This window comes from Lactuca virosa, chromosome 8 (genome assembly GCF_052849685.1).
Source record: "Lactuca virosa cultivar CGN04683 chromosome 8, Lactuca_virosa_CGN04683_v6, whole genome shotgun sequence".
Lineage (NCBI taxonomy): Eukaryota > Viridiplantae > Streptophyta > Magnoliopsida > Asterales > Asteraceae > Lactuca > Lactuca virosa.
In genome coordinates this window covers 138788696-138860784 of record NC_136433.1, presented here as the reverse complement: position 1 = coordinate 138860784, position 72089 = coordinate 138788696, and the positions used below count along the sequence as shown (strand labels likewise).

At 35.6% G+C, this 72089-nt stretch overlaps 4 protein-coding genes and 1 long non-coding RNA gene across 6 annotated transcripts; 2 read left to right on the top strand and 3 right to left on the bottom strand.

Moving 5' to 3' along the window:
• Window positions 1–22364: 22364 nt before the first annotated feature.
• LOC145128889 (pollen receptor-like kinase 4) lies at window positions 22365–25987 on the top strand. The gene is made up of 3 exons (XM_079063672.1): window positions 22365–23188; window positions 23484–24071; window positions 24308–25987. The coding sequence occupies exons 1-3, from the start codon at window positions 22489–22491 to the stop codon at window positions 24970–24972; spliced, it is 1953 nt and encodes a 650-aa protein (XP_078919798.1). The 5' UTR covers window positions 22365–22488; the 3' UTR covers window positions 24973–25987.
• Window positions 25988–35564: 9577 nt separating this feature from the next.
• Window positions 35565–40596, bottom strand: LOC145130884 (uncharacterized). Its single transcript, XM_079065638.1, has 2 exons — window positions 40266–40596; window positions 35565–35623 (listed from the first exon to the last, which is right to left on the bottom strand). The coding sequence occupies exons 1-2, from the start codon at window positions 40594–40596 to the stop codon at window positions 35565–35567; spliced, it is 390 nt and encodes a 129-aa protein (XP_078921764.1).
• A 48-nt stretch (window positions 40597–40644) lies between these two features.
• On the bottom strand, window positions 40645–41670 carry LOC145130883 (uncharacterized). The gene is made up of 2 exons (XM_079065637.1): window positions 41524–41670; window positions 40645–41451 (listed from the first exon to the last, which is right to left on the bottom strand). Exons 1-2 carry the CDS (start codon window positions 41668–41670, stop codon window positions 40645–40647), a joined length of 954 nt encoding a protein of 317 aa, XP_078921763.1.
• An 18268-nt stretch (window positions 41671–59938) lies between these two features.
• On the bottom strand, window positions 59939–63378 carry LOC145133597 (uncharacterized). 2 transcript variants are annotated; one of them, XR_013718641.1, is made up of 5 exons: window positions 63029–63378; window positions 61159–61391; window positions 60935–61011; window positions 60646–60838; window positions 59939–60150 (listed from the first exon to the last, which is right to left on the bottom strand). It is a non-coding gene; the product is annotated as an uncharacterized LOC145133597 (long non-coding RNA). The 2 variants fall into 2 exon arrangements; XR_013718640.1 differs by lacking the exon at window positions 60935–61011.
• Window positions 63379–64359: 981 nt separating this feature from the next.
• Window positions 64360–65931, top strand: LOC145132704 (spermidine hydroxycinnamoyl transferase-like). The gene has a single exon (XM_079067594.1). It carries the CDS (start codon window positions 64422–64424, stop codon window positions 65769–65771), a length of 1350 nt encoding a protein of 449 aa, XP_078923720.1. The 5' UTR covers window positions 64360–64421; the 3' UTR covers window positions 65772–65931.
• The last annotated feature ends 6158 nt before the right edge of the window (window positions 65932–72089 follow it).

Below are 72089 nucleotides of genomic sequence, written 5' to 3'. Positions count from 1 at the left end.
GTGAGTACTACGGCTTCCCGCGGCATTACCACAACCTCTCACAGACTAGTGAGTACTACGGCTCCTCGTAGCATCACAGCACCCTCTGACTAGTGAGTACTACGGCTCCCCGTAGCATCACAACACCCTCTGACTAGTGAGTACTACGACTCTTCGTAGCATCACAACACCCTCTGACTAGTGAGTACTACGGCTCCCCGTAGCATCACAACATCCTCCGACTAGTGAGTACTACGGCTCTCCGTAGCATCACAACACCCTCTGCTATATGCCCACCATCTCATTCTCACGTTAACACCACACTGTGTCCACTAACCCATGCTCCGCGGACTAATATAGATAGGTGCACACACACCCATCCGGGCTAAGCATCACTACTTCGGACGACCACCGTCGTGACAAAACCTCTTTTTCTCGCTGCAATTCTCATTCTCAAATAAATCCATTTTATGACAATTAGCTGAAGGGCCCCCACCAGAACCATAGACACTTGATACACCATTCGTCATCTCAAACTCAAACTCAAAATAATCCGAGATTTTAGGACATTAAAATCGGATACCCCGGAATACCATCACAACGCCTCGCCGTGTCTTGACTCTACCACTGATCTCATACTCATGGCATCATACTCAGATACCACATTGCTTCCTCGGAACCTCGCAACCGGTCTTTCTCTCGTGCCACTTGTAACCCCGGAATACTCCATCTCCCATTTTAAAACACAGAGAAATTGCCAACGACTCAGAACACGAAGATGACAATCCAAAACTTCCTCCTCTATTGCTCAAAAATCATGCAAGAATACTCATAACGACCCTGAAGTTGGTTGCCCAATCAACTTCTTCCCTTCCATACTACATATAATAGCCCATACTCTGAATCAGAAATTCTCAACCGCCGAACTAACCTCACAAGCCAACCACCTCGAATTCACCATTTTAACCTTGAAGAATTCCTAACCATCATAAGGTCTCCGACCAACGGCCACTTTCCGTGGAGACACTCATCCTTTCTCAAACACGTACCACATGTACTATCTCACTCTGCACCTCTCATTGACCACCAATGACCTTGGTCTCAGGAATCCATACCGCAGGCCTCTCTATCCAGTTCTCCAACCGCTCTTGAACAAATCTCTTATCTCCTCAAAAGTACCTGGTTCTCCCCCACTCAGGGTTCGAACCATCACCAATTGGTTCGCCAACAATCTAACCCACAGGCTGTTTTTACCAATAACATCGCACCTACTCTTGGAAGGTGATACGCAATGCTCGATGATCTCCCCGATGGAGGTCAAGCAATTCTAAATACCCCGAATTTTCGATGAAATCCTCAGAAACTTCTCATCATGACTACCTCTAGTCCTTCAGAATCTCGTACCATCCCACTACCGGACATCTCAACTGTCCAGTCGTAGCCTTGACTCTCAGTCTGAAAATAACGATCTATCATATTCCTCATCCTCGACTCTTCAACCAACGTTCCAACACGTGGGTTGCAATAAGAGTGGAGTCCTCATTACCACACTCGATACTCATCATAGACAATAAGAGCCACCGCCCCAATATCCTCTTCTTGATCGTCTGCCGCTGCAGCTAATATATGCCCTACTATGCTTAAATGGAGTGTATCCTTGTCCTTAACCATCTCAATCCCCGCTGACAACCTGCTCATGCTCTAACATTACCTCTCGGCAGACATACTACCCAAATACTCTGATAAAAGATCATAACCAAAGCTACCCCACAGGGCTTACCCCCAACCTTGGAAACCGAAAATCTCAATACCTCTCCTGTTTCCCACAGGAACAGAAATAGCACCGCTCAGGTCACAGAAAATGACATCTCCACCATCGGCTGATTGCTCAGCTCATGCCGTAACCCTCCATAACCGCCATCTCTACTCAATCTTGAGTCTTGCGACTCCAATTGGCATCTCACCAACAATCCCTCGGAGTTAACTCGATTTCCCTTTTAAGGGATGCTTCACTAAAACTCGTTCATCATGGCCCTCTGGCCCCATACTCTTTCACCTCTGATCTCGGTCTAACCAATCACCACGGAATAACTGGTAGAACCAATAACACCAACTGCCACGGGTCATGGTACTCGAACCATGTGGCAACCTCTCGATCTACTAGGAATCATGGTACCCGAACCATGTTATCTCTTCTCAATCTGCTACAAATCATGGTACTCGAACCATGACATCACCTCTCGATCTGCTACAAATCATGGTACTCGAACCATGGAATCACCTCTCGATCTGCTACAAATCATGGTACACGAACCATGATATCACCTCTCGATCTGCTGCAAATCATGGTACTCGAACCATGGAATCACCTCTCGATCTGCTACAAATCATGGTACACGAACCATGATATCACCTCTCGATCTGCTGCAAATCATGGTACTCGAACCATGACATCACCTCTCAATCTGCTGCAAATCATGGTACTCGAACCATGACATCACCTCTCAATCTGCTACTTAGAATCCTCCGGAATACTCCATGCATCGAGTATAGGTCCTCTGCTTTCAGTAGTATGGGCCCATACTACCTGCCACATCTACCCATACTCTCTACACGGACCATCCCATATTCCCTAAGTAGCTGTTCAACTTTCTCAGCCGTCAATCTTATTACGCGTGCTCGCTCCCCAACGAAATGCTCTACTCTGTCAGTGCACTCATCTGACCATGATCACCCCTAGGTTCTCCCTAGGTCCTCATACTTCTCCGCCATCAGCTGCTGAAGAATTCCTAATGATGCCAGCCATCTACCTCCTGAATATCGTCATATTCACTTAGTAGCTGACTCCCATCATCGAGGGTTCCACAAAGCACAAAGCAAGCAGCATTCGGGCATCAAATAAATACGTAGAACTCACTCTAGGTGATAACTCCACTTGCTCTGCTCATACTCAAAGATATCACCAAACTCTGCAACTCTACCCCTCGCAGGTATCTAGCTACTCTCTCGATTAGGCTCCACAATGCTCATCTAGGCATCTCTCCTAGATTACTCCTCTACTCAAATCCTTCTCTACAAGGATTCCCGCTGGATACTCCTACTCAGCACATACTCGGAGGTGCATCACAGATAACAGCAATTTCCTAGGCTAAGGCATCACAAATCAGGCCACTCTAGTCCTAAATTATGAATTACCTAGCCTATCTCTAGCATGCATAATATCTCATAAAATATCTCATAACACAAAAGTAAAGGTATTTTGGGAAATCACCGTTCGGGCTCTGGCTGATTGTACACACTTTCTCTTTCTCGTTTTCTCTTAGAAACTCTTGCTCGTTTTTAGCAAAAATCATTTCTTTTGAAAATTCTTTCTCAAATCCTCAGTTTGAGTCCAGATTTACCCGAAGGTGCATCCGAATCCCTCAAACCAAGGCTCTGATACCTACTTGTAACGACGTAAATTTCAAAACAAATTTTTGATTTTTAAATCATATAACCTTCACATCACATTTCATAAAACTCGTTTATTTATTTTACAAAACACAATCCCTCGTTAGTTACTTATTAATCCAGGATCTTCGAAACATAATTCTTTCTCTGTTGTGTACAATCATGCCAATGCCGTCCCGCGATTCTGAGGAAACCTGAAACACATAACACATAACACGGTAAGCACGAAGCATAGTGAGTTCCCCAAAATACCACATATAACACATATTAGCCACTCGAGGCTATAACTCTGTGGACCCTCTGGTCCTAACTCTGTGAACCTTCCGGTTCCAACTCTGTAAACTCTGGAACATACACAGCATAAATCACGTAGAAATAATGCAGTGCATCACAATCACATAAATAGCATACAAGATACTCTATCATATAACTCTAATTACCACTCTAGGTAAAGTATAGTGAGAAGACTCACCTCGGGTAACTCGGTAAATCTCGAACTCGGTAGAACTGGTCTAGCCTCCGCCTAATCACATGGAACAATTACTCTAATTAATACAACTCTCAAAGGCTAGACTAATCCCACTCTAAGTTCTCTCAGAAGGGTAAAAGACCATTTTACCCCTCTTATGGCTCAAAGATCCAATCATTGACTAACCCTAAAAGTCAACAAAAGTCAACCTTCCGGGTTACGCTGCGCGTACCAAATCTGTATGCTGGGCGTACCCGGCGACTTCACAGAATCGGGGAACGCGACCCCCTATGCTGTGCGTACTGGGATTACGCCCCACGTAACTCTCAGTTTCATACTCCTTTTGATTTTGGGTCTTAAATGGTTAAGACATATACTCAAACTTTAGATCTGGCTTCTCTAAGGCCACTTAATCCATAAAGTTGAAACCTTTAAGCCTTTGCATGGCTGTAAAGGTCACTTAATCACTCTAACACCTTTCCTCTTCCCTCATAAGGCCTAGATCTCATGCATGGCTTAATATTCACGTCCAAGATTGGATTTTTATGAACCCTCAACTCACAATACTCTGAAATATAGTAGATCTAAGCTTATGGAGACCTTTTGCTCATAAAGTCTCCACCTTGGGACCAAAAACCCTAAAAATTGGTCCATGAAGCACAAATCAACAATAACAAGGAAAGCTCAGAGCTTTTTACCTCCAAGTGAAGCTCCTCCCTCTGTAGAACTCAGATCCAAGCTTGCACTCCAACTTCTAGCCTTCACAAGAACCTCCTCTTCTTCTTCACTAACACACAAAGGCACTTTTTGCTCAAGAACACTCACACACAAGCTTAGAACGAAGGTTGGCTCTCTCTTAGGGTTTCTCTCTCTCAAATGGTGACTGAGGATAAGGCCATAGCTTTCTTTATATAGGGCTCAAGTCTCATTTAGGGTTTTGAGTCTGGACCCGCTACGTCCAGCGTAGCCTAAGGTACGCCCAGCATAGCCTAAGGTACGCCCAGCGTACCGGGTGCAGTCCGCGTCCAGAACACGCCCATGAGTACGCGCAGCGTACTCTTCAGTACGCCCATCGTACTCATTTGCCACAATCTACTTTTAAGGGCTAAACAAGACAAATTAGAAAGAAGGAAGGGTTAAATAGATATACCCAATTTCCCAGATGTTACAGATTCATTATGTTAAAACTTTATGATAAAAAAAATATGTCTTCCCGTAAAATTTTAGGGTGCGATCATACCAGCACTAAGGCACCAGATCCTATCAGAACTTCACAGTTAAGTGTATTTGAGCGAGAGTAATACTAGGACGAGTGAATTTAACCTTTGTAGAATATATAATTCTACGCACTACTATGAATACATCATAGGGATGTAGGTTGAAACATTGAGAATTGTATAACAAAACAAGAAATTTATATGTATATATAAATGGATAAAGTATAACTAGAAACAACCATAATTACTTATCGATTCATTCCACATCATGAAATAGAATTATGTCTTCACATGGAAATAACCAGCCAACCGACGAAACGCCATTTCTGCAAATAGACTCTGCTACTTTTCAAGCTGCGGTTACGGCCGCCGTGACAACCGTCATGGCATATTTCAATGCAAATAACGCTAGTGAAAATGGAAATGGTGTAGGCAATTCAAACCGTAATAACAACCTAGGAAACCAACGAGTAACTACCTACAAGAATATCCCAACCCACAAACCTGAAAACATAAAACGAAAGTTCTGGAACGAAAAAGGGGACAGTTCGACTCAAGGGCCTATCAAAAGGCAACAAGCTGTAACAGTCCCTACCCCCACCGACCCTACTATCTCAACACCGAAAAAACCATATTTAGGAAACCTCCCACACTGAAACAAGTACAACTACCATCATTATGGAATTTTCCGAGAGTTGCAATGCAATAGGTGCAACAAGAAGGGACACACCGCCCTCTTTTGTAGGACTCCGATCCAACACATCACTTCAACCCCAAATGCTGGAATAGGTCCAATATGCTATTTATGTGGTGAAAAGGGACATTTCAAAAGAGATTGTCCAACAGATAGAAATGACGGAGGAGAAGGAGGAGTTTAACGATAGGACATAAAGGAGCAACGAGGAACCTTCTAGGATTTTGGTACGTTTTCTAAACAACAATAATTAAACATCGAATTTTCACAAAAAATATTTGACAATTAAAATTAAAAACCATAAGTTAACACATTGTTCATATAAAAACAAAGAACCCTTGCAGGTAAGCTATGATGGCTTAGTGTATACATTAGGGTCATTTATAATTAAGATTTGTAGGCATAGAGTGAGTGATTCCGCCTTATTTCCTGTTCCTTGTTTGGTTGTGGATTTAGGGCAGAGTCACTCAGTCGACTGTCTTTCCAATCTTAATTATACATGAATTGTATACACCAAGCGATTATAGAAGGAGATGTTAGGGATTATTTTATGAAAGTTCATCAATTTCGATTATCAGAACACTCGTACTGCTAGTACTCGCTAAATGTGGTACATAATGTTCGCAGTAGTAATAACAAGGATAAAACAAAAAGCACTGAAAACATATACATAGAATAGTTCATCGTTCTAATAATCACTTCTTTCAAATCGACTTAAATCTGTTACGATAAGAAGTTCTGATGTCGTCTTTAGAAATGTATTGGTTTGGTCCTTACCATACCAACTTCCTATGATACGTAAAGACCCTTCGCCTTAAACGACCGTCTAACGAAATCCTTTCAATCTATAACGTCAAACTTAACACAAACCTTCGTATCGTCTCTCACTTCAAAACTCAGAAGTACCCATGCGAGGGGTACCACGCCTTTCTAGCATACACCGTAGATTAGAAACTTAAAGTGAAACACACCAAGGAAGTTCCGGAAGTCCGTAATCTTCTGAAGTATCCCCACTAGATCTCCCGAGAAAAACCACTTGTACAGCAAGTCAAGTTCAAAGAATAGAGACTAAGTACCCATGCGGCTAACTTATCACTGTTGAGTGTATACGCGAGAGTGGAATATAATTAAGATTTTACAGATTTAGGATGCGTGATTCCGCCCTATCTCCTGTTCCTTGTCTGGTTGTGGACTTGGGGCAGAGCCACCCATCCGACCGTCTTTTCAATTTTAATTATATATGACTTGTATATATAAGGTGATGATAGGTGAATCAAGTATGAGTCTTACCATGAACTTCAGGACGAAACTACCCAGGACTGCGACTGAACATTCTATCATCCGGATGAGCATAAGCAAGTAAACCGAACCTACATACTCCCTACAAATCTAGACAGCAGACAAAGGAGAAAACCCTTGGAATTCCAGGTTGGAGACCCCGTTATGTTGAAAGTTTCACCCTGGAAACGCATGATACGTTTTGGAAAGCATGGCAAACTGAATCCAAGTTACATTGGACCATTCAAGATTCTTTCTAGAATCGGTCCAGTAGTTTGCAAACTCCGACTAGCTCAAGAACTTAGCAACGTACACCCTACCTTCCACGTATCTAACCTAAAGAAGTGTCTGTCTGATGAGACTATTATTATCCCACTCGATGAAATCGAGATCAATGAGAGCCTCAACTTCGAGGAAGAACCAATAGAAATCATGGATAGGGAAGTGAAGCAAACAAAATAAAGCCGTATCCCGATAGTGAAGGTTCGCTGGAATGCAAAATGAGGACCTGAATTCACTTGGGAGCGAGAGGATCAAATGAAACATAAGTATATGCATCCTTTCCCTTAGTCCATGTGTATCTCTTAGACTTAATTTCGGGACGAAATTCCCTCTAAAGGGGGGATGACGTGACAACCCGTAATTTCAATCTTGTAAAAAGTCAACCATTACTCAAAAAAAGTAAAACATGTCGAATAAAGGTCAAATTTATTTCTCTTTTATCTTGATAAGGTTAGTCTAATAAGTTAAAAAGGTATAGACCTTGTATTCAAAGGTGTTGTATGTTTAAGGAGGAAAACACTAGGAACCAAGAACCTTCATCCGAGCCGCAAACTCTCGCATGGACTGCAAACGAAGTTCACGGCTGCATGCGAGGTTCGCAACCGTAAACCTCGGTTCACAACCGAGAACTCACTCCTCGGACCGGAAACCCTCGGACCTTATCTCCTCGGGAAATGTTTACAGCCGAAAACTATTGTGTATATATATGAGTTCAAACGAAATCATTCATCACTTATTCATTTCCAACCGAAAACACACCTTTCACTCTCAAGAACTCCAACCGTGAACACTTTTTCTCTCTCAACGATCATCCTTCATCCTTTGAATCTTCTTACGATATTGCTTAGATCTTCAAGTGTCCTTCATTTCATCAAGAACACTCATCCGTAAACCCTTGAATCTCCTTCATTTCAACAAGAACACTCAACCGTAAACCCTTGAATCTCCTTCATTTCATCAAGAACACTCAACCGTAAACCCAAGAACACCAAGATCTTCTTGGGCTGTGAACTCTTGGGGCTAGCCGTAAACTCATAGTAGCCTTCCATTTTGCTTCTAACACTTTTACTTGTAAGTTAAACTTACAAATTAGTCCAATTCCTTATCATTCTTATGTTTATATACACTAATTGTATACATATATATTACATAAAATGCTAATTAGGACTCGATTTTGTTACGGGAGCTAACTTGTGGAAATAACATCCTATATCGAGCCTTCAATCGAATCACTCACATAAGGTGAGTTCATACCCCTGCGTTTTTACTATATTTTACTGTTTTAGGAGGGGAATACAAGTCTAACACAAGAATATTGTGTTTACAAATAAAAGATTTCTAAATATTTTAAAATAATTTTAAATGTTTTATAAACTCTTTTTAATTTATATTTTGCCAAAATCGTATTTATATATATATATATATATATATATATATATATATATATATATATATATTAATAAGATTTAAAGGGCGTAGGACTGATAAATGGATTTATTTCCCTTTTCCTTGTTTGGATGTGGGCTCATGGTAGAATTATTTGTCTGAATGTCGTTTCAATTTTAATTATATATATATATATATATATATATATATATATATATATATATATATATATATATATATATATATGAATATAGAAGTTAATTCAATCAGATTCATATTCATTTTGTAACATGTCGAGCAAAGGGGATACTTTCATGAATATTACATATCAAGTAGAAAACACATATGAATTATAATAGATATAATTTATGGAACTCTCAAACTATTTTCACGAACTAGTTATACAAAGTTTAACAGATTAATCTTATACAAATACTTTACATTCTAGAATACTAGAGAAATATTATATTATCAGTTCATTTACTTCAAAATGACTTTTAAATCATTTGTTATATACGTAATCATCAATATGCTTTTTGTGAGTAAATGTTTAGTTGCTTATTCATTTAGGCAATACAGTTAAAGTCCTGATATTATAACCAGAATCTCCGGACAGAGAGCGAGACAAATGTGTATAGATCTATACGGGATTGACAATCCCGCACTCAGATTGTTAGCTATAGTCGGACAGGCATACCTATGAGTGACAAATGTCGTTAACAGTTCTGATGCCTACAAAGCGTCATAGCAGGCCAACTAGTCGTAGTATGTTTATAATAACTCACCAAAAAGATATGAACAAATACGATTAGTGTATAATTTAATTAAACCAAAGAGTACGAATACAAAATACTGATTTTACAATAATATGATTTACAGTATTATATTACAATTTACAACTTCAACTAGTGAAGTCAGACATATTCCGTTTTGCAGGGTTTTCAAAGAGTACAATTATAAAACTTGTAAAACATAAACAATACAGAAAACATTCTTCTTATAGTTTTATTGAATTAAAGCTATGTTAAACTACTTTATAGTTTTACTAAACTAAAACTAAGTTATACTATTTTATAGTACAACAACACTCACATAGAATGGTTTTATGGTATTAAAACTACTTTCCAATTTCATTAGAAAATATTAGAAACAAATACGATAGTTTACATGTCGATATGATTACTTAGTGGATACATTTGGTGATATACAATGAAGATCCGATAGACAGTGGAATGTGTGATTTCCGCCTCATTTCCTGTTCTTTGTTTGGTTGTCGACTTAGGGCAGATCCACCCATTCGTTTGTCCATTCGATCTGAATTATACATAACTTGTATACATTAAGTAATCGTAGAGGGAACTTGTATGGTTATTACTTAATAAGAAAATATAGGATTTTCTCGAGAAATACACGAACATATTTTAAGGAACAAAGAATTACTTTCTAAAACAAAATACTTATGAACTCACCAACTTAAATGTTGATACTCTCTTTTTCAAAACAATTGTATTCTCAGGGAACCAGTAGACAGGTACATTCAAGGATTTTGAGAAGACGGAGCAGTATAGAGTCACGTTTTCTAGCTTTTGTTATATAACTTTTGATGTCAAATATACAATGACTTGAATACTTATGTAAAACTTTTACTTTATTAATGCAATGGTTGTTGTACATTGATTACTATGATGCATGTGTTGTGATACTTAACATGAAGTCATCCACCCCTGGACGTTTCCGCCGTTCCGGTTTGGGGGTGTGACATATACTCTGGGAAAATGGAAGAGAACTTACTGCACCCGGTGTGTAACGTGAGTTAGAAGAGGAATAGTTAAAGGAAGGGAATTACAAACGAACTATGAGTTAAGCTGAACCCCAAGTGGTCAGGACGAACGATCCGGAAAGAGGGATTGACAAGGATGGGTGTAAGTACAAGGACTTTTTGGGTGCCAAGCCACCAAGTCTTTTGGGAAGCCCAAAGCCAATAGAGATTATGGATTGGATCTATGAGATGGATATGGTATTCGAGAGCTGCAACTGCAGTATCAAGCATAAAACTGTCTTTGTGGTCAAAAAGCTGAAGACCAGGGTTTTAAGTTGGTGTAAATTGTTGGCAAATACAATGTCGTAGGGAGAATCCATGAAGATGTCTTGGGAAGCATTCTTGGAGGATCTGAAGATGCAGTACTGCTCGGACTTAGATCTGATAGACATGAACAACGTGTTGCAGAACCTAAAGAAAGGGAAGATAAGCGTTAATGAGTATGCCACCGTATTAATTGAGAACATGAAGCTATTCCCTACTTGGTGCCTACTGAACTCTCCAAGATAGAGGGATTTTCTATCAAGTTGCTAACAGACTTTGGTCTAACGGTGAAAATGGAAACTACATTAAAGATAGTCGTCAGAGTATCTAAGAATGTGGAGATCCAACTTCAGGAGAAGGGTCTGGAGAGAAAGGCGACTAGAGAAAAGAGGAAGCTGGAGGGATCTCTAAGATCCGATAAGAAGGGGAAACTCATGAAGTCTGACTCGGAAAACAAGAAGTCTAAGGGTAGCAGCGAAGCCAAGTGGTGTGAGAAGTGTAAGAAGAAGCACTTTAAAGATGTGATAGAGAGGTGAATTTTTATAAGTGTGGGAGAACCGATCACTATTCCATATATTGTACATTCGATAACAAGAAGTGTTACGAATATGGAGACGGCAGTCATATTTCAAAGAACTGCGCAAAGAAAAACGAAGCATCAAGGAAAAATGTGCCTCCAAAGCCGATGACAAGGGCATATCATATGATCCTTGATAAGACGGAAATAGGTCAGGAATAGAGGATGGCTTATTCAAGTATGGAATATGAAGAAGAAGACGATTAGTATTAGGGTGTGTGGCCTGGTGTAATAGGAATGTATCATAAATAAATCTTGTAATCATTTTAAAGAAGTAATATAATCCCTAATTATGTTAAATGACTCAATGTCTTAAGTTGTTGTCTGATCTTCTTGTATGGTGACTTAGTGGACTACAAGACAATACTTGTGTAACATTCATAAAATTTTTTGAAAATTTTTAAACTTTTTAAACAACCACAAAATCATCATTGATTACAATTTGTTTTCAAAATAAGTTTCACATCAAAGAAATCATAAAATCATAAAACAAGAACATAAGGAGGTGCACGATCACGCCTTCGCCTTGCCGCGATCCTCTGAAGTACCTGAAACACAATCCAATACTGTAAGCCCAAAGCTTAGTGAGTTTCCCCCAAAATACCACCACAACACATAATCATAAATATCACAACAACAGCACGCATACAGAATCTTCAGCATGTCTGAACCACCGCACTGGTACTTCAGCCTGTCTGGACCGTTCTCCGGGCCTTCTGCCTGATTGGTCCGCCTCGCATGCCTTTAGTCTATCTGGGTCGCCCTGGGTCTGCTGGCCTTTAGCACAAAGTAGGACCGCCTCAACCCAACCACACACATGTCGAGATATACATAACTCATAAACATATAATCAATCAACAGACAAGCACATATCATACAGATCAATAAGCATAGCATCATCCTATCTACCAGGATTCAGATCTAACAGATCACTACAGTTCTCAATCATACGATAATCATGATAACAATCCAAAGGGCCGACCTTGGTGCCTTCGACCCGTAAGTACAGTGAGGAAAAGTCACCTCACAAGTAGTGCAAAACTGATAAGGTCTGAGCCCGAACCTCGGCTCCCGAATCAATACATACAACCATCATGACCAATCCCATCAAAATCCCGAAATACCCACAAAAGTCCAACTTGGTCAACCATGGTCAAAGTCAAAGTCAACAGTCAAGGTCAACAGTCCATGTTGACCCAACTCGTCGAGTGCACCAATGAACTCGTCGAGTTTCTAGAGTACTCAGAAGGTCAGGAAAACCCTAGCCAACTCGCCGAGTTGACTGGACAACTCGTTGAGTTTTCCCTAGCTTAACAGATTTAGTTGATTCTTCGATTCCAGGGACTCTAAGGCTCAGATCTAAACTCCAAATGTGTCTAAAAGGATAAAGTTTCCAACTTTATCCTTTTGGGGCTACTCTAAATGCTCAAAAGCCCATCCACAAGGCTTGAAAACTCAAGGGCTTAACCATTAAGCACAAAATCCTTGAGATCTAAAACCCAACTTTTCTAGAAGAGATTCTAGCCTCAAAAACGTTCCAAAGGTTCGTACTTTATAGACATGCATGTCCAATTCATGTCTTGAACCCAAAATGGGTCTAAAAGGGAAAATATGACCGAAACTCAATGCAAGGTATCAAGGCTTGGCTAAAGACCAGATGCAACCCACTATAAGGTCACCTTGACCTGGAGATGCATAAAGTTGCAAACTTTATGAAGTCCATCCATTGCAACATCCACGAATAAGGAGAAAAAGGGAAAAAAAACTCAAGATCTAGTTACATAGATAGATAAAAATCGGATCTTGAACACTTACAAAGGTCCAGAAGAGATTCAAACCGAAGATAAGAGCTTTGCTTGCTAGATCCTTTCTTCCTTCTCCCAACCTTCTCCTTATTTTGCTCCAAAATGCCACACTAGCTCACAATATGAGAGGGAATGATTATTAGGGTTCACAAAGGCTGATATGTGAGTTTGGAGGCTGATAAAAGAACAACCTTAAGGACTTAAAGAGATTATATGGGGTGTAAAACCCTAAAATTTAGGGTTTCTCACCCAGCCACCAACACGCGAGTTCTCCTCACCAACTCAACGAGTTGGTCCAAAAAGATGCGCATCCCAAAAGCCTTTCAACACGCCAAGTTGAGACCATCAACTCGCCGAGTTCTAAGGGAAACTTGCTTTTTAAAGAATAAATTTCATACCTGGAAATAGGGATGTTACAACTCTCCCCCACTTGGACTAGGCTTCGTCCTCGAATCCTGCTGCGGAGAACAAATCCGGATAATGCTCCTGTATCTCAGCCTCCGGCTCCCAAGTCCAGTCAGAGCCCATCTGGTGCTGCCATTGTACCTTTACCAAAGGTATTTCCTTGTTACGCAAAATCTTCACCTTCCTCTCCAGAATAGCTACCGGCCTCACGACATAGTTCAGGCGCTCATCAACCTGAATATCATCCAATGATACCGCTGCATCCTCGTCCAATACGCACTTTCGCAGTTGCGAAACGTGGAAAGTGCTATGAATCTGATTGAGCTCCTCTGAAAGATCCAATCTATAAGCAACCTTGCAAACCCTGGCAACAATCCAGAATGGTCCGATATATCGGGGGCCCAACTTCCCCCTCTTCCTGAAGAGAATCACACCTTTCCAAGGTGAGACCTTCAGCAACACCATGTTACTGACCTGAAACTCCAACTCAGATCGGCGTCGGTCGACATAGCTCTTCTGCCGACTCTAAGCAGTCTGCAATCTCTGACTGATCTACTGAATCATCACCATAGTCTGCAGAACCACCTCGGTCTGAACCATGACCATGTGACCAACCTCGCCCTAACAGACTGGGGTGCGACATCTCCGCCTATACAAAAGCTCAAAAGGCGGAGTACCAATGCTGGAGTGGAAGTTGTAGTTGTAGGATAACTCTGCAAGGGGTAGGTAGGAGTCCCATCTCCCACTAAAATCAATGACACGAGATCGCAACATATCCTCAAGAGTTTGTATCGTCCGCTCACTCTGGTCGTCGGCCTGCGGATGGTAAGTTGTGCTGAAATGTAGCCTCGTGCCCAGATCCGCATGAAACTTTAGCCAAAAACAGGAAGTGAAACAAACATCACGGTCTGAAACAATAGAGACCGGATGCCTATGGCGAGCAACGATCTTGTGAATATACACATCGGCCAACTTCTCGGCCGACGAGCTCTCCCGAATTGCCAGAAAGTGAGCACTCTTGGTCAATCGATCCACGATGACCCAAATAGCATCAAAACCCTTTGCCGTCTTCGACAACTTTGTGATGAAGTCCATCGAAATCTGCTCCAATTTCCACATGGGAACCTCCAGAGGCTGCAGCTTGCCATACGGCCTCTGATGCTCGGCCTTGACCATCCTACACGTCAAGCACCTCTCGACGTACCGGGCGATATCACTCTTCATGCACAACCACCAATAACTCAACCTCAAATCCCGATACATGTTGGTGGCCCCCAGACGGTTAGAAAAATGAGACTTATGAGCCTCTTCCAACACAATCTGTCTGGCCCCACCAGACATAGGAACCCATACCCGACCGCAACGGGTCAACAAACCATGATTGTCCGGAACAAACCAGGTGATCTCGCCCCTGATCCTCTCAATCTTCCACTTTTCTTCCTACACCCCTTTGGCTTGAGCCTCCCTAATCAACCCCACAAGTGGAGAATCCACATATATCCTCATACATGACACCGAAATAGAAGATCCAGCCGACGTGCGGCTTAGGGCATCCGCCACCAGATTCGCATTACCCGAATGGTAAAGGATTTTGCAGTCATAATCCTTGATTACGTCCAGCCACCTGTGCTGCCTCATGTTCATGTTCGGCTGATCCATAATGTGCCTCAAACTCTTGTGATCCGTGTAGGCATACATGTGTTAGGAATTTTAGTAGTTCAAGGCTTATGAATCCAACTTGGTTAGCAAAGCAGTTTGTGAAAGAACTAGTAAGGAAACCAAAGTTAAAATGCAAGGAAATGCAGACAATAATTCAAAGTAAATTTCATTGCAAGGTGTCATGGTCAAAATGTTATAGATCAAAGTGTAGGGCACTGTCCTTAATTGATGGCAAATTGAGTGACCATTATGCAAGAGTGTGGGATTATGGACATGAACTGATGAGGTCTAATCCAGGTAGCACAGTTAGGATTTTTGTTAATATTAACCCTGATCAGACTATAATTTTTCATAGAATATATGTGTGCTTTAAAGCAATCAAAGATGGGTGGAAGATAGGATGTCGTGGGGTTATACGGTTGGATGGGTGTTTTTTGAAGGGACAATGCAACGGTGAGCTACTAACTGTAATAGGTAGAGATGCAAATAATCAAATTTACCCTATAGCATGGGTTATTGTGGAGGTTGAAAACAAGGTTAATTGGAAATGGTTCTTGGAACTAGTTAGTGAAGATCTTTCATTGGATTCTGGCAGGGAATTATGTGTCATTAGTGATCAACACAAGGTAATTACAGGTTCATTTATATGCATATCATCTATTATAGTTTTTAATAATAGTTACCAATATATTTTTTCATTTCCTAGGGTCTTGTTGACGCAAGAAAGGAAATTCTACCCCATGTAGAGCACAGACAATGTGTTAGGCATATTTATGCCAATTTTAGGAAAGTGTATAGTGGGATACAATTCAGAAACATGTTTTGGGCAGCTGCAAAATCCATAACAGAAGGTGATTTCAAGATAAACATGGATAGGATCAAGACTTTAAGTGAAGGTGCTTATGATCATCTTATGGCTAGAGAACCTCATACATGGTGCATGGCATTTTTTGGTAGTGGTTTGGCATGTGAGTCTGTAGAGAATGGGATAGTTGAGTATTTTAATGCAGTCATTGTAGATGCTAAAAGAAGCCTCTTTTGGCTATGCTTGAAGAAATAAAACTCTACATGATGGAAAGGTTCTACAACTTAAGAGTTGAAACACAAAAATAGGAAGGTGATGTGTGTGAAGTAGCACTTCTAAAGATGGAGGATTTGGGTTTGGAGATGATGAATTAGGAGGGTATGGATCCAGAGGGAATCATTGAAGAGGATATGGGTATAGAGGGCATAGGTGAGGAGGGCATGGAACAAGAAGGTATGGATCAAGAGGACATGAATCAAGATGGAATGGGTGTACAAGGGATGGATCATGACGGAATCAATGAGAATGGCAAGGGTGTACAAGAGATAGAGCAGGAGGGCCTGGTTGAGGAGGACATGGGCAGGAGGGCAAAATTGAGAAAGAGGAAGCCTTCAGAGAGGATAACAAAAATACAATTGAAGAAAGTGGTGGTTGTCAAAAATGGGAAGGGGATGAGTTCATCCAACCCACTTAGTCTAGATTAGGGTGTTTCTAACCCATGCTTTTATGAAGAACATGTACAAACTTTTGGCTTTGGGCAACTGTTGATAGCCCCTTTTGTTGATAGCCATATAAAGTATAGGCTTTCGGCCCCTTGATTATGTTTTGGGCATTTACACAACTAGCCATTCAAACTTTTATCTTTGGTTAATATTACATGTTCTATGATAAACATGGTTAATGTATCTTTAAGTTGATTAAATTGTGTATGTTTATGTTGTGATTTATTATATTGTGTATGGTAATGTTGTGTTTGATTTGATTCTATTGTGTATGTTAATATTGTGATTGATTACATTGTTAAGTTAACTGGAATTCCAACCATGTTTGATTCCAGCCATACTTGATTCCGGTCATGCATGATTCCATCCATACTTGATTCCGGTCATCCATGATTCCAGTCACAAATGATTCCAATCATTATTGATTCCATTGTTTATTAAACATGTTTGATTATATTCTATATTCATTCCATTGTTTATTGATTCAATTCATTAATGATTCCATTCATGTTTCATTCCATTCATTGTTTATCCATTCTATTCACTCATGATTACATTGGAAGCACTTATGACTCATACATAAACATAAAATTGTTAATTCATTTCACTTGACAAAAGGAGACAACATAGTACATAGTACACACACCAATTAAGACATTGATAGTACACTAACATACATAACCAAAACACATCAAACACATAAAAAAACTACTTTCCATACATTTTATGTGTATCCTACCAATCCTTCAACATCACCAACACAAAAACAAAAGAAACCATGAACACATAAAAAAAAGATTTCCATTTTCCACCTTCTTTTCCATTTTGGACTTGAATGGTCACTCCTTCCACGGGTTGATTTGCCACTGGTGGTTGTGCCACTGGTTGTTCCATAATGTCCCCAAAAAAGTTCCCTCCAACTTGTTGTTGTCTAATGTTCCCGAAAATTGGATTGTTCTCAAAATTAACATTGTTGTGAAATTCTAGTAAGAGATTTTCATACCACTGATTTGGTAGAGGATGATCCACCCAATGGAATAATTTGCAATCTTTGAGTTCATCCTGGTAATTTGGCCAACCTATAAACCTTCTTCCTGGGTTAAACGGAGACCACGAAGTCCATTTTCCAACGGGATCACCAAAATAGCACCTGCTTCTTAGTCGATTAATCACTTTTCGATTTGAACCTCTGCTTCCTATAGAAGATGAGGACGACATTTGTGGCTCCTCCTCCTGCTTCAATTTTTGCCTGGTCCGATTTTAGGGCACAAATGAATGAATGATGTATATATTTAAGTTTCATTAAGTGACTCACCATCCACCTAAGCATGCCCAGTCCACGTAGACTTTTGTAATCGGCTAAATGAGGGTCACCGGATGATAAGGGCTAAATTGTCCAGTTTATTGGGCTTTTTCATTCAAAAAAATTTTAGGACTTTTTTGAAACTTTTGCCAAAATATAGGGACTTTACTGTAGATATCCCAAAGTATAGAAGTTGGAAGGTGCTTTGCTTGGTGAGAATGTTATAGATCCAGAATCATCACCCTTGTTGCAAGCTTATTGAGGTATCAAGTTCAAACCTTGTCTTCCCCATGAATAGATATCTTCATTTCTTTGTTTTTATGCTTTTGGTCACTTTTTGGGTTGGTTTGAGGAGTTGGATCGTTTTAAGGACTTATTCTTTTAGATCTGAGCTTGTTATGGACTCCTATGGCATAAAGGTCCAAGCTTTATGGAATTTTTGGTCACATGCATGCATTAAGTCACTTATTAATTCCTCTTGAGCTTTAAGAGCTTCATTTAGCCATGTATGAACATAAAGTTAGGTGTTGTTTGTTTTTTTGAAGCCAAAATGTCTGCAGTCTGCAGAGCACATCTGCAAGCCTCTACGGCAGAAGAGGTGGACCAAATGTCTGCAGTCTGCAATAAGAAGACTGTTTGTTTTTAACGTATGCAAGTGTTGAAATAAATTGATTTTTCAAACTTAATTTCATGTCATAAACATTAAAAATGCATTTTCAACAAAAAAAGAAAGAAAAAAAACTACACGATGGCCCATGTTTTTTTTATTTTGGTTTAGGTTAAAATGAGGTCTGAAGACCGTTGAAGACAATGGCCCATGTCTGCGCCAGGAAGACCTCGCGCAGACGTTTTTTGATCTGCGCACTTCCAAAAAACAAACATTCTGCAAGGGCATATGTCTGTGCGTTGTCTGCGCAACGCATACAAAAGTGGTTGCCCAGATCTTCACAAAAAAACAAACATCCCCTTAGCAACTTTACGTGATAATCCAGCTCAAGGAAGTCAGATCTACGTTTTGGAGCAATGTCTTAAATGATTAAGGGCTGAATGTGAAATGTGGCTGAACAGGAGGAGTACGTTGGGCGTACAAGCCAGTACGCGCAGCGTACAAGCCCTAAATCATGTACGCTTAGCGTACAACTGAGTACGCCCCACATACTTAGTCTGTTTGGGTTTTGCATTTTGGGCTTTGAGTTGGGCCATTCTTTTGGGCTTGGATGCTTGGGGTTTTGTTGGGACGTCTGAATACAGGTGTTTAGACTAGGAAAAATTGGTGGGCCTTAGGGTAAGGCCGATGTAAGGGATGAGCCTAATTTGGAAGATTGGGTCATGTTTGGGCCTTGAATGATGAGTTGATTGTTGGACCTTTTAGATTGTGAGTTTGGGCCTTAGTCTTGGACCAAACTAGGTAAGGGGTAAAAAGGTCTTTCTACCCTAAGTATGGATTGATGGTTATAAACTGGAATCCAGTTGTTAATTGGATGTTGTTTGGCTTTGATAGCTCGGGGACTCATCGAACAGCAGCCAGAGATTCGGTCGTGTGTTTCCGCAGTTGAGGTGAGTTTCCTCACTAGGTTTAGTGGGTCTAAGGCACCAATGTCAGCCCTTATTGTTTATGTTAGGATGCTAGGAGTCTGCGTGACCCTTGCATGTGTTATGTGTTGCTAGGTATACCAGATGGGGCTCGATGTCGGGCGAGGCTCGATGACTGGATCGTATGATATTATTTTATGATCATTGTATGTGTTAGCATGATTATGTGGTATATGTCTATGTGTATAGTGGGCGAGGGCCGATGTCAGGCGGGGCCTAAGAATAATAGATCTGTATACCAAGCGGGGCTCGATGTCGGGCGAGGCCCGAAGCCGAGTGGGACTCGATACCGGACGGGGGCCCAATATGTGATTTATTATGTATGGTATGGGGTAGTTTGGGGAAACTCACTAATTTTTGTGCTTACGGTTTTCAGTTTATATTTCAGGTACTTCCAGTTCCAAAGAGAAGGGCTCTGGATGATTGCAGGTCACACACCACCTAGTTCTGCCTTTTCTGTTTTACTCTGATAACAATGATGTATTGATAAAACTTTGACTATCTTGGTTTCATGAAAATGATACAATTTACTATTTTAGTAATTTAAAAATGGAAATATTCGGGTCTTATTTTTGGGACGTTACAGACCTATGTTGCCAGCAAAGCGTAACTTGGTCGTTAATTGTCTCTTTCTTTCTTTATGTGATCTATGGTTCTCTCTTTTTGTTTTAAGATCAAATTAAAGGCATATGTCGTTTAGTTTTGAGTCAAGAAACATGCATTAGGAATGTTTCTACGACGAAAAGGTAGGTGTGGTTTTGAGTTATGAAAACAAGTTATTTACATACACAATGCAATGTCAGTAAAAGTACTGCATCAAGGAATAAGTGAAACCCAAAGGGTATATACTGTGACAAATTAATGTTTTATTGTTCAAATCTTATTTACAAATATAGGATAAACAAAAAACTATATACAAACGAAGATTTTCATTGATGGGGTGAAAATTGGATATGTTTATTTTATTTATGTTGCAAATTAGAGAACATCGAAAACTTAGTGTTAAAATTGATAAAGATTGAAAACTTAGTGTTAAAATTGAATAATTATTGAACACTTAATGCCAAATCGCAAAAAAAATGAAAACACGGTGACTTTTGCACCACTTGTTTTTCGCTTCTGACATGTTATCATGTCACGTCAGCCGTGACAATCAGATGACCTGAAACAAACCGATCAACTGGTTGAAATTCCAACAAATTGAAAGCATAATGACCTAATTGTAACAGAAAAAACGTGGTGTCAAAATAAAAAAAAAATGAAAATTTAGCGACTTTTGTGTAATTATCCTTAAAATATCTTATATTAATAGCTTTTAATAACTGAAATTCGATACTAATTAGACATATTAATTTTGTTGAAAATTGGATATCTATTCGGAAAATAATTAAATTAGATCGGTTCGGTTTTGGATTGGATTTGATTTGTCATCTAAGAATGGACCGATCTAATTTGGATATTGAAATTTCGGAACGAGTCCAATCCAACTACAAGTGGATACATATATACATTGGTTGAGTGGAATTGGATCTATCAATTAAAGTAGATCCGTTCTTTACTATCATTTTAATTTAAATTGTAGCTCTTTAAAGTACCAATTTCTTTTTAAATATAACATTTTTACTGTTTTTTTACGTCATGTATCTCCTTAAATTCATAATTATTTATCGAAATAAACATTTTTGTAAAGCTTTTTGTACATCTTTTCTTTAGAAGCTAGGGTACGTGTAAAATTAAAACGATAATGACCAGCTGTATATGTGAAAGATATATATTTCGTTATATTGCTAATATGCTGCCAAGTGGGGGAACAGCTGTAAGAAAAGGAAAACATATGTGAGCATCTGTTATGGCTCGTTATTGTGGATCTGAAAGGCTTGGAATGAAAGAGTATTCAAGAACCAGCATATCAGTCCAATGAAAGTGGCAGAAAATATCATGTCGACGGTTCTCACTTGGATCAAGTATATGAGAGTGAATTGTTCAGTCAAATGGAGTGAGTGTTCTGTTTTTCCGTTTTCTGTATGTACTGTTGCTTTCTCCTTTGTCTCGCTACTGGCTAGGCTTTGGTTTTTCTTTAATAATATTTGCCCCGTTCAAAAAAAAAAAAAAAAAACTTCATACGGAGGAAATAGGTGGCATTACATCATTAATTTGCGTAAAATGTTTAAGACGTGTCCCTAATTATAATAATTAACTAATTAGTTATATTTTTGGATTGAATGAATAATTGAATATAACCATTATATGTAGCAATATTTGGAAAACAATTTATAGTGTATAGCCATTTATGTGGATTTACCTTTGAAACATTTTCAATTGCGTTCATTCTGTCATTCATAGTCTAGCATTTGTTTAACAAAATTGATCGAAATCACTATGTGTCAAACTGTCAATCGTATCATGTATAGAGATAATTTTAGGGTTTTGCTTAAAGTACATAGATGAATACGTTGTCATCATAGTTTTGATGAACTTTTCGGTTTCTTTGAGTGGCTGGAAAATTTCTCTAACAAACTAAAGATTTTCAAGCCCGCATAAATATTTATGGAAAACAAGAGGAAGACCTTGTACCACCTGTCTCTCTCTTTTCTACCCAATAACTATTCTTGGCACCTGCCTTCTCTTTTCTCTCTCTCTTTTTTCTCTCTCCCCCTAACATGTCTTTCTTTCTTTGTTGTTACCTTCGTTTCTTGATGCCCACAGAAACGCAATATTTCATTCCCAAGTTTTCTGTAACCCTAACGGCAGCCACAATTGCCTTCTGCAATAGCCCCTCTAATGGGCGCGCACTTGTATGTGCGCGCACCACTGCCATCATCCTGTTCCATGTTTGCGCATTCGACTTTGGGTCATTTCGTTGTTCTCCTCTTCCTAATCTCGACTATCCAACTTGTGAATGGTTCGGATTTAGAAACGCTTTTTAAGTTCAAGAATTCTTTAATCAATGGCAGGAATTTAACCACCTGGACTTCCTCCGAGGACCCATGCAATAATAACACAGCCAATTGGGAAGGCATTTTTTGCACTAATGGGACCGTTTGGGCCATAAAACTCGAGGGGATGGGACTTGAAGGTAACATTGATGCAACAATATTAGCCAGATTGAAATCTTTGGTGAGCATAAGCTTTATGGATAACAACTTAATGGGTTCCTTCCCTGATTTCGGAATGCTCTATGGAATCAGAGAGATTTTACTGTCGAACAACAAGTTCTCTGGTGAAATTCCAGCCAATGCTTTTAAGGGGCTGAAATGGCTCGAGAAGCTATATCTCGCAAATAACAAGCTTATGGGCCAGATCCCTGTGTCCGTGACCTCATTGCCTATGTTAAAAGAGTTGTTGCTCGAAAACAATCATTTAGAGGGTGAAATCCCAAAATTCTATAAAACTAACCTGACTCTAGCAAACTTCGCCAACAATCATTTCAATGGTCGTATCCCAGAAGGGTTTCAGAATTTTTCTGCAAGCCAATTCTTAGGTAGTTTTTTTTTTTTTTTTTCCTGAAAGCATTCTGGTTCCCTTCATATAAAGATTCTTTATGCATGAATTATGTCTACAATGATTATATGTTGGGTGTTTGGTTTATCGTCCACGACCATCATCGATCCAATGCTGTTAATGAAATAACACCTGAGATATATCTTTGGTGTGTACATACATCCAAGGATTAACAATTTCAGTGACCTTTGTCTAAAACAACTTATGAAACATAATATGAATCATGTAAAAGAAAATATTGCAAGCCTGGTAACGGTTTTGACCTTGTGACACAGGTAACGAAAGACTCTGTGGAGCACCATTGGAAGAATGTCAGAGAAATGGTGCTTCGACTGCCACGATCATAATCATAGCACTGGTGTTGGCAACAGCAGTAGGAGCAGTACTTTTTGCTGTGGTGATCCTTAGCAGCCGCCGCCACCAAGATCCAGATTTTGCAAGAATTCAGAACCATGGTTCAACAGTTTTAGGAGCCTCAGCTAACCTTAGCATGCAGGAGAAGGGCGCATCATCAGCTCGTAAAGAAAAGAAAGCAGATCTTTCTATGAAGTTAACGTTCTTGATAGATGATGAGGAAGTGTTTGATCTAGCAGACTTGTTAAAGGCGTCGGCCGAGGTGCTGGGAAGTGGGATGTTTGGATCCAGTTATAAGACTGCTCTCGCCAGTGGGAAAGTGATGGTGGTGAAGAGGTTCAGGCAAATGAATAACGTTGGACAAGAAGAATTTTATGAGCATATGAAAAGGTTAGGCAGGTTGAGACATCCAAACATACTACCACTAGTGGCCTTCTACTACCGAAAAGAAGAGAAGCTTTTCGTTTCCGAGTACATCGACAACATTAGTCTTTCCTACCATATCCATGGTAAACTTTTATTTATGCTTCATCTTCTTAAACTGACATCTACCTGAAGTCCTTGTTACAACCAAACTTATTCATTGCAAAAACGCAGCCTTTCATTATGATAGTTTCCTAGAAATTAACACTTAGGTCGACAAAAGATAATCCCTTTGGTTATAGGGAATTTTCGGTAGCGATTCATGGATTTATACAAACCCCTAATTGCATACTTTAAACTTCATTTGGTGTGATGATTTCAGGCAACCAATCTAATGAAATTCGAAGCCTAGATTGGCCTACTCGATTGAGAATAATGAAAGGGGTAGTGAAAGGGCTTCATAGCTTGTACATTAAGCTACCAAGCCTAATCGTGCCTCATGGTCACCTCAAGTCTTCAAATGTCCTTCTCAACAAGAACTACGAGCCCCTTCTTGCTGATTATGGTTTGGTTCCAGTAACCAACCCAGAACATGCATTCGACCTCATGATGGCTTACAAGTCACCTGAGTATAAGCAACATGGGCGCATCTCAAAAAGGACAGACATATGGTGTCTTGGTATCATGATCCTTGAGGTCATGACAGGGAAGATCCTAGCAAACACTCTCCACCTAGGCAAAGGGAATGAAAGTGACCTTACTGATTTCATCAACTCTGTGGCGAACCAGGAATTGGACATTGATGTGTTTGATAAGGAAATGACAGGATTCAACAAGAGCAGTGAAGAGGAGATGATGAAGTTGTTGAAGATTGGTTTGAGTTGCTGTGAAAAAGATGCCAACAAGAGGATGGATATTAAACAGGTCGTGGAGAAGATTGAGGAGTTGAAAGAAAAGGAAGGCATGGAAGATGACTTTCAATCGACTTATAGTAGTGAACCGGACAAGCAATCATTAAGAGAAATTACAGATGACAACACCAACTAAAATTAACTACACTTGATTGATTCAATTCATGACTTGGAACTGTTAGTTGGTTAGGGATGGTTTCGTCAACCTGAATATATTCCATGGATTTGAGACTCAAGCCACATCTGAGGTGCAACTGGAAGTGTCCTTTACTTGGAAGAGTAACTTATTCTTGGTGTACTTCAATCTCAAGGACAATATATAGTTCTATAAACTTTCTATATATCATTTGGGATGCAATCTAGCTACACATTCTATGGGATTTTGCTCAATGTAACTTTTTTCTGGCTTAAAGGTTTCAGGACCAGTTTTCCAAGACAAGATCAATTTGGGCATCTAAAACATCTGTCGTATTCTGCTTGCCCGCTTCTCTAATCTAACATATGGCTCATGATATAGAGTGTAACACTTAAGGGATGATGAACTAATAAGGATGTGTCTCTGCACAAATCACAGAATTTCTCACCGTGTTTTACTCATATCATGATGAGTTTTCATAGATCTGCAAAAGGAAGCACCATCATAATGTTTATTAGGGGAAACTTGCTGTGGCCAAGGTACCATCTCTTTTCGAAGCGGTTCTAATGAGACAAGAACGAAGAAATCATATAATGTAAGGAAAGTTGGATACTCTGAATGAAATTCGGATGCCTCGCTGAACAGAGTGACTAAGAACTACAAAGATAACGGATCTAATGGATTATGCATACCAAGTGTGTTAGAAAGGGATTGATTTTATACTACAATACTAACTTCAATCCACTCATGTAAACTACGGAAGGATCCTCATTTACCATGTTTGTTAGCTTAGACAAAGTATAACGTGCTATGGAAGAGTAACTGACTTAGGGTATCTCAATCTGGAAAATTAGTGCAATTTTATTAGCTTCCCTCATATCATTTGGGGTGGAATCTAGCTGCACATTGCAGGAGATTAGTGTCAATGTAATTTTTTCTGGCTTAAAGGTTACATAATCAGTTTTGCTATAATGAGATCATTTCAACCATATGATCTTCATTCGTCATATGCACTCTGTATGATTTTTTTAATACAACCTATGGATTGTGATTTTGGATGCAACCCTTGAGGTCCAATATAGGGATTCCTAGTAGTGTGTCGCCGGACAAACCATAAAAGTTGCCACCCTTGTTATACTCATCTCTAGGATGAAATTCGTAGGTTTTCAAATTAATGAAGTACAATCTGTTAACATAATAATATTTAGTATTTTAACATCATACTTATTGGTAAGACTACTTTCACTACAACAAAATGAAGCTAGTTCAACAGCCATAAAGTCTGACATTATCCCTTAAAAACGTTGTATTATGCCTAATCCAATAATCCAACACTTTACCAAGTGCTTCCTTAGCTCTTGTTGCCATAGGCCTAAAGCAACATTTATTTTGGAATAGGCAACACTTCTCAAAATTGTTGGATTTAATTTTAAAGTTCAACACTTTTTCATTTTCACCATTAACATACGACAATACTTTTATCTCTCATATGCAATACTTTTGATACTACATGCAACATTTTATTATTACTTCCAACAACCTATAGCAACATTTTATTATTACTTCCAACAACCTGTAGCAACATTCTTTACCTATCTAATGCAACACTTTTATAATTTTACATTATTAAAGTGATATACTTTTCTTAGACTACAAGAACACTTTATGGTGTTTCTAATCATAAATGTGCAAAACTTGTCAAGTCCAAGCAACATTTTAATAATGCATTTCAATATTTATTAGTTGATTTGTGGCATTCTTTCTCCACCCATAAGAAATGCTATAATATGCTTACCAATTTCTTTCAACTATAAAAATCATAACATATCATAGGTAACATCTTATTGTAATTTGATACATATGTCTATACTTTAAAATAACATCCATAAAAGATATAAGTTAACATGAACAGTTGAGTTCAATTACGAAAAATACTGAATTCCTCCTACAATTGTACTTTTTTGTTGTTCCATTTGATCACATGTGCAGATCTCTAAGTATCGCTTAACAAACGCCCAAACAAATTAACCTGATATCACAACTAGAAAATAGGCATTTGATGTCATGCGAACTATAACACAAACTTGTTTTATGACATGCAAAAACGTGTGTCGTAAAATAAATGGCATTTTTTTAAAAAAAATTAAGGATTTACAACATGCATTATTATATCATATATTAACGCATAGTAGACCATCAAAATATGCATGTCATCTTGTATGATGTCATCTTATAATTCCTTTCCGTCTTCATAAAATCGACAAAAGTAGGGCTTCTAAGCAAAAATTTAAAACCCCCTTCCTCACACAACACTTCTCTCTCTGTCATGATTTCCCCTATCTCTCTTTGTGGTTTTGTTGGATTAGGTGTCTAAGCCCATAACTATAATTGGTATGTACTTGAATTGATAGCAGCACAGTCCTTTTGGGTTGCCCTCAACCTAGCAACTGGACAAGGAAATTATGAAAGGAGAGATATTAATTTATAAGATTAATAAATTAATATATATATAAATGATTTATTAATATGTTAATGGATTAATATATTAATTAGAAATCATTATGTTTAATTAATTGTTAGCCAGAAATTAATCAGAATTGATTTTGGGGTTAAAAGAATTAATTATAAGGTGCAGGGACTAGTTTGCAATGATCTAATAGTTGAGTGGAAGGCTCTAGAACCCCCTTGGAAGAGGGTGGACGAAATCTTTAGGGGAAACCCTAATAATTTCGTCCATAGGGGCTTGGATAAGGCCCTTGGGTTTGCTTAGGCCCTAAGCAAAGGATAACTAGGGTTTCCCTTAAACCCTAAATCCCTCAGCTATATAAGGAGCCTCCTGGTTCATGTTTTTGGTCACTCTTTCTTTTGAAGAAACCCTAAGGCCGAGATTTTGCATACTCCCTCTCCTCTCTCTCTTCTACTTTCCTTCTTGCTAGTTTGGGTGTGATTCCATTAGAGGCATTACACTTGTGGTGCTAAAGCTTCCAAGAAGATCAAGATCAAGATCAAGGGATTATCAATTGTTTGCTATAACAATTGAAAGGTATGTAAACCCTAAACCCTAGTTTGTTAATTTCGAAATTAGCCTATCTCCTCTAGGGTTCTTGTTTTGCAATTCAAAGTTGTATGTTCAATAGTTAAAACATAGATCCAAAGTAGGTTGCATGTGAACTTAGGAATTGTTTCTAGTTTATTTGTTGTACCTAAAAACCCATCAGTGGTATCAGAGCCATTGTTGTTTTAAATTGAATTGCTACAATTGTTGAATTGCAAATTAGGGTTTATAGCTATTAAACCCTAAAGGCCAAAATTTTCGATTTCTAGGGTTTTGGATCAAAGGGTTTTTTCGAAAACCCTAGCCTCCAAAGAACCCTAATCGAAATTAGGGTTAGGGTTTTGAAAACCCTAGCCTCCTCCCTTGTAAATTTCGAAATTTGCTTAGAAGTTTTAGGGTTTCTTGTTTTGGATAATTGTTGCTTAATTAGATTAATTGGATAATTATCCTTACCCTATTTTTCGAAATTTAGAGGGATAAGGATTAGGATTAAATTAATGGATTAATTTAATTAGATAATCCTTACAAGATTTAATAATTTGATTAATAGTTAATTAAAAGATAAATATTAAATCTAGTTAATTGGTTTATTTAAATTTAAATTTAATAGCTTAAATTTCGAAATTTATAAACCCTTGAAGTTTTAAAATGTTTTAAAACACACCTTATATATATATATTATAATTAAAAGTTTAATATTATATATGTATAAGAACATGGTCAGTCAAATCGCTAGTATGCCTCATTCACGAAGCTAATCTATAAGGGGGTATAAGGAAACTGCCTATAAAATGGTAGTTGAATGGGTGTCCACTCTCACCCACCGCTTCCTTGATTAGTGGAGGGTCGTTAGCAGAACGGATTTGATAGGACAACTACTTCTCATTAAAAGTATAATGATATTAAAGAAAGTACTAGAACATTGTTTTCAAAATCCCAACTCTAGTTACTTTAGGAAAAATGTGAAAAGTATGCTAATCCATGAAATTGCACATTATGCTTTATTGGTCGTTAGTGGAGCGTGTGTGGTTAACCAGCACACTAAAAGGCACTAATAAAGAGTAGTAATGGGTATCTCATAATTGTCATTTTGATGGAGCGTGTGTGGTTTACCAGCACATCAATAGTTAATGATAAAGACAATGAGGTTACCAAGCACATTTGCATGGTTATTCACATCTTGTTTGTGATCCTCGGCATCCCAGTCACAAATAGAAGAGCATAATCTGAGATTAAAACATGCCATTGAATAGTTTCAATGTATCTCAAAAGAATTAGGAATTTCACTTCGTTTGTTTCGTCTAATGGTGGAATTGGTGAATCGTCATTCACCTACCTTTATGAAATTTGCACTTGGATCTCGGCATCCCATTTCTAAGTTGTGAATCTTCATAGTTGGATCCTAACCTTGATATTATATCTTTGGGTTATTCTATTAAGGTATCTTGAAATCTAACTAAAACTTTCTTTCTTTTCAGATGTCTACTCCTGGAAACACTTCTGCTTCATCCTCCTCCAACCAGAACTTCTCTTTGCTCAATATCTGCTCCAAAGTCGTTATGGATGGCTCAAACTATAACGATTGGATGCGCAACATCAAGATGGCTCTTCGTTTCGAGAACAAAGAATATGTTCTTGAAAAGGAGCTCAAAGAGCTTGATGAGAATGAAGCTACTCCTGAAGATCTTGCTGCCTACAAGAAACATTACGATGATGCTACCAAAGTGGCATGCATCATGGTGGCAACTATGTCCCCAGAACTGCAGAGGTACTATGAGGACTACTGGCCTTTCGAGATGAACAAGGACCTTATGGAAAAGTACCATAAGCAAGCTCGTCAAGAAAAGTTCGAAGTAGTCAAGTCACTCATGGCTTGCAAGATGAAGGATGGGGAGTCGGTAGTGTCACATGTGCAAAGAATGCAACGCTACATAGAGCGTTTGGTCAAGCTCAATATTCACTTTGATGAGGAATTGGCCATTGACATGGTCTTGAACTCACTTCCTGAATGTTATGGTCAGTTTATTCTAACTTACCATTTGAACAATACTGAGCAGACCTTGGCCCAATTGCACAACTTGTTGCAGACAGCTGAGGCAGGGATGAAGGGTAAAAGTATACCCTCCACACCTACGAGTGCCCCTGTTTTGGCTATTGGACAGGGAAAGGGGAAAAAGAGGAAAGGTCCTCCCAAGCAAAACTGGAAGAGCAAGGCTCAAGCTGGGTCATCTAGTAATGGCCCAAAGGCTAAGCCCAATGGTTCCACTCCCCATGTTTCTGATCCAAAAGAGGCAGTTTGCTTTTACTGCAACCAAAAGGGGCATTGGAAGAGATCTTGCCCACAATATCTGCAAGATATCAAGGATGGCAAAGTGAAGCCATCTTCGGCAGGTATTTACACTATTTCTGCTAATAACTCATTATCTTCTCGTTCATGGGTCCTTGATACAGGATGTGGTTTTCATATCTGTTCTGATTTGCAGGGTCTAAAGGAAAGTGAGGAGATAGAGCGAGGAAGGATAAACCTGATCATGGGAAACAGAAAGTCTTCACCAGTAACCAAGATCGGAGTTTATCAGCTTCTGCTTAGTAATGATGTTAGATTAGATTTAATAAATTGTTGCTATTCGTCTGAGATGACGAGAAACATTATTTCATTTCATGCATTGTTCAGACAAGGTTTTACATATTCTTTTAATGATTTGAATGGTTCAATTTCTGTTTATACGAATGGTGTTTTTATGTTTGAAGCTTTGCCTTGTAATGGTGTGTATGAAACAGTGACTTGTGTTGATAGCCTAGGAAATAATGTACTTAATATTGACTTGTCTAATAGTGTAGACAAGGCATGCTTGTGGCATTGTCGTCTTGGACACATTAACAAGAAACGCATAACCCAACTCCAAAAGGATGGAGTGTTGGAATCATTTGACCTAAAGTCAGATGATATGTGTGAATCTTGTCCTTTGGGAAAGATGACAAAATCACCATTCACAGGGTCTTGTGAAAGAGGTGAAGGTCTGTTGGATCTCATACACACAGATGTGTGTAGGCCCTTCAGATCAACTACAAGAGATGCTAATCGATTCTATGTGACTTTCACTGACGATTATAGCAGATATGGATATATCTACTTGATCAAGCATAAGTCAGAAGCTTTTGAAAAGTTCAAAGAGTTTAAGCATGAAGTCGAAAATCAATTGGGCAGAAAGATAAAGATACTTAGATCCGATAGAGGCGGGGAGTATCTTAGTATCGAGTTCAACGACTATCTGAATGAATGTGGGATAGTCTCACAATTGACTCCTCCTAGGACACCACAATTAAATGGTGTAGCTGAGAGGCGCAATCGGACCTTGTTAGACATGGTTCGTTCTATGATGAGTCGGGCTTCGCTTCCTATTCACTTCTGGGGGTATGCCTTAGAGACAGCCGCCCACATCCTCAATCTTGTCCCTACAAAGAAGGTTGCCAAAACACCTCACGAAATGTGGACAGGGAAAGTTCCCTCGTTAGCACATATTAAAGTATGGGGTTGTGAAGCTTTCGTAAGACGAGAGACTCACGACAAGCTAGCAGCTAGAAGTGAGAAATGTGTTTTCATTGGTTACCGAAAGCAGTCTTTTGGATATTTGTTCTACAGGCCTAGTGAGAACGTGGTCTTTGTAGCACGAAGAGGAGTCTTTCTTGAAAGAGAGCTCATATTCAAAGAGGACAGTGGGAGCACTATTGACCTTGAAGAAATTCAAGAGTCAGCCAATGAAGGAACCTTAGATGACACTAGCATTCAACCAGAGGAAACAGTTCCTGTTGAACCAATTGATAACTCATTACCTCTTAGAAGATCCACTAGGGTGAGTGTGCCACCTGAGTTGTATGGTTTTCATATTACTTCAGATGGTGACACATTCATAAGTGACAGAACACTGGTAAACTTAGATGAACCAGTCACTTATAAGGAAGCAATGGCAGGCCCAGAGGCTTCCAAGTGGAAAGAGGCAATGGACAGCGAGATTAAGTCCATGTATGACAACCAAGTTTGGAATTTGGTTGATAGTGCACCAGGTCGCAAGACAGTTGGGTGCAAATGGATCTTCAAGAAGAAGACAGACATGGATGGGAATGTGCACACATTCAAAGCTCGACTGGTTGCAAAAGGTTTCACTCAAACCCCAGGGGTTGACTATGATGAGACCTTCTCACCAGTAGCTAAGATTAAATCTATTAGGATATTGCTCGCCATAGCTGCCTTCCATGATTATGAAATCTGGCAGATGGATGTCAAAACTGCTTTCCTTAATGGGAAGTTGGCTGAAGATGTTTACATGAGTCAGCCAGAGGGTTTTGTTGATGCAAAGTTCCCCAATAGAGTGTGCAAGCTTGAGAAATCCATTTATGGATTGAAACAAGCATCTCGCAGTTGGAATCTTTGCTTCCATGAGAAAGTCAAAGAGTTTGGTTTCTCTAGAAGTGAAGATGAGTTTTGTGTGTATATCAAGGCTAGTGGGAGTATAGTAACTTTTCTGGTGTTATATGTCGATGACATATTACTCATTGGTAACGATGTTCCAACCTTGAAAGAAGTTAAGTCTTGGCTTGGAAAGTGTTTTGCCATGAAAGACCTTGGAGAAGCTGCCTATATTCTTGGGATTAGAATATTGAGAGATAGAAAGAAGAGAGTAATTGGACTTAGTCAGAGCACATACTTGGATAAGGTACTAAAGAGGTTTAGTATGGAAAACTCCAAGAAGGGAGAGCTACCTATCCAGAGCAATACCAAATTGAGTAAGACTCAATGCCCGAGTACAGATGTTGAAATAGATGACATGAGTCGTGTACCTTATGCTTCCGCTGTCGGATCGATCATGTACGCTATGACATGTACTCGCCCTGATGTGGCATTTGCTTTGAGCATGGTCAGTCGCTATCAGGGAAACCCAGGTAGAGCTCATTGGGTAGCAGTTAAGAATATACTCAAGTATTTGCGAAGGACAAAGGACTGGGTCCTTGTGCTTGGTGGCAGTGATACTTTGAGAGTAGATGGTTACAGTGATGCCAGCTTTCAGACGGATAGAGATAACTTCCGTTCTCAGTCAGGCTGGGTGTTTTTACTGAATGGAGGAGCAGTTACTTGGAAGAGTTCCAAGCAAAATACGGTGGCTGATTCTACTTGTAAATCAGAGTACATAGCAGCAAGTGAAGCGTCGAAAGAAGCAGCTTGGTTGAGGAACTTCATCGGGGATCTCGGAGTTGTTCCAACCATCCAGGAGCCTATGGAACTGTTCTGCGATAATGAAGGAGCGGTTGCCTTGACAAAGGAACCAAGAGATCATGGTAAGACCAGACATATCGACAGAAAGTACCATTTCATCAGACATAGAGTAGAAGAAGGCCATCTTATAGTAAAGAGGGTGTCATCTGAAGATAACCCAGCAGATCCTCTCACAAAGGGTCTGAGTAGGGCTAAGCATATTCAGCATGCTCGGAGCATAGGACTGAAAGATGATATTAGTTTTAGTAGTTAGATTAGTTTTTGAAACTTGTAACAAAGTAAATGTAATTGACTTTTGGTGATTAAATAATAAAGTATTATTTATAAGTTTGGCTACTACCTTTTGTCGATTGTTTATTATTGTGTTTCATTTTTGCATGTTTTACTTCCTGAATAATGAGATTATTCAAACTCCACAGTCGCTCGTACTCTTGGAAGTAAGTAGTGAATTAAGACTGTCATGAATTGGATTGCAAATTGTCTAAGGATAGACATGGCAATAGAATTGCTGCAATGTTCATGAGTACTCAGAAATTGAGATTTGAGTATTGGATAAACCCTCGCTCAGAGTATTACTTCATGGAATTCATCACGAGTAATACTGAGACGATAATATCTTATAATCTTGAAACGAAGATATATGAGTTGTAATTTACAAGTCGGTTGTGCATTGGTGATACGAAAACGCATCAGTAACTTGGTGTTATAAAACGTATTGTCATGCATAATTTGATGAGTAAAAGATACAAGCATATGAGTCAACGTTTATTCGTTCCTTTTGCCCTAACAGGAAAAGCGATATATGTGGGCCCCTCGATGATTTGGTGTTGACTTATGTGTTGGGCCCAGCCAGGACTAAATTGATGTGTTCGATTAGAAGTCCTACATCATCACAAATCAGGAATCGGGAAACATAGATTCTGGACAAACAGATTGATTACATTCCATGTCTTTTGTCTGGGGATGTCAAGCAGAACGAAGGGTTATATGATCACTTATCTTAGGACACGTAACTGACTGGGTCAGAGTTCGGCAGCAGCTTTTTGGAAGCTACAATTTGCTGGTCAAATTTAGAAGGCATACTAGCAATTATAGTTACAGACTTATCCAAGTGGGAGACTGTTGGATTAGGTGTCTAAGCCCATAACTATAATTGGTATGTACTTGAATTGATAGCAGCACAGTCCTTTTGGGTTGCCCTCAACCTAGCAACTGGACAAGGAAATTATGAAAGGAGAGATATTAATTTATAAGATTAATAAATTAATATATATATATAAATGATTTATTAATATGTTAATGGATTAATATATTAATTAGAAATCATTATGTTTAATTAATTGTTAGCCAGAAATTAATCAGAATTGATTTTGGGGTTAAAAGAATTAATTATAAGGTGCAAGGACTAGTTTGCAATTATCTAATAGTTGAGTGGAAGGCTCTAGAACCCCCTTGGAAGAGGGTGGACGAAATCTTTAGGGGAAACCCTAATAATTTCGTCCATAGGGGCTTGGATAAGGCCCTTGGGTTTGCTTAGGCCCTAAGCAAAGGATAACTAGGGTTTCCCTTAAACCCTAAATCCCTCAGCTATATAAGGAGCCTCCTGGTTCATGTTTTTGGTCACTCTTTCTTTTGAAGAAACCCTAAGGCCGAGATTTTGCATACTCCCTCTCCTCTCTCTCTTCTATTTTCCTTCTTGCTAGTTTGGGTGTGATTCCATTAGAGGCATTACACTTGTGGTGCTAAAGCTTCCAAGAAGATCAAGATCAAGATCAAGGGATTATCAATTGTTTGCTATAACAATTGAAAGGTATGTAAACCCTAAACCCTAGTTTGTTAATTTCGAAATTAGCCTCTCTCCTCTAGGGTTCTTGTTTTGCAATTCAAAGTTGTATGTTCAATAGTTAAAACATAGATCCAAAGTAGGTTGCATGTGAACTTAGGAATTGTTTCTAGTTTATTTGTTGTACCTAAAAACCCATCAGGTTTCCCCTCTTCTTTCTCTCTCTCTCTCTCTCTCTCTCTCTCTCTCTCTCTCTTTGTGTATATATATATATATATATATATATATATATATATATATATATATATATATATATATATATATATATATATATATATATATCTTTTCGTGATTCCCCCCCCCCTTTTTTTTTCATTGTCCCAACGTCTCTTGCCATTCTATATTTGATTAGGGCTCTATTTTGGAGAGATTTCGCTCCAACGATTGATTCTAGTATATCCCCTCCTTCTCGGCTCTACCTGTCACTCTTCAACCATCACAAGATTCGACAACCAACTCATCGTTTGACTTTTATGTTGATCTGAAGTTTAACAAGAAATTTAAAATCAATTATAGGGAAACCAAGTTATGCCTTTCATCATTGGTATGTGTTAATGGCTTTTATTTTTATATAAATGAACCGAAAACGAGGACTATAAGTTTTTGAACAGTCAATCAAAATTAGGGTTTAACGGTTAGTTCATTCACTCTATCGATCCTTTTTCTATGAAGTTTTGATGCTAAGCATTGGAAGCGGAGTGGGAAGATCATGTATATTCATTGTCTATCCTATTTCTTTTAACACACACACACATAGACACACAAACACAATGTTATTTTGTTCCTAGTAGTTTAGTTTTTTTTTTGTCTTTTGACTACCCACTTGCTCAAGGTCCTCTTCAGGAATCTTGTTGATTCTCTCCGAATTGTTTTTTTTTGCTATTAATTTGATTAAATCTATATATTGATTTGATAAACTATTGGAGTTGATTAAATCAAAATTTACCGCAATTCCTAACAACAACACACTCTATTCCTTAATTTTCCATTGATTTTCTTCTAGGTTTGCATTTTTCTGATTTGCATTTCGTATGTGGAGTATATGAAATTGTTATTGTTAGTTCAAGTAGCTTTCTCTATTTCCGTCATGTACATGATAAACTTCAATCATCACATTCCTATTGAGTTTCGTGAACTGTGGATTTAAACTCTAGGCAAGTTTCTTTGATTACCTAATTCTGCCTCCTACAAACACAATATGAATAGATAGATTCTAACATACCATAATTTGATATCAATGACAAAATGCATAAAAATTAAGTAACAAGATTTTCTTATATTTCATAGGTGCATCATTATTCATATAAGTTGGTTATGAGTACAGAGAGCGGTACTAGACTTCTACTTCTCTTTTTTTCTTTTAACAAACCCACATCAACATCAACAAAAGACTAATAAACAAAAAGGTGTTATTATGTTTTTTTTTTTGGCTTTTTACACCCTTATATATCCTTTACCAAATACCCGTCGTCAAATTATTGGATCAATAATCAATTTTGAAGTTATATAATTATTTTTGATGATTTTAGTGTTATCAACATGTTTTAGTGTATTTGTTGTTAATGTTGAGATAGGCAAAGTTTTTATTTCACTCACCGAGGTTGGAGGTGTGGGGTGTACACCTGGAGTGATAAATATGAGCTTAGGATATAGGGGTCTGGGGGCAGTGCCCCTGGGTATGGTGTTCTGAGGGGCAACTCCCCTAGCGGGGTCCAAGGGGCAGAGCCCCGAAACCTAAACGAATTTCTATATTGGGTAAGACTCCAGCAATGTATTTTCCTACCAAAACCCACTGATGACATCATGATGATGTAGGCATCGGTTATATCCAATAACTACCATATTTTGCGCCAATTTTTGTTTAATCGACTTTAACCACATTTCCTTTATGTATAAATAAGATGTGAAAATTCTAGGAAAATGGTTGAACTCTCGTATACTCAAAATATATTCATCATATTTTCTCTAACTCTCAAGAACACATCAAGCAAAGGTATTTTCTGTTTCACAATTCAAATTAGGCCTGTAATTCGGATTGGTTTTATTCTTGGATTATCCCACTTCTGAATTCGTGTTACACAAGCAATAAGACTAGAGGTGAGCATTTGGACCGGACATGACCGAACTAGACCGGACCGACTTTTGGACCGGACCGGTTTCAACGAATATTCTGGACCGTGGACCAGGCCAGATGAGACTTATCGGGACCAGGTCCGGGTCCATGTCTGGTTTTTTCGATTCGTGGAAATCGGTGGACCGGTACAACTGTACATACATATTGTACAAGTCGTTAAAACGCGTTTTGGGGTTTGATACAACTCGTTAAAAGGAGTATGTTATTGGTTTTGATACGTTACAACTCCTTAAAATGAATACGTTTTTAGGTTTGATATGATACAACTCATAAAAATGAATACGTTTCTGTTTCTTATACCCGTTGGACCGGTCAAAATTTGATTGTTTATACCATTTGTTTGAACTTTGAATCAAATTAGTTAATGACTTCATCATATTTCATGCATAACTAATCTAACTTATCAATAATATTATAACTTGCAAAATTAATTTTCCAAATAAAAGCCCTAACATATAAATCAAGTTCACCAACAAAAGTTATCAATCTTAACACAAACATACAAAAGTAATTATCGTAACACCAAAAGTCATAGTTTAAATGCTCACCCCTACTCTAACGATATCCATTTCATATTATTTATTTGTCAAAGATACCTAAAATTCAGAATTATAGTCTAAAATAACAGTTGAAAAGCTGAAATATTTCAGCTTTGTCATCCCAAATTTAAAGGATTGTAACTCATTGAATATAACACCAAAAACAACAAAATCATAGTCTAAATTCATCCACAAACTCTAAATTACACGCTGAAAAAAAAACACAAGTAAATCCAACTTAAAACGAATGAGATATAATTGTTTAAAGAATTTCACAGAATACAAATTTTTATTTTTTGCTGAAAAGCTAAAATATTTCAACTTTGATATCCAAACTTTGAAGGATTGTAATTCATTGAATATAACATTAAAAACAACAAAATTATAGTATAAATTCATCTACAAACTCTAGATTACAGATCGAAAAAAATCGAATGTCAATCTGACTTAAAACAAATGAGATATGTTTGTTTAAAAAATTTCACATAATGTATATCTTTCTAATTCGTCGTCGTCGTACATACATGTTATGGAAGAAATCGAGAAAGGACGCAATAGGTATTCAGTATTTGGTCAAACCGTCAATATGATAGGGATAATTAGAAAATATATTTGAAAAGTTTTTTTTAAAATCAGGTCCAAAACCGGTTTTTTACCCGGAACCGACCGGACCGAACCGGTAAAAAAATCGGACCATTTTGATCAAATCCTATAACCGATTTTAATAAAATCAGGTCCAAAACTGGTTTTTACCTGGAATCGGCCGGACTCGTAAAAAATCGGACCAGTTTTGATCAAATCCAAGAATCGAGAACCGGCATGGGGGGTCCAAAAAAAGGTCTAGGTCCAGGTCCGGTCCGATCTGGTTCAAATGCTCATCCCTATTAGGGACGGATTACAAATTTCGGAAAGTGGTGAAAACACGATCGTTGAATCTATCCAAGTAATATATATATATATATATATATATATATATATATATATATATATATATATATATATATATATATATATATATTGATTCCCTACTTTCTAACAATTATGAGATGATAACAATATAACTCCTGATATATCCATAATCCCCATTTGGGGGTTTTATCCTTTGTGGTTTAATTATATTGTATCGTTCTTTTGCTAGTTTGTTTTTTTTCTTTTGGATTTATATTCAAGATTTGAGATTTTATTGGTATGGCTATTTCAGTTTGAAATTGTATGACAGTAGATGGATTGGATGTGAAACAATAAAATTTTGGAGAGTGGGACACCTTTTTATATTTTCTTTATCAGGATAATTAAAAAAATATTTTCAAAATTATATATTTCAATGCTCTACAGACAAATTATTCGTTTTTGGTAGTTAGATGTAGTTGTTGTAGTACCAATCAAGGCTACTTTACCAACATTTTTTTGTCATGTGCTTATTTTTTCTATTTCATTGTTGAAGTTTATGCCTACCGAAAGTTATTTTACAATCTAACATGACAAAAGCAGTATAATTGAGCCATTTTTGTGCTATTGATTTATGTGTACTTTGATCTAAATGAACAAGATATTTACTATGTGATTCATATTATGTATCTTCAAATTTTAGATAGAACTAGAAAGAAATATTGGTTTTCTTGCATGAACTTTGAGTCTTTAAAGTCAATTAATAACTTTCCAATGGCAAATAAATCAAATGGCTTGCTTCGGACATCATCTCTTGGTGAAGGTAAATGTAAAAGATCCAATTTTTACATTTATTATAGACCATTTATTTCTTGTGTAATAATATTGTTTTTTTTTTTGTATTTTTCTTTTTGGTGTTTCATAATTTTTGAGAGTTTATGTTGGTAATTTCCATTTCCATGGTTTTAATGCTATAAACATATGTGATCGTGATTTCATTGTAAATTTATGCCTAGCTTTATAGTTATGAAATGAATTTGGTAAACATTTGATACTTATGATGCAACAAATAGCAATGTAGTTTATTTTTATTTTATTTATTTATTTAATTATGTTTTTGAGGTGGCGACAATATTTATGATTGGAAATAGCAAAGATATGCCAAAAAAGTATTTGACTAAATAACTTCAATACTCAACTACTTTTACATTGCTTTCACCATAGTGTTATATATAAGAATGCACTTTTTCGTATTCTAGAATCTTGAAATCAAGAAAATCAATGATGAGAAGAAAGCATCAATGGCAGCTCAATTTGCAGCATAATCGATTATGTGAAGAGGTCAAGTGAAAAGATGATGACATACCACCAGTTGAAGCCATTTGTCCATTGGAGGCTAAGCTCAAACTTGCTCGACAAGAGGTATGTGGTATAATATGATGGACATTATATATATATATATATATATATATATATATATATATATATATATATATATATATATATATAGACAGTGGCGGAACTAGAAAATTTTGCAAGGGGTAGCACAAAAGCTTTGTTACGTAAGTCGGTCTTCAAAAGCTTCATTGCGGAAAAACATATTTCAACGATTGCGGTTGCGACGGGCAAAACCAAAGTCAATTTTAATAACCGATAAACCAAAGGAAAAGAAAGATGTTTCCCGGTTTCCACCATCAAACGAGAAAGGTCCGCAATTCCCTTCAAATTAGAAAATCTCTCATCATCAATCAAAGAGTGATAATAGGTTTCAAGTTGACCATCAAGATACACCCTTTCCGAATCATTAAAATCGGTTTTGTACAACTCGCTTAACTTCACCAACTTTGATTTGTCAAACGTAGAAAAAGCATTACAAGGACTCAAAGCCGCCATGTATTCAAGCAAATTGGTGCTCACTTCACTAAAACGGTCCCCAAATTCTTAAATTTGCATATCCAAAACCGTGTTGAAAATATCAACTTCAAAGTGATGTTGATTAGTAACCTTGGTCCTACGGTTTCTTGGAGTAACATAAAATTCAGACATTTCCACAATTTTAATTTTATGTTTATGACAAAAGGAAAATACCTTCTCCAACATTGAAGGAAACACATTATTTCTAAAAGCTTTGAATGTTTTCATCGTCACTTTTACCAAAGAAGCCGCTTCCAAAATATTTTGATCCTTTCTTTGAAGATGTTTTGACAAGGTATTCGTGAGACCAAAAATCTCCAACATCAAGTGTAAATAAAACACAAAATCAACAGTCTTGAAATACGACAAAATACCGTATGCTTGATTTCGGTTATTTAAACTAGACCCCTCCTCTTCAACATATTTAAGAACCTTGATAACCTCCGGAAACAAATTCTTCAAACTTATTATTGTTTTATAATGTGAGCTCCATCTTGTATCCCCAGCTCGAACAAGAGAAGTCTCCTGATTTAACCCTATTCCAGTCTCAATTTCACCATTACCAATTTCTTTTTGAACCCTTTCCTTGTAACTATCTCGTATTATATCTTTTCTTTTACAAGAAGCACACACCACATTAACCACCAAAGCTAATTGCTCAAAGAAATCATCAGCACCATCATGGTTTTTTGCTACAGCCACAACCACTAATTGAAGTTGGTGTGCAAAACAATGTATATAATATTCCGAAGGATTATCTTTCAATATCAATGCTTTCAAACCATTAAATGCACCCCGCATATTACTTGCTCCATCGTATCCTTGCCCTCTTACCTATATCAAATATATATAAGAAATAAAATAGATAAAGATTCAAATACATAAAAAAAATTCATAATTTCTTACCTGAGATATACTCAAGTTATTGTTGGTAAATACCGAATCAATGGCTTCTTTTAGAGTTAAAGAACTTGTATCCTTCACGTGAACAATGCCAACAAATCTTTCTTTCACTAATCCAAGGCTATTAACATATCGCAAAACCATAGCCATTTGTTCCTTTTTGGATACATCACTAGACTCGTCTACTAATATAGTAAACACATCATTACCAATTTCTTCACAAATGGACTTTATTATCTCTTTTGAAAAGCATTGAACAATCTCTTTTTAAATCTTTGGAGACGTCAACTTTTCATTTTTTGGAGCATTTTCTAAAGTAACCTTATAAATGCTTTCATTATGGTCCCGAAGGAATGATAATTCTTCAATGAAAAGGCCTTTATAAATTGACCCATCCGACTCGTCATGACCACGAAATGGTAACGCATTCTTCAATAAAAATATACAAGTATCAATTGTAGCACGTAATCGAATTTGATAGTTACTTGCTTCAACTTCAGTTTGCTTATGAAAAGCTTCACTAATGGATTGGTTTTTCTTTACTAGATTTTCACATTTTTGTTTTGCTTTGTTGTGATGACTGTCAACTTTACCTTCATGATCTTTCAATGATTTCTTTTTACTCCAAGTGTCAAAGCCTCCCGTCACAAATACATCTCTCCCCCCTTGTTGCCCCACAATATCTCCAAACAAGTAACAACATAAACAATAAGCTTTGTTCTCTTTTGTGCTATACTCTAACCAATTAAATTCATCAAACCATTCCTTTACAAAACGTCTGTTCTTACCACCAACTTTTATTGATGGAAAATCATGGCCTTTTGGTTGAGAAGGTCCTTTAATCCAATATGCTCTCCTTATTTCATTCCTTTGATTTGGATGATATGATGTAATTCTTGGTCTATCCGTCGGGTCCGAAGGAAGATTATTAATATCAAAACTAGGTGGAATATGTTGTGATTGTGGTTGTGGTTGAGGTTATGGTTGAGGTTGAGGTTGAGGTTGAGGTTGAGGTTGAGGTTGAGGTTGAGGATGAGGTCTTTTTCCTCCACCACTTTCATCACTACTACCAACATCCAATGTCCTTTTAAAAAAATTTCCAATTAAACCCTACAAATACAATTAAAGATTTAAAATTCACAATTGAAGATTTAAACATAATACAAGTGAGCAACTAGTTGGTTAATTAGGTTTTCAAATTGAACAAATAAATTAAACTAAATCATTAAACATGAAATCATAAAACATTAAAGATGGAAAATTAAATATTACTTGTTTCATATTCCGTAAGTGAGCCAATAGCGAAATGGGTGAATAAGCTTTGCCAAGAAAAATTATGGTAAGCAGGAGGCAGCGGCAGTAAAAGGATGATCACAAGAACAACAAAAATATATCAATTTCTTTTTTCCCCGGGATCCTTCGTAATTTAGGTGCTCACAAAACAAAACCCCATATTTTTTAATAAATGGGCTAAGTTATTCAAATTAATAGGCTATGGCCTATGTGCTTCTATTTTAAATATAATTTGACGGTTGGTTAAAAAGCATATCATAATTGACTTTGTAATTATATATATATATATATATATATATATATATATATATATATATATATAATACTATTTCTATGGAAGAATTGAGGGGTAGCACGTGCTACCCCTACCAACTAATTACTTCCGCCTATATATATATATATATATATATATATATATATATATATATATAGAGAGAGAGAGAGGGAGAGAGAGAGAGAGAGAGAGAAATGACATGCTTCCTTTTTGTCTTCAAAATTGCAAAGTTACAAGATGACAACAAAGGAATAAATATATTGACCAAGTCAAAGGATGCTTCTCTACTGGAAGCCGAGAGGATGTCAAGTTGTATCATCAAAAGCTTCGATGGTGGATGATCTTCAAAACAAGAACCAGAAGTTGATGAAACATATAGAAAGTTGTCAAGTATGATGGTCAATGTTTTAAAAACCGGTTTTTTAGTTGAACCGGTATGGTGACCGGTTCCCGGTTCGACCGTCTGGTTAACCGGTTTCTACAATATTCATCTTTTTTCCTATTTTTCTATACATACATACATATATAAATCATGAATTTGATGTTTAAAAGTTCAAACATTAAAAATACATATAAAAATAAATTGTGGATCAATCCAAATACATTAAAATAACACATCAACATAAATTTTAGTGTTTTAAATCAATCTATATATATCAAAAAGAAAATAAAATATAATACCGAAACAAAATATAGTTTTAGATGAATACAAACAATCAAAAAACTTTATAACATTTATCATATGTTTTTATTTAGAGAAAACTAAATAGATTTGAAAAAAGTCACCAAAGTTTATTATGCAAATGATTCCTTTCCGTGTATTTTTAGTCGGTTTAACCGGTTCAACCAGTTAATTTTGACCGGTTCAACCGAGTTTTTCTAAGAACCGGTCGGTTCAATCCGGTTCAGAAATCGACGTAAAACCGGTGATAGTTGAACCGTTTCCTCCCCCGGTTCCCGGTCCAACCGGTTCGACCGGCCGATTCAAACCGGTTTTTAAAACATTGATGATGGTTTTAAATTTTAATTCGTTAAATACTTCCTCTTATTGATTTCATGGATACCCTTAATTGGTAACCATGGATTTGTTTTTGGCAGGAAAATAAAATTATGGATAAAATGCATCACTAAAAGGTTTTTAAAGTGGAAAAGGTTACACAAAGTAAGCTTGAAGAAGTTGGTGTTGCTGCAAATGCAACAATCACCATTCACTATCGACGAACTATATTTTTGTGTTAACTTTGAAATTTTTGTTAGTATTTGACATATGTGGTCTAAAATATTTTTGATAACTTAGTTGATATAGGATGTTTTTTTATGAAATTGATTGTTTTGTTATATATGTATTTTATTTTGTATTATGAGAAATTAGTTGTCATTAAATTTGAAAACTATTATTGTATAAAAAATACACAATTTTTTAAAACACTTATACTTATGACATGCAAACTCTATGTCGTAATTGTATGACTTAAATACATGTCACAAATGCATATCGTAAATGCATGTTATAAATTTATGACACACAAATGTATAAAAAATATACAATATTTTAAAACACTTATAATTATGACATGCAAACTCTATGTCGTAAATGCATGACTTAAATACATGTCACAAATGCATATCGTAAACACATGTCATATATTTATGACACACAAATGTGTGTCATCTTCATTTATGATTGAGGATTTAATGACACGCATTTGCATGTCATCTATACCCTTTTATGACACGTAATGTTTATCACTAAAAGCCTATTTTCTATTAGTGTACACATAATTATGAGAAAAAAAATTTATTATTGATCATTCAATCCATCTTAATTATACAACTAGCAATAATTTTTTAATCATGTGATATTCATTAAACGCCAAAATTTAGCTTGGAGTTGTTGCCATGCTACCAAATAGTTCGGATTCAACAACTTTGTGTTCGGAACTAAAAATTTAGCTTGGAGTTGTTGCCATGGTACCAAATAGTTCGGATTCAACAACTTTGTGTTTAGAACCAAGTTAAATAGAAAGGTGTTTTGGTAAATTACAAATAAAGATAGAAGTCATATATTAACTTTTGGTTTAGAACCAAGTTATGTAGAAAGGTGTCTGGGTAAATGACAAATAAAGATATAAGTTATACATTGTATCGGTTAATCGAGAAAATCCAAGAGGTTGCTTTTTATAAGATTCTAGACACTATCTTCAACTATTTTGTTAATATTTTATTTTTGTTTCCGATTAGTAATCTACTTACAAAAAACAAAATAACTAAAAATCCAACACCATACATGCTGAATATAAGAAAACCACAAACATACATATAAGCATGGTACTAAAAGGCGCCGCAAGGCGCAGGCCAAGGTGTGTCATTGTGCAAGGTGTGGCTATGCCATCTCGAAAACCTACATGGCGACGATGTTAAGTGTGACACGTTCCAAGGCGGATGAAGGCGTGTTATGTCACGAGTTTTTTCAAGTCACATTTTTTTTCTTTTTCTTTTCGACTTTTTTAGATTGGGAATGAAATCATCAATATTTGTTAACTGTCTTTTTATTAAGTGTTGATATAACTCTTCTAAAAGCCTAGTATGTTTTATATAAATCTATAATTATGTGATTTCTCTTTTTTTATGTATACAAAATTGTCGGCCTTGAAAAATATCATGACTCGTCATCAGTTGTAAAAGCTTGAGGTTTTGACCTTGTCGCCACTTCACACCTCATGTCATTTAAAACCTTACATACAAGTGATAAAAAAATCGCATATATAGCAAAACTCATCATCGATAACATATAACTAAATATCAACATCATATTTCATACATAATTATATTATTTATACATGTTTTTATTCTTTATTTTGTTGTTACTTTTTTTATTTACTTTATGGACATTTCATTCAAAATATCACTACAATATTCTTACTAGAGGTGAGCATTAGGATCAGTTACCCGCCTTTACCCACGACGTCTCATGAACCAATACTTATAGATCTAAAGCCGAAACTGATACTAGTTTCGTTCCTAAAGTTTGGAACTAACTGAACCGATTCTCAGTTCCTATTCCAGCTCCTATTTTTTTTCGAAACAGATATCTGTGAGGAATGGTTCTAGTTAATTAATACAACCCTTATTAATATTTTATGAAATTGATTATTTATATTTGATAATTTCTTCAAAAATTTAATTAACTTATTCATAGTTTCTTAAAATTCAACTTTAAATTCATAATCCCATGTTAATTTATTAATATGCAAAACAAAACTTTTTCTACCATCTTATGTAAAAAGTGTTTGAGAAAAAACACTTAATAAAAAAATAATGAAAGTGAAATGGAAAAATATTTATTTAATTAATAAGGATAGAAAGCTTTTTGTTGGACATAGTGACATAAAAAAAATCTTTGATATAAAAGCAAATAGATCTCCGACAAAGATACGCTTCATTCATCATTAAGAGAGATCGAATTTCTTGTGTGTTTTCACCTGAATTACAATCGCATACTTATTGACGAGTAACGAATTGCCTCTTTTAATAAGGTTCATAAGTGGCTTCATTTCCCACAAATTCACAACTTTGACATAAGTGCAAATAATTGTACGAAAGTACTTGTATGACCATTATAGCCAAGAACACGTAAGCTTTAAAAAAATAAAGTAACAAAGGAGTTAGACAAATGTTCATTCGGAAATCTCATTTCAAAATAAATTAAAGATCTGGATCTATTGGGAAAATTTTACTTAGGATGAGTACATTTCATCAAGATCAATAAAAAGAAATGAAAATGAGATCTCGAACATCGAAAATGGTACAATGAAACAAAAGTTTCGTTAGAATCTTAAACAATAAATGTTCACCGTCAATTTATTAAGTTGTGGTTTGTTGGGTGTCACCTTCATCGTGGAAAAATGATTTAGTATCATAAACACATAATTGTGACATACCTATATCCTGGTTGATTTTTACATCTTGGGCATGTGTCATCGTGTGTGATTGTGTTAGAAATTTTGGTTGAAAAAGATTGGATGCGAAAAATCATTGTACATCTAAAAATAATTGTACCTTGTAGTAATTACTTTACTCAAAATGAGAAGAGAAAGGTAGCTCTTCGGCAATTGTGAATACAGCCTAATTGGGAAGAAATTTTCGTAAGAAATTTTTCATTAAGACTTCGTACACAAAGAGTCTATGAGGCTTGTGGACAACATGTTGCAGCTTGCTTCTAGGGACACCTAACTAGTACAAAAGTTTTGTATCATACCAGTTTTATGTGGATCTTCTCGTTAGGCATGAAAAAGTGCAACACATTGTTACAATGAATTTCTCTATTCTTAAAAGAAAATAAGGAAAATATATTTTTGTATTTTTTATTTTTGAAAAAGTAAAATTCAAATATGAAAATATTTTTGGATTTTTTAATTTTATAAGGAAATGACAAAAATAAGAAATTTTTCTTTTGGATTTTTGAATTTTATAAAGAAAAGACAAATTAGGAAAATCTTTTTGGATTTTTGAATTTTATAAAGAAAAGATAAAAATAAGAAAATCCTTTTGAAATTTTGAATTTTATAAAGAAAAGAAAAAAAATAAGAAAATGATATCACCATCATTGGTTATTCGATAATGTTAAAAAATATTTCGCATGCAAACCAATGCCTCCCATTGTATATGCTTCCCTCAACCAAAGAGATTTCCCATAAATGAGCGTTTCCCTAAACATGCACTTCCCAGGAGTATGTGCTTCCCATTCACTAGATGTTAACTTGTGATGAACGAATCAGAGACAATGTCGAATGCGAAGCGGGTCGAATGCTGAAAGGGAACAATAACCTCTGAACGAAAGTGTGACAAGTAACGAAAGTTAGTCCAGAAATTTCGCACATCGAATTCTAAGAGAAAGTTAGGTAGAATTTGGAACATAACAAGCTTCCATCATTCCTAGCCCATTTAAAATTTTCAAAAATGATTTTTCGTCCAATGGTTTTGTAAAAATATCAGCAAGTTGATCAGTTGTTTTAATGAAATGAACTTCAATATTCCCATCTTCAACATGATCTTTAATGAAGTGGTATCGAAGTGAAATATGTTTAGTTTTGGAATGTTGAATTGGATTATGACATATGTGAATTGCGCTTTAAGAATCACAATATAATGTAGTTTCTTCATTTTAATCGCATAGTTACGTAGTTCACTTTAGATCAAGACAACTTGTGAAGTACAAGCCGCACCAGCAATGTGTTTAGCCTCAACTGTCGAAATTGATACACACGTCCACTTTTTCGACTGCTAACTCACAAGCTTCCCGTTTAAGAATTGACATCTGTATGTAGTACCTTTTCGATCTAATTCACAACCGCCTAGATCAGAATCTGATAAAGCTTGAATAAAGACTCATGTATTCGATGGATACCACAATCCAAGATTCGAAGTGCCATGAAGATAACGAAAAATATTTTTCACCCCTATAAGATGTTATTCTCTTGGATTCGCTTGATACCTGACACAATTACACATAGAAAACATTATATCAGGTTGAGTTGCAGTTAAGTACAATAACGAACCGATCATGCTTCTATATGTTTTAAGTCAACAGTTGGATTATCTAATGAAGGACCTAATCGAGTGCTGATTGCCATGGGAACTTTAGCTTTTGTGCAATTCGCCATTCCGAATCTTTCAAGTGGGTTTCGTGTCTAGTTTTCTTGTCCCTACTCTGACGAATGTTCAAACCTAAGAAATTATTGATTTTCCCCCATCATGATCATTTCAAATTGACTCTTCATAAGCTCCTCAAACTCCATTGACAACGAAGGGTCAGTAAAACCAAATATAATTTCATCGACATAAATTTGAACAACCATTAGTTGATCCCCTACTTTGTTACGAATTAAAGTGGGATCAACTGACCCTTTCTTAAATTTAGTATTTTTAAAGCAAAATGGTTAACGTCGCATACCAAGCACGGGGTGCTTGTTTTAATCCATAAACTGCTTTGTGAAGGATATATCAATGATCAGGATACTTATTATTTACGAATTCAGGTGGTTGTTCCACATAGACGGTCTCTTCAAGAACGCCATTAAGAAATGCGCACTTAACATCCATTTGGAAGACGTCGAAATTCTTATGAGTTGCATAGGCAAGAAAAATTCATACAGCCTCGAGTCTTGTGACAGGGGCAAATTTTTCTTCATAATCAATTCTCTCTTGTTGACAATAACTGTTTATGACTAATCTAACTTTGTTACGAAAAATATTTCCTTCTTTGTCCATTTTATTTTTAAAAACCCATTTAAGACCAACAACCAAAACATCATCAGGTTTGGGAATTAACCTCCAAACTTTGTTCTTTTCGAATTCAGTCAACTCATATTGCATCACAAAAACCCAATCGAGATGTTATAATGTAGTCTTAACTGTTTTCGGTTTGATTTTTGAAATAAAGGCATTAAACATATAGTATTCCCGATGAACATTTAGAACCTCATTTTTGGCTGGAACCTGTTCTCTGTTAAAACACCCAAACTAGGATCACCAAGAATTTGTTCTTTGGGATGATCCCTCGTCTATTTCTCCATAAGAGGAAATGTAGGATCAAAATCCAAATGTGCATCCTCAAATGTCTCTTATGCTTGCTTCTGATAATTCATCTGAAATAGAAATATATCATTATGATCATGAAATTCATTACCTTGAGCACCACTATAATCACGATTCGTTCCACTTGGCTCCCCCTCAACCAAAGGATTCGTTTTCTAGTGCCCCCCCTCAACACCAGCTTGAGAAGTCAACAACTCCCCCTCAACTAGAGATAAACAAGTAAAATTTCTCTTTTCGATATGAGGTGAAGAAATCAAGTGGTCTCCCTCCACTTGAGACCATCAGTCGAATTTTGTGTTATTTCGATATTGACTCTTGAGGTTGACGATGAATGAACTTCATTTTCTTCATTACTGATTGACAAATCACCCGGTAAGCATTTGCTCAGATTCTTCGTTTGTTTCAGAAAGTATAGGTTTGTTTGAAATTCTTGTTCAACTCTCTTGACATATTAATCGTCAAATATGAGATTGAATGTTTCTTCAACTTTTCGTGTTCTCTTGTTCAACAACCTATATGCGATAGAGTTGTGTGAATATCCCAAGAAAATTACATCATCAACCTTTGTTTGAAATTTGGAAAGATTATCTTTGAGATTCATTATGAAACATACGCAACCAAAAACATGGAAAAATTCCACATTAGGTTTCCTTTTGTTAATGATTTCATAAGGTGTGATGTTGATACGACGATGAATGAATAAACAATTTTGCATAAAGCAAGCTGTCGAAACTGCTTCTGCCCAAAAATATTGAGACAAATTCGTATATCTAAGCATCATCCTAGCCGCTTCACATAATGAACGATTCCTCCTCTCGACAACACCACTTTGCTATGGTGTGTAAGGAGACAAAAAGTTGGGGTGAGCATGGTGCGGTTCGGTGCGGTTTTTGGCCAAAACCGAACCGAAAACCGCAACTTCGGTTTTTTGAAATTTAGAAATCGCACCGTTCGGTTTTTATACGGTTCGGTTTTTGCGGTTTTTATTGCGGTTCGGTTTTTTTTGCAGTTTTTTGTTAGTTTTTTTTTTTGTTTTCATTTTGCCTTTTTACTAAAACTCAAGTAACTCGGCGAGTTACTTTGACTCGGATGAGGAGTGCTAATCATTTTTTGGAGATGAACCGATACCACCACCTCTTGGTTTGAAATCAAATTACATAACCACTCATCCAAATGTTTCTAACGCTTGAACATAATACGAATTTAATATAATATTTGTTTCACATGTACATGCAATAAATTTAATAAATGTATTCATAAAAATGATACTATCATCACTAGTACTCTTCACATTTAAATGTTAAAAAATGTCATAAACATTATTTGTTATTGTAAATACCACTGACTGTATGCTTAAAAATATACAATCATCATCCGATAGATAAGATAGATATTTATATTTATAGAAATTTTAATTGTTTTAATTGTCATAAGTTCTTGGTTCGTACAAATATCAACACTTAATATATATATATATATATATATATATATATATATATATATATATATATATATATACGGTGCGGTTCGGTTTTTTGAGGTTTTTGCGAGACTAGAAACCGCACCGCACCGAGTAGTTTCGGTTTTTGCAAAACTAAAAACCACACCATCGGTTTTCATTTCGGTTTCGGTTTTTCGGTTTCGGTTTATGCGGTTTTTTCGGTTTTTTTGGTTTGCGCTTCGGTTTTTGCTCACCCCTAACGAAAAGTTATGAGAAATTCCCAAATTCGTCAAAAACAAATCTAGAATTCGATTCTTAAACTCATATCCATTAAAATCTTTTATATATTAACTTTTAAGGTATGATGATAACAAAGTCTAAAAATTAACCATACCATTAAAAGCATTTATATATTAATTTCATGTGTACTACTTCAATCGTAAAATTTTCTAAATTATCATAACTGTTTTAATAATTATATTAATTATGTAACTTGACTTATATATCGGTAATTATATCAGAGTAGCTTTAGAAACTTAGAAGGCCAAGTCGCATATTGAAGAATCTATATGATTATTTGTTTCAAATATTTACATATACCAAATTGTGTTTATATAAGTATTTCATGAACTCATAACATTGACATCGTACACACACATTAACGAAATGCATGCAATAACTGAGTTAGAATATCGATCATGGCTACTATCCTTCACTGTTTGTTACAAGAGTTGGAATAAAAAATTACTTGTGTTTCTTCAATGGGAGAGTTGACCCAAATCTTGTTTGATGTCGAAAGAATCGAGTCTTGGAATGTTAATCGATCGATGGTTGTTGATTTTGCGTTGAGGGAAGTCATTGAACGATGGGTACATATTGAGGTTTTATTTTGTAATCGTAATGATTTGATGAACATAATGGCGGCATAGGGTTTTGGAGATGATAGAAAACGTGTGACGATATAAATGGTGATACAATTATTTATCCAAGATTATAGGCATCTAATTTGGAATGTCATTTAATCCATATGTAATATTACTAATATACCTTTATTATATTAACTAATAATTAAATGTTTTATTAAAATCCTATTGGTTCCCAAAACCACACAATAGATGTCCAGCCACATATGAACCTAACTATCTCTCTCTCTCTCTCTCTCTCTATATATATATATATATATATATATATATATATATATATATATATATATATATATTCTTGGTTTAAGTATTCTTTTAAGACAATCATTGTATGTTGTGGTTGAAATTTTCATGTAAATTAGATTAGATTCATATTATCGATCATATGTTATGGAAGGTGATATATATAATATTTGATTAAATATTATATATATGTTTGTATGTTTGTGTTGCTTCAAAGCAATAATTAATTCAAAATCATGGATATGTCATATTATCCATATTATCCATGTAAGTCTTTTTTAAAATGCAAATTAACTATCTTATCACTTTATATTTTAGTATATGTTTAACATTTTAATTATAATAATAAATGCTTTTTAAAAGTTTTTTTTCACTTATTAATAGTAATAAGTGGTTTTAAAATTAATGAACATTAATTATAAATAATAAAATCATGGATATGTCATATTATCCATGCAAGTCTCTTTTGAAATGCAAATTGTCAATCTTATCACTTTATTATTTAGTATATGTTTCATATTTGAATGATAATATTAAGTGTTTCTTAAAAGTCTTCTTTAACTTATTAATTATTAATAATAATAAATGGTTTAAAATTAATGAACAATATTTTTAAATGATAATAACATCAAATTATAAATTACATAACGGTTAGCTACAAATAATTTGTACTTTAAATGAACATAATTATTTTAATTAAAAAATAGTTGCATAAGTAAAATTTTAAATTAATCAATCATAACATTTGTTAAAAATAATACTAAATAGATAATTATATTTAGTTCTATTAAAGATGAAGGTGGGTTGATGTCAATGAATAATATTGTTCAAAATAGTTGAGATTATATATATATATATATATATATATATATATATATATATATATATATATATATATTAGTATAAAAATATTATGTCAAAGTTAATGTCAATAAATAACCATTTTAAACATAAATTTTTCAATATTTTAACAATATATTTTTAACCAGCGTCGCGCAACGCGCGGGAATTTGTCTAGTTAAACTTTAAAGCCTTCATTTTTTTTTACCAAATTCATTATTTCGAACACATTAATGAATACACAATGAACTATAATTAATTGCAATCATCATGAATGAGAATGAACCGACAATTAGCTATTAATAGGATAATGTGTAAAAGTTACCACAATATTGTAAAAGTTTCAATTTTCTTCAAATACAAGTAATATAACAGGGATCGAGGTTTAAGAATCAAAACCTGGTTTACAAATCAAACATGTCAGACGAACAGGATTGAAGAATTTGAAGAATCAGATTAAAATCACACCCCATTCAATTAAAAAAATTGATTGGACAATAATATAAAATTCTGAAAAGAAGCAGATAAAAAATCACATCACTCGCCTTGTAAAGTGTCGTCTTCATCGGTTCTGGAGAAGAACATATCGGAGATGGTTACAGAGATGAATCGAAATATCTATGTGCTTTGACCAAATTCATTATCGATAGCTGGAATGGTTATAATCGGCTGTAATGGTGGTAGTCATCACGAAGGTGATGAAGGCGTTTGATGCCGTTGCAATGAACATAGAACACAGTGTGTTTGATCAATTTCTTTGTGTCTAATCGTTGTTATAATTAGAGAGAGAGAGAGGTAATTTTGGAGAGTATTAATCAGTTACCTGAATTAATAGATTAAATTAAAAAAAATGATTAATTGATATATATATATATATATATATATATATATATATATATATATATATATATATATATATAGAGAGAGAGAGAGAGAGAGAGATAGAGATAGAGAGAGAGCTAGGTTATAATGTGGATGACATATATTGTGTGGTTGTAAGGACAATTATGGACCAGTAGATGAAAAAAATGAATGGGTTATGATAGAGGGTCTATGATATTACAATGGAATAACATGTATCATATAATCCTACAAATATCATTATAAGTGTATTTTAGTGAATTGAATTTATTTAAAAACGGAAATTTCGGATTTTAAGGGATAATTGATTATCCTTATTTTAATTTTTTTTATTTTAGGGGATAATTATTCTCTTAATTCAGACATTCTGAAAGAATATATTTCAGAGTATGGTGTACATTCTAACTGAATATGCTTATAAATATGAATTTTGTTTTTTTCTTTTTAAACAAAACTCTTTGTTGGCAGAATGTAACGCTACAACATATATTATCAAGAATAACAATTTGTATAAAAATAATAATACCACTAATAATGGTTAAGAATACGAATAATAATTATTAAAAATTACAATCATATGGAAACAATACAACTAATAATGGTTAAGAATGATATTTATTATTAAATACTAAAACTAAGAATTAAAAATTAAAAACTTCAAAATCTAACAAAGACACTAATACATTCTAAAACAATGTTGTTGCTAAGAATCACTTTCAATTATACAGTATATTCTTTTTGAGTCATTTTCCAGAATGCATGCAGAATGTATATACAGTTCTGACATAATACACGTGATTTGTAGGTCTGAAAAAAAAATCAACCAATTGTATGAGGATTAAACAAACAATCAACTATAATCAAATAAAAGAAAACAGACTATATGTTTTACTCGTGCTAATTATGTAAATAGTAAAATTGAATAGATTTATATATGGATAATAAAAAATAAGAAATAAAAAAAATCAAATCAAAGTTTAGTTAACCCTATATTATGTAAGCAAAGATGAAGGGACGTGGGACATTCTAAGGATGCCAACACCCTTCTTTTCAATCTTGTTAGCAAATGTTACCTTGGAAGAATTTCTTTAGTATGTGTTGATAAATTTGGCTGGACCAGTAAAATAAATAATTGAAAAACTTTAATTTGCCAAAAATCTCAAATCAAAATTGTTTGTTTTAACAGGAATCCACCTCACGTAACTTAATTCAAACAAATCTTAACAAATCTTAAGTGAAATCCCATGAATATAATCCAAAACGAAAACACATAATTTGACAAAACTAACCAACATTTCCATGGAAACGCTTTTGATTCATAAGAATAAGAACTGTTCAAAAAAATCTTAAGTGAAACACAATTAAGCATCAAAATTTATTCTATAATTTTTTTGCTGCCCCCACTTGAAAGATACCAAAAGTCGCAAATGTAGAAATATACGATTTTGATGCATAAAAAAAGGTTCAAAACACATGAATTGGATCCTAGGAACATACCCCGTTTAATCTTGAGGGCAACGTTACCCAAGGGTGGTGGCATTTACATGTGGTCGTTCACAATCACCTCCTTCAATCTTGATCAATGTCGGTCGCGTGTGTATGTTTTTAGCAAGTGCAAACGAAGGTGAAGATCTGGGTCAACAAATTTCACTAATGAGAATTTTCAGCAATGAAGAGATGTTGGTGAGGGATGATGCAGAGGCGTTTGTTGTCGCCGTAGGGTTAGCTAGGTGGGGCGAAGAGGAGGATACGTTGGGTTCATCTATAGTTGTAAACTGTATGCTAATTTTAAGGGATATCAAATGATTTAGTTTAAATTTTACCATAATTAATTATAACTAAGTTACTATTATAACCCTACATTATTTATTAATAATTTAATTATTTTTAAAATCTTATTGGTCCTTACATCCACACAATATATATATATATATATATATATATATATATATATATATATATATATATATATATACTAGCCGTCTACCCGAATATATTTTGTGTGGATGTAAGGACCAATAAGATTTTAAAAATAATTAAATTATTAATAAATAATGTAGGATTATAATAGTAACTTAGTTATAATTAATTATGGTAAAATTTAAACTAAATCATTTGATATCCCTTAAAATTAGCATACTAGCCGTCTACCCGCGCAATGTGGCAGACGGCCATAAGGGTGGGGAGGGAGTTTGTATAGTTTTTTCGGTAAAAAATATTTTTATTGAAAGAATCTACAAATATCATTTATAATACCTTCATAATATCTTTGTACTTAAGGCTACATGAATTAGTGTATATTTATGAATAGTTTTGTTTCGGTGGTTAGTTTCCTTTTTAGTAAACATCGAATAGTTTTCCTTTGGGGATTATTTCATCTCTTGACATAAGTGATATTAAAATAAGGGAGAATTTCATATACGGCCATCCTAATCAGCTAAATATCGTATTTACCCGACCTAAATTCTAAATATCGTATTTGCCCTTCTTAATGTTTTTTAATATCATATATACCCAAATCTATTTTTTGGTATTTTTTTATTGATTTATAATTGTTTTTCATAATATTAAATCATCATAATTAAAATACATTATGAATGGACAACAATACCCTTCCTTCTAATTTCCAATTCACGATTCACACATTAGCGATCATAGCGTTTTCCTTTTCCCCACAATTCACGATCAAGCCTGTCGATACCTCCAATCAGTGTCACGATCGAGTGTTCCAAACACTGTCGATCGTTGCATTCACATCCAATCAATCGTGCTTCCAGTCGGCGGATCCAGACCCTTTATCGCATACACACACGCATAGGTAATTAAAAACCGAATCCATTCCCGTTCCTCAACTTTGATTATGTTGTTGTTGTTTGATTTGTTCAAGAATTCCTAGACTTATTGCAGTTGCAGTAATCAGGATTTTATGATTTTTTTTGTCAATTGAACATTCAATTTGGGATTACAGCTGATGAATATGTCACCTACACATCTAGAATCTGGAATTGCTGAAATCCCTGTATCAGTTTCATAATTCCTTTTCCATATAATTTGTCTAATTTGTCAATGATTCCATTATATCATGAAGAAAACTAATTGATGTCAAAACAGAAGAGACTAACTAGAAGATCATAGGCGAAATTAAAAGTTCTTAGTTCACTAAAACCGATTGTACCTGAAATCCAACATAACTAAGCTATCAAATACAACATAACAAAGCGGATTGTAAAAAGAATTTGAACAATTGAAACTAAAACCCTAAAAACGAAATTAAAGAGATGGAAAATAGGTATATGTTGAAGTCGCTAGTACCTGATTCGATGATGTGAGTGTGCGACAACAGGGGGAAGAAGGAATTGTGCTACGATCAAAAGGAAGCTAGATACGGAAGGAAGTTGCAACCTGCCTGTGTGTATATGTGATAACAGGGGAAGCACCAACTGGAATCAGCGATCGATTGGATGTAGCGATTGGATGCAAAGATCGGAAGCCTTAGGGAAGGGAAGGATCGTGACTTAAGAAGGTATGGGGGAAAACGATTTTTGGCAGAATCGATCCATAAAGCTGTGAATCGTGTGTTGTATTGGAGATTAGGAGGAAGGGTATTATTGTCCATTCATAATGTATTTTATTTATAATGATTTAATATTATGAAAAACAATTATAAATCAATAAAAAATACCAAAAAATAGATTTGGGTATATATGATATTAAAAAACATTAGAAAGGGCAAATACGATATTTAGAGTTTAGTCCAGACAAATACGATATTTTGCTGTTTAGGAAGGGCGTATACGAAATTCTCCCTTAAAATAAAGGGAATGCATATGCAAACATATGTCTAACCAATTATTCACATCGAAACAATTGTTAGTATATGATGAACAAAATAACTAACAAAGATCTTTTTGTGTTTGCTAAATAAAAAACAATGAAGATCCTTCTTTCATGTTCTTTCAATTTTGGATTCAACCCAAAAGGACTAAGAAACGCAACTAATGACATAATTGCAATAGTTAAAGGACAAAAGATAAACACTATTCATAATTTGAAAAATCGTAATTTGTTAGTCGTTAAGCTATATTGTTGATCAAAATTGATTGGTTATCCATAAAACTTTATAAATAGAAAAGAAAAAAAATGGGCGAACAAGGCTTCCGAATGATAAAGGTAGTCTTGATCTTTGTATATTATTTTTGTATTTTAACTGGTTTTTAGAACACACTAATTTTTGAACCGAAATTGGTTATTCTTAAAATTTTGAAACCGGTCTTTAAATCACTTGGAGGTTTCTGATTTCTAGATTTTTTAAAATATTTTATTGTCAAAAGTTTAAATAAATTAACATTCCTGATTGAATTTAAGTATAAGAAGAGTAAATTGGTTTTGCATTAACAATATTTACATGTTTGGTAATCGGTGATATCATCAACCATAACAATTTAACATAAGTATATGTATATGTAAATAGATTAGCATTACACTCGGTATATCATTCGCTTTGTTTTTTAACTTCAATTCCCCATATAAAGAAAAGAATATATAAAATTAGTAGCAACAATGAACAAAGATTGTTAACTAAGTAAGAATCGATAAACATCTTTTTCATATTTCTTATTTATTATTTATCTTGTATGTTTGGTAACAATTACATTTTCTATTTTGGAAAATAGTAAAAATCATTTGTTGTGGTAATGCCTGTAACTCTAGCATTTGGTGCAACACTCTGTTTGAGTGCACCACTGGTAAATGGAAAGACATACTCTTTGACTTAGTCTTTTAACATCATACGTCTAGAACATTTTAGTTATCCAAATTTGGCTTTTGAGGTCAAAGATGGTTATTTCAAAGAAAAACTAAAAAAATTTACTATGATGTTTTGACCTCCGGTATTTCTAAATATTATAGAAAATAGAGTTATAATATTGTACTTTTGAAGTACAATGCTACAACTGAATGTTAACCAAAGGGTATAGCAATGACTGGAATTTTATCCCAATTCTCGTAGTAAGGTTTCACCCTTTCTGTTTTCTTCAAGTTATAGTGATCACAATTAGCATTTAATTTTCATTGGTGGGAGATTGATTCTTCTAGAAAGTTGGTTGATTTACAGCCTTTCATTTTTTCACATTTTCATTAATATCATATACTCCACAATCTCACTTAACCACTGCCCTCCTCTAAATGTATTGTGAATTTATCCTCCATCTTCGAAACTACTACTCCTTCCCATGTTTCACTTTTGTTTTTCCACTAAAGCCATCGATCCAACACGACATGAAAATAAACATGACACGACACAGTAATTAAATGGGTCAGCCGGTCAGGTTAGGATCAAACTATCTCAACCATTTAAGTTTCATTCTGACACGAAAATAACAAAATATGCTTGCCACCTCTATGTATGATATGGAAGACTAAGAGAGGAAAATATTAAAGCCGGGAGGGCGATGGATGATGGATACTACAAAACAAAAAGCATAGCACTCAAAGACCAAAATATATTTCACAACTGTCTAGGCACAAAGAAATAAATTATGTCATCCATAAGCTTATGGCAGTACAAATGCATTCCGTTCAAAGATTTAATGTCAGACGTTATATTAAAAACTTAGGGCAAGGCAATTATTCACACCCACTTTTATATATCCTTTTGTTCGTCCGCAACATGCCCTGGTGGGTCTTCATTATTTGATGGTGTACGGAGATTTCTTCCGGCTCATTTCTCAGTTTTGCAAGATCCGCAACTTTCACAAAGAGAATTTTCTAAAAGTCATCAAACAAATTAGGGAAATTAAGACCAACAAAATTAATCTACTCAAAAAATGAACAGTAAGTTTAATCTATTAATAGGCATGATACTTAGAATGTTAAAACCCCCCATATGTGTACTGACACCCATAAATGGTTGGTGAACGACATTATTAAATGTAAGTGTATACAATACAAAAAAGAAAACTGATATCTAAGCATATACATAACTGGTTTTTATGCATAATTATATAAAATAAAAAAGAATTTGGGCAAACAAATATTATTTGATTTTATCCCTTCAAAATTCCAAAAATAATCCCCTAGCTAGGCACAATGAAGAAGCATATAAATAACAAAAAACCATAACTACATGCTTTTATCCCTTCCATACTTACAGTGGCTCCCTGCTCAACAATAAACAAAAACAACACAATTAGACAGAAAACAAGTATTCTTGAAATTAAATGCTTTTGCACTAATAGACTACCAATGAGAAAAGTATGATTTGGTATTAGGAAATGGCCGTCAGTGATAAAACTATACTTTAGTTCATAAAAAAATTCATCAGAAAGTTCATTTATTTGTCAACCATTTAACTTTTTTGTATTTTCCAAAGAAAACATTATGGTATCGATTTACACATAGATTGTGATATTATAAGAATTTGAATTTCCTATGTGCTTGCGAGACCAGGTAAATCCAATGTGATTATGCCCTCGCATTTCTCAAAATGCGATAGATTTGATAGTTTATAAAATTTTAATATATTGCTTTTTCGGATTCAAAAATTGACATCGATTATCAGGTTTTTACGTCCAAAATGAAGTCAAACATTCAGCCCATATAAAAAACAATAAGATATAGCTTGCTAGAAATATATAGGCTCGAATTGACTTGACCTTCATGTTGTATGGAGGAGTATATATAGCTGCTACCAAATTCCTGTTGGGTGATCTTGAAAGATAAAGGAGTGGATGCCTCTGTTTGCCATCAATAACCATCATCAAAAGAGCCTATATATATCTACCTTCAGGGAAGCTGGTCAATAACCCTTCATTCTTCAAAAAGTCTCTCTTGCTAACAACGATGACCCTGCCATGAGCAATTAAGGAATAAAATACTTTTGAAAAACAAGGCAGTTGGGTAAGATATTTTTGAACAATAATTCAATTCAACCAAAAGCCAAACCCATAACAATCAATGGGTACATATTTTTGAAGCATGTAATTTATTGAATTTCAGTAAACTTTTTGTGAAGGTCGGATCTGCCAAAAAAATCATATCAAAAAAGAAACTCATCAGGAGGAAAACCACGATAAATCACATATGGTCAAATATGTTAAAAGAGAATATAGTTGTTTAGTTGTCCACAAAAATGCAAAATAATTGAGAATTCAAAAGCAGGAAGATACCTTCAGGTTTGCTTCACAATTTTCTTTTCTTCAAGTTTGGTACCCACTTTTCTTTTCATTCCTCTATGCACATTTCTACTCAAATCAATGCTTGCATAAAAAATAAAAAAATCTATAAAAAAACGACTTGTAAAAATAAACACAGTTGAGTGAGTGAGTGAGAGAGAAAGAGAGAGAGAGAGACTTAGGTGGTGTGATGATGGTGGTGTAGATCGAGATCCATGACTTAAAACCTATAAAAAGAAAAACAAATCATGATTAGAGAGGTGGCTTCATGAAGAAGAAAAAGGCCCGGCGGTTTACGGTGCACATTTAGGTTTCTATAACATTTGTTGAAACCAATGTTTTAAAACCCGGGTCGACTCGGCCGGTTCAACCGGTTGGACCGTGACCCGGGGTAGAAGGCGGGTTAATTGAGAACGGTTTTTTGTAAAAATACGGATCGGATCGAACCGGCGGGTTTCCACTATACCGCGGTTCGACCGCTTATGTCGAACCGGTTAAAACCGGATTGACCCGTTTTAATAGGGCTTGGATAGTTGGATACAAGTAACGAACGCCAAAACAACAAGCCGTTTGCGGTTTCTTCAATGTTTTTCAATGTTTAAACTTTGTGGACATCAAATTATTGGTTTTATATGTTTATGCATTATGCAGGAAAGTACAAATATATAAAAATAAAAAAAGACTATAAACCGGGTTGACCCGGCGGTTGAACCGGTCAACACACCGGGTCAACTAAAAACCCGGGTTTTAAAACATTGGTTGAAACTACACATGAGATAAAGATTGATTTAGTCTACTAAAAATAAGGAGTCAGGTCAAAATAACTCCATGTGAAACCGATTTAATTGGGTGAACTATAGTGAATATTGGGTCAAATTTGCCAGATTTTTAGGAGGATTCAAAGTTCAAACGTATATATGATCTCCATGGCTTAACTTGATATTTTAATATTATTTTATTGATGTTTGATTGTACTTTAAGCTTTAATACTTGGACGTTTTAAAAAAATATTATTATTATATTGAATCTATTTATAGAAATAGTAAGATTTGATAGTAAATATATATATATATATATATATATATATATATATATATATAAAATAGATCCTTCCAACCGTCCAAAGAGTTGTAGAAAACATAAGAGTTGCACGTTCAGTCCTTTGTTAGTTTGAGTTACACGCTTAATCCTTTGCAATACATAGACTATAATGCCATTTTTTATTTAATTATAATAATTTTTATTATTTTTAATTATTAAAAATATTTTAATTGAAAGTATGTGTCCACCTAACTTTAAACCAAATTAAAAGTTGAACACTTAACCACCAGCACCTAACTTTAAACCAAATTAAAAGTTGAACACTTAACCACCAGCACCATCAGACATCTAAATCACCGCCGTAAATGTGCATAACCACCACTGGAAAGCCCTCTTGACCGCCGCTACTGACCATGTATTCTCTTCCTCCATTCACAAAATCCAGAAAAATGCATTATCAAAACAATCTCTAAAATCGTAAATCTTTCTGTAAACCCAGGAAATTACATCAAACATATCTAAAAAATTGTAAATATTTCGGTAAATCCAGCGTCTATTATCTTCGTTTCTCCTTAAACCCAACAACAACCGAACCCGATTATCTTATTTTTTTTATACGAAAAATGAAGGTGGGAGGCGGAATCTAAAGAATGTGGACAATGAGTTGTCTGATTTGAGTTGTTCACCCCACCGAAATCGTCAATATAGAAGACGATGAACAATACTGATTTTGTTAGATTCCAGATTCAAGGTTGAAAACGATGAACAGTAGACATACAAAATTGAAAAACAATAAGATTTAAACTGATTTTGTCATCATCACCTCTAAAATCGTCGTTGTAGAAGACGATGAACCGTACTCGCCCCGATCTACTCTACCGCCAATGGCCCTTGTCACCACCATTCCTCTCTCATATCTGCTCGATTTTGATTCCAGATTTTTGGATTTCGAGGGGAAGATGAAGTTCACAAAACCCAGAAAACAATCTCAAACGTGTGGTGGAGTGGCCGGAGATGTCTTGGAGTCGCCGAAGTAATAGACTCGACGGTGATGGGCGGTGATGCAGGTGGCCGGTGTGGGTGGTGATGATGGACACGGGAGATGAGACAGATTGAAGAAGAAGAAGAAGGGCAGGGGACTGGTTTAGGTTTAGGCCCATTTTTTTAATTAAAAGCAATAACTAAATATTTTTTATAATACACAAATCAATTAATAACTAATAATGATAAATAAATGAAAAATAATAGAAAAGAAATAGAAAAAGTATGGTCATTTATGTTTGTTAGGGACGTAACATATAAGTTTTAAACAAACGAAGGATGAGCAGAATTAATTTTTAAAAATATAGACTAAACGTGTATTTTGGTACTTGCATGAAGTACGATTCGTGTAATTTACTCAAAACATAAATATGTTTGGAAATTAAAACATATAGATATTGGCTTGGCTTAATATCTTAGATAATTACATCGGAACTTAGACCATAAGCCATGCTCATTTTCCTTCGAATTCGGCAAAAATCCAAATGGGCTTATTTGATCGATTACTATTGGCTTTTTTCTTTTTTTTCTTTTTTTTTTTTTTTTTTTTTTTTTTTTTTTTGATGACTTCTGTTTTAGACAACTTCTGGTTATGTTCAAACTGTTATTTTGTTTAGTTTTTTACTATTGATGGCTGATGTTAGTTTCTATAAAATTATTAATTAATTGTTTGATCCATTGATGTTTTAAACAACGTTTGTAGCTATTTTTACTAATAGAAATAATTTATATTTAAGATCTTAAGAAAAATAAGTAGACTACATAAGACTTAGCCTAATGCATGTAAAATTATTTTTTAGTTATTAATCAAACCACATTAAATCCGGCCGTACCACACCGCATTAAATGGTTTAGATCCTTCGTGGTGCGGGTTGCGGTTTCCAAAAATCTCAAACCACACTTGCGGTGCGGTTTGAAGGTTTTGACTCTAAACCGCACCAAAATGCACTGCGCATACCCCTAATCGAGAGTATCATCAACATGTCATTTTCCGGTTAACAAGCAATAAACATAATAGTATTTCCCAATCATGCATTCTCCATCTGCCCCTTATCCGAAGTTATTTAAGCATGAGTTTAGGGTCATACCATTATAATGGCTTCATTTGGCCCATAAATGCCGCAAACTTTCAACTCTTCTTTGGTGAATCATCCGTAGTTTTCTCTTTTTCCAAAATGAAGGTTTCCAACAAGACTTCTTGCATGGTTACACCAGCTGAGCCAACATGGTCCGGTAAGTTGGTCTTATCAGAACTTGACCAAACTGGTGTCACCACCCATGTCCCGACCATTTACTTCTACGCGCAATCCCCTGAGGATTGGGTCACTGTTATACAAACCCTAAAAACATCACTGAGTTGTACCCTAGTTCATTTCTACCCACTGGCCGGCCGGCTATCTACTATTGCCGGAGGCCGTTTGGAACTTAATTGTAATGCAGCCGGTGCGCAGTTCACAGAAGCGTACTCTGACAAGAAACTTATTGATCTGGATAGTCTTTTACCATCTCCGACATACCACCAACTTATTCCTTCAATAGATTACCAAAGTGCACCTCTTGAAGAAATCCCGTTGTTAGTTTTGCAAGTTACAAGGTTCAATTGCGGTGGGTTTAGTCTTGGTGTAAACATTTCGCATGTTGTTGCTGATGGGCAAAGTGCACTTCATTTTGTGTCCGAATGGGCTAGGATTTCGAGAGGTGAGTTATTGGAGTCACCACCTTATCTCGACAGAAAACTTCTGCGAGCTGGGGAACCTCCAAGAGCAAGCTCGAAATTTGAACATGCAGAGTTCGATCCTCCACCGATCCTTATAGATCAATCTGGCAACGAAAGGGAATCTGAGAAGGAGACTGCGGTCACAATGTTGAAATTAACAGCAACTCAAGTGGAAAAATTGCGAAGCAAAGCTAACAAAGGTAAGAGTGAGACAAGCCGTGGTTTTACACGGTATGAGACTTTAACTGCACACATATGGAGAAGTGCATGCAAAGCGCGTAATCATAAACCAGAGCAGCCAACTGCATTGGCTATTTGCATTGATGTTAGAAGTAAAATGAAGCCACCATTGCCAAGAAAGTACTTTGGAAACGGAATTGTCAATGCAATTGCCACTGGCTGCTCAGGTGAGATTGTTTCAAAACCTTTAGGATACGTTTCCTGTAAAATAAGGGAAGTGATTGAAAAGGTTGACGATGAGTACGTGCACTCGGTGTTGGACTTTCTAAAGAGCCAGCAAGACTTATCACTGTTCCGAGAGTTGCAACCAACATCTAATGGGGAAGAGCATTTTTACGGCAATCCAAATCTTGGGGTGATAAGTTGGTTAACATTGCCAATTTATGGTGCCGATTTTGGATGGGGGAAGGAGATTCATATGGGTCCAGGAACACATGATTCGGATGGAGATTCTTTGATTCTTCATGGCAAAGATGGAGATGGGTCCTTGGTAATTGCATTATGTCTACAAATGAGGCATATGGAAGATTTCAGGAAGGTGTTCTACCAAGATATTGATGTGGAATGAAATAAGTTCGAGAAAACGAAACGCGAAATCTTCAATAAAAAACAATGACTTGAAGATCCTAGAATTGTTACTGCGCTCTATGTATGTAGAACATATAAGAACTCTGTTATTTAAACAACAGTTCCGTTAATGCGACTTACTATACAATTACAAAGGATTATATCAACTTGATATAACAAATTCTTCGGTCAAATATGAAGTACATGTTAGCTTTTTCACGAAAGATAAAGGGTTTACACAATGACTAATCACAGCGAGGGAACACAAATAAAAACTTTACTGGGCAAATTTCTGCACTTCTTTATTCATGAAAACAGGAAAAAGGAATCACTACACTCATTTGTCTCTTTTAAACTAAACAAAAAAAGAAAGTAGGAATTGAATCTACCTGTTTGCATAAGACTAGGTACCACTTGCCTATACATGACTTATTCAACTCTAGTAGACTAAGGTGCTGTTTGTTTTTTAAAAAAAACCACTTCAGACCACTTATTGCTGTGCCACGCAGCACTTGGTCCTTCGTAGCTGTTTGTTTTTCAAAAGACTTCTAACTTAAAAAATGTTGCGCGTGTGCTGCGTGGCGCAACACTAAACCAACTGCTTCAAACCTCTTCACGCCTTAGTTTAACTTACTGCAGCAGTCTGCAAACGTTAAAAAACAAACATACTTTTTATTAAATGCTGCAGCCGTTTGTTCCACCTCTTCTGCTACAGAGGATTGCAGAGGTGGTCCGTAGACTTCAGACATTTTCTCTTCGAAAAAACAAACAACACCTAAGTAAAAGGAACACAAAAAAATGTGCAGCTGGAACACATAAATCCTTTTTGAAAACCGGTTTGAACCGGCCGGTCGATCCAGTTGGACCGGGAACCGGGGAGAGAACGGTTTAACTATCACCGATTTTACGTTGGTTTCTGAACTGGGTTGAACCGGTCAAAATAAACCGGTTGAACCGGTTAAACCGAATAAAAATAAATGGAAAACAATCATTTGCATAATAAAATTTGGTGATTTTTTTTCAACTTTATTTAGTTTCTCTAAATAAAAACATATGGTAAATTTTATAAAGTTTTTTGATGTGTTTGTATTCATCTAAAACTATATTTTGTTTCGATATTATACTTTATTTTCTTTTTGACGTATATGGATTGATGTAAAACACTAAAACTTATGGTTATGGGTTATTTTAATGTATTTGGATTGATCCACAACTTATTTTTATATGTATTTTTAATGTTTGAACTTATAAATGTCAAATTCATGATTTATATATGTATGTATGTATAGGAAAATAGGAAAAAATATTAAAATTATAGAAACCGGTTAACCAAGCTGTCGAACCAACCGGTTGAACCGGGAATCGGTGACCATACCGGTTCAACTAAAAAACCGGTTTTTAAAACATTGGAACACATAAAAAAATATTACACTTCACATTTTTCCCTTAATCTAGAATTTGATATCTATTTGACTCCAATAACGATTTGCATTTCATTATGCTTCATTTTTGCCATTGCTTTTGTGAGTATGTCTGTCTTTTGATCCTTGCTGTATACATGAGTTACCTTTATCTCACCATTCTCCATACACTCTCTCATGAAGTGGAATCTTGTATCAATGTGCTTTCTGCGACCATGAAATACAGGATTCCACATGAGATCTAAAGCTGACTTGTTATCAACAAACAGAGTAGATGGTACCACCCTCTCTCTTGTTATCTCTGTAAGTAGACGATGCAACCATATCCCTTGACAAGTTGCTATCGTGGCTGCCATGAACTCAGCCTCACATGAGGACAATGCTACACACTGTTGCTTCTTAGAAGCCCATGTAACCAGATTACCATTTAAATAGAACGTCATCCCACTGGTACTTCTTTTATCATTCACATCCATTGCCAAGTCACTATCGGAGTACCCGGAGATTGTGACCTTGCTCTTTCCTCTATTGTAAACCAAACCATAATTTAAAGTGGCGTTCACATATCTGAGTATACCTTTCACAGATGTTTCGTGGTTGGATTTTCAATAAAACGACTCATAACGGGTATGTGGGGTTACAATCCAACATCCGAGTGTTGGCTAGAATATTCTTTGCATATGCTTCTTGCTTCAGTGTGATACCTTCATAATTTTGGTTTACCTCGATCCCAGATAATAAGTCAAGAGTCTAAGATCACTCATCTCAAACTTTGCATTCATATCCTTTTTGAAACATTTCACATCCTCATGGTAGTTTCATGTTACCAGGAGGTCATCAACATACACACCCACTATCAGAATATTTGTCTAAGCAAGCATTCCATGCCCGGGGTGCTTGTTTTAACCCATAAACAACCTTCGAGAGTTTTTACACTTTGTCTTCTTCACCCCTTTTTACAAACCCATCAGGTTGTTTTACATACACCTCCTCTTCCAAGTTTCCATTTAGAAAAGCTGACTTTACATCGAGATGGTGTACGAGCCATCCATTTGAACCTGCAAGAGCTAGAATAACACGAACCGTTTCGAGCCTAGCCACCGGTGCAAAGACCTCGTCATAATCGATCACGTGTTTCTGAACGTATCCTTTGGCCACTATTCTAGCTTTGTACTTCAATATCTACCTGTCTGGGTCCCTTTTAACCTTGAAAACCCACTTCAGCCCGATTGGTTTTTTTTTTATCTTTTGGTAGTTTCACCAAGCTCCAGGTCTTGTTCTTTTCGATCGACTCTAGTTCTGATTCCATAGCCTTGACCCATTATGTATGTTTTCTTGTTTCAGAAAAATCGAATGGTTCTTCACTATCTTTAATCAGTAACAATTGATCAATTGCTTCATACAAGTCAGTTAGCAATTTGTACCGTTTTGGAGCACCACCACCAGTTGAGCTTGAAACAGTGCTTGATGAGTTAATTGACATGGTTGGAGTAATTGGAGTAGATGGGTGCGGCTGTGGAGTACTCATAGGGCTCAAATTTGGGCTTGTGTGAAGGTCTGGTTGAGGAGTTATGGGTTGAGACCCATTTTCTGTTTCGGTTGCTTCATTAATTTGAGACCCACCAGTAGCCCACATCTGATCTTCTTGGTATGGCCCAAAAATTGATTCATCATGAGTATTAAGGGTCGTTTTTTCTTTATAACTTACTTCTTGACTATATCCCTCCACAGGGAAAGTCATACCTGTAACAACTTTGATTTTTCGTGTCGCGTCCCATGGCCAAGATGAAGAACCATGGCAAATTATAAGGTGTTATCATAATAGGCCAAGATGAATATTGTTTTTCCTGAAGCTCCATGGGGTTGAAACCCATCTATACATAGGTCTAATCTAACATTATGTCGTTCGGACGCAAATGTAGGATAACTAATATCAAATTGCTTCTAAGCTTCAGAATCAGATGGATGTCACATTACCCCAGCATCTTGACCATGATTATCAGCGTGCCATTGCATGGAGGCGACCGTTGCTTGTGAAGCATACAACCTTTTCAACTTTGGAGTCAAGGGAAAATAATGCATTCTCTTGAAAGGTATACGCGAATGTGTAGATGAACTTCTTGACTTTTTGTACTTTTGTGCGTTGCAAAACTTGCACCGATCAAGATCTTTGTCTCCCCTCCAATATATCATACATCCAGACTTGCAACTATCAATCAATTTAACAGGTAAACCCAGTGCTTGTATTAACTTTTTGCTCTCCTATAAACTATCAGCCATGTTATTCTCCTCCGGTAACCCATCCTTTATCAATTGGCATATAGCATCAAAAACATTGCTTAGGGATACGATATTCAGATTTGATATTCAATAGTCGAGCTATAACAGATAGTTGTGTCACTTTTTACAACCAGACCACAACTCTTTTTCAGCTGTCTCTAGCATATCAGAAAACTTCTTATCTTCTACATTTGGCTCCTCGTCAAGAGTATTGGTTATAAAATCAGGACCTGCTGCATCCATAACCATTTTCCTATAAGTAGGTTCATGGTGTTCATTCAGACTCATGTATGTATCATCCACCCCTAATGGAGTACAATCGAATGATGTTTCTCCATGTTTATCCTAAAACTCTTAATTAGGAACAAAACCAAACTTGTACAAATGATACTTTGCCTTATCAGCTTCTTTATATGCTTTGTTATGGCATTTTATGCACGGACATCAGATCTTATCTCCATCCATATAACTTTGTTTACTAGAAGCAAACTCGATGATGGATTACACACCATTTACAAAACTACGAGAGATATGACCGCGATCATCAAGTCTTTCATACATCCATTTCCTATTTGTATTGCTCATTTTATAATATCTGCATATACAAAAAAAAAAAAAAAAAAAAAAAAAAAAAAAAAAAAAAAAAACTAGTGATAATCAGTTAAATATTAGGAAACAAACCTATTGACCTTCTATCTAAAAATGAAAATACGAACTAATATCAAGTAGATGTAGACAACAAGGCATTATTAAACACCAAACTTTCAGATAATAGGTACATTTTGGTAGTTTTCAGATTTTAAAGTGAAGTTTTTCAACTTGAAAATCATATGACGCAAGCTGTAAAAATAAGATATCAAATAGCCAAAGTTCTAGGATTGTTCATTTTCTATAACATGTATCAGTAAACCAAGTAAACCAATTACAGGTGGATATAACCTAAACAATCAGCAAGTCAACATCTAAAAATACTAAAATTAATAGTCGCACATATTTATATTATAATCAACAATAATAAAGCATAGAATGTTTTGTACTGATTGAGAAAATGGACAAAAAAGAAATAAGCAAATGAATTAATGGTTGGTTTGTATTTGTATAAGATTTTTGTACTGATAGAGAAATTGATAGAAAAGAAAGAAAAAATCATTCAGAGGAAAAGTTGATCATGAAATCAAGAAAGGGTAAATCTTGTGCATCCATTTCACACAAAAGTTAAATTACGCATTTAACCTTTAATAACTTAAAATAAAATGGGTTATAATCTCTCTTTCGTCCGAACCTTCAATCTCGCCTACATTTCCTCCTCTCCAGCATCATATCAAATTCAAAATTCAAACCCAAATCTCCCTACATCAGTAATATATCATCAGCAAAAATCAGTATGTTTCTCTATAATCCAGCAACGACGACTAAGAAGGGGAAGTTGAATTAGAGATGTAGATGAAGTTTACTGGATCTTTGCTTGGCCTGGAGGAAACCAAATCATGCTTCAAATTTTAAATAACCAAATCCCTAGGTTTAATCCTCCTAAGAGAACGATCAAACCTTAAAACGAAAACCTACTACCATATTCGTCTTTAGGTGCTGATTTGCATGTACTGTCACCTCCCCTCCTGACTCCATCAACATCATCTCCTCTTCTTTTCTCTCTAATATCATTTGTTTTTATTTTTACGAGGAAACCAAGAAAACTAAGACGCTGGTCTCAAAGTCGGATCGTTCTTCAGCCCCACTATCATCTCTTTTTGCTTGGCGTTAACGGAAGCATCAAATCAAATGATTATTCTATGTATTATAATTTGGTTTCATGAAATTTGAACATGGTTTCTTCTTAGTATGGTTCTAAATCAACAAGGAATCCATGAGAAACTAATCATCGCTGATTTTTTATGTTGCATATTTGGAAATCAGTATCAACAAACCCCACACAAATCTTTATTGTCTCGAGTTTCAGGTTTTATTTTTATTCTTAATGTTTTCTCTTTGAAAAGGAAAACCACACTATATCCCCTTCATTTGCTACAATTTCATCTTCAATTTCAGGTTTTAGTTTTATTCTCTGTTTTTTCTCTCTGAAACGGAAAACCACATTGTACCAGAAAGGGTATGTTGTTTTTCTATTTCATCTTTCTTTCATCAATTACGGTATTTTATGCCTTCAGTACTATTTCCCTATCCATGCTTATTTTGAAACAAAGAAAGACTATAATGTTAGAAAATTTTGGTGCAAATCAGTAGTAATTGTTTCTCTGGTAACATGTTTATTTAAAAACAGAGATGGAAAGAAGTAATGAAAAAATTCAAAAAATGTCAGTTGATTATGAGAATTAACGAGTAATTTGTGTTTGGAGTTCTTAGAAATGCAAACCAGCCCAAAATTCCTTAAGCTGCTTTCTTACCCATGTGGTAACTCCATTTACATTTCAATATATAATTAGGATTAGTGTCTCATTGAAACGTCATTTTGGACTATAACTTAATTGTGGAAAACTGTCTTCTATTAGTAAAAATCTGTGAGAAAAAGGTTAACCTGGCCATGTTTTTGCATGGTGTATTATATTTAGTGGATCTTTCTAAAACATTTACTCATTTGCCTGGTCCACTCAAGAATATCA

What these genes read in the sequence shown, in the direction of transcription:
- LOC145128889 (XM_079063672.1), top strand. Translation starts at nt 22,489, where the DNA reads ATGGGCGCGCACTTGTATGTGCGCGCACCACTGCCATCATCCTGTTCC. An exon ending in TTCTGCAAGCCAATTCTTAG is followed by an intron (nt 23,189 to 23,483) that starts GTAGTTTTTTTT and finishes CTTGTGACACAG; the next exon opens with GTAACGAAAGACTCTGTGGA. An exon ending in TCTTTCCTACCATATCCATG is followed by an intron (nt 24,072 to 24,307) that starts GTAAACTTTTAT and finishes TGATGATTTCAG; the next exon opens with GCAACCAATCTAATGAAATT.
- LOC145130884 (XM_079065638.1), bottom strand. Translation starts at nt 40,596, where the DNA reads ATGGCGGCTTTGAGTCCTTGTAATGCTTTTTCTACGTTTGACAAATCA. An exon ending in GCTTTTGAAGACCGACTTAC is followed by an intron (nt 35,624 to 40,265) that starts GTAACAAAGCTT and finishes GTTAAACTTCAG; the next exon opens with ATCAACATAAAAGTCAAACG.
- LOC145130883 (XM_079065637.1), bottom strand. Translation starts at nt 41,670, where the DNA reads ATGGCTATGGTTTTGCGATATGTTAATAGCCTTGGATTAGTGAAAGAA. An exon ending in ATAACTTGAGTATATCTCAG is followed by an intron (nt 41,452 to 41,523) that starts GTAAGAAATTAT and finishes TATTTGATATAG; the next exon opens with GTAAGAGGGCAAGGATACGA.
- LOC145132704 (XM_079067594.1), top strand. Translation starts at nt 64,422, where the DNA reads ATGAAGGTTTCCAACAAGACTTCTTGCATGGTTACACCAGCTGAGCCA.